The following is a 72089-nucleotide window of genomic DNA, read 5'->3' on the forward strand; positions in this document are numbered from 1 at the left end:
TATGTGATTTGGCCTTCAAATCTTAAAATTTCGCATAATATTGCATTTTAAGCAAGTTTTCTTGCATTTTGTTTCGTACGAAAAATCATCGAATTTAGCAATATTTTTACGTTTATCATCCCCTTTTCCTTTATGTGATTTAAACAAAATATCATCGAATTAGGCAATATTTTGCCGTTTTTCCACGTTTTTGTGAATTTTCAGTTTAATGTTAATAATTCATTAAATATACGATAAAAATGATGCAAACACATAATTGATTAGAAATTAACCTTAAATACTTTATTTTCAATCAACCATTTGTTTCTCGTTAAAATACTGAGTAGGATATTGAAAAGGGGAGAAGTTCGGTTTTTATTGCATATATCGACGTTTCAGCAGGATTAGAGTGGTTTTACGTGTACATCTTCCATCGGTAATATAAACGGAAAATCAGGAACATTTTAGTTATTTCTAATGAAAACACATTGATTTTTCTCATTTTTATTGGAAACAACATTGTCATATGTCTTTTCTTGGATCTAAATAATACGAAACCTCGCTCAATGATTTGAAGTAAAAATCCTCAAATATGGTAAAATAGTGAATTTTCACGTTTATCATTTAGTTTGATATTACGTAAATATATTCATTTTTACCAATATTTCGATACTATTTCATGTAGTATCACAATATGTGAATTGGCCTTCAAATCTTAGAATTTCGAATAATATTGCATTTTAAGCAAGTTTTCTTGCATTTTGTTTCGTACGAAAAATCATCGAATTTAGCAATATTTTTACGTTTATCATCCCCTTTTCCTTTATGTGATTTAAACAAAATATCATCGAATTAGGCAATATTTTGCCGTTTTTCCACGTTTTTGTGAATTTTCAGTTTATTGTTAATAATTCATTAAATATACTATAAAAATGATGCAAACACATAATTGATTAGAAATTAACCTTAAATACTTTATTTTCAATCAACCATTTGTTTCTCGTTAAAATACTGAGTAGGATATTGAAAAGGGGAGAAGTTCGGTTTTTATTGCATATATCGACGTTTCAGCAGGATTAGAGCGGTTTTACGTGTACATCTTCCATCGGTAATATAAACGGAAAATCAGGAACATTTTAGTTATTTCTAATGAAAACATATTGATTTTTATCATTTTTATTGGAAACAACATTGTCATGTCTTTTCTTGGATCTAAATAATACGAAACCTCGCTCTATGATTTGAAGTTAAAATCCCCAAATATGGTAAAATAGTGAATTTTCACGTTAATCATTTAGTTTGATATTACGTAAATATATTCATTTTTACCAATATTTCGATACTATTTCATGTAGTATCACAATATGTGAATTGGCCTTCAAATCTCAGAATGTCGCATAATATTGCATTTTAAGCAAGTTTTCTTGCATTTTATTTCGTACGAAAAATCATCGAATATAGCAATATTTTGAGGTTTATTATCTCCTTTTCCTTTATGTGATTTAAACAAAATATCATCGAATTAGGCAATATTTTGCCGTTTTTCCACGTTTTTGTGAATTTTCAGTTTATTGTTATTAATTCATTAAATATACGATAAAAATGATGCAAACACATAATTGATTAGATAATAACCTTAAATACTTCATTTTCGATCATCTATTTGTTTCTCGTTAAAATACTGAGTAAGATATTGAAAAGGGGAGAAGTTCGGTTTTTATTGCATATATCGACGTTTCAGCCGGATTAGAGCGGTTTTACGTGTACATCTTCCATCGGTAATATAAACGGAAAATCAGGAACATTTTAGTTAATTCTAATGAAAACACATTGGTTTTTATCATTTGTATTGGAAACAACATTGTCATATGTCTTTTCTTGGATCTAAATAATACGAAACCTCGCTCTATGATTTGAAGTTAAAATCCTCAAATATGGTATAATAGTGACTTTTTTCACGTTTTAAATGTAGTTTGATATTACGTAAATATATTCATTTTTACCAATATTTCGATACTATTTCATGTAGTATCACGATATGTGATTTGGCCTTCAAATCTTAGAATTTCGCATAATATTGCATTTTAAGCAAGTTTTCTTGCATTTTGTTTCGTACGAAAAATCATCGAATTTAGCAATATTTTTACGTTTATCATCCCCTTTTCCTTTATGTGATTTAAACAAAATATCATCGAATTAGGCAATATTTTGCCGTTTTTCCACGTTTTTGTGAATTTTCAGTTTATTGTTAATAATTCATTAAATATACTATAAAAATGATGCAAACACATAATTGATTAGATAATAACCTTAAATACTTCATTTTCGATCATCTATTTGTTTCTCGTTAAAATACTGAGTAAGATATTGAAAAGGGGAGAAGTTCGGTTTTTATTGCATATATCGACGTTTCAGCCGGATTAGAGCGGTTTTACGTGTACATCTTCCATGGGTAATATAAACGGAAAATCAGGAACATTTTAGTTAATTCCATTGGTTTTTATCATTTGTATTGGAAACAACATTGTCATATGTCTTTTCTTGGATCTAAATAATACGAAACCTCGATCTATGGTTTGAAGTTAAAATCCTCAAATATGGTAAAATTGTGACTTTTTTCACGTTTTTCATGTAGTTTGATATTACGTAAATATATTCATTTTTACCAATATTTCGATACTATTTCATGTAGTATCACAATATGTGAATTGACCTTCCAATCTCAGAATGTCGCATAATATTGCATTTTAAGCAAGTTTTCTTGCATTTTGTTTCGTACGAAATATCATCGAATATAGCAATATTTTGACGTTTATTATCTCCTTTTCCTTTATGTGATTTAAACAAAATATCATCGAATTAGGCAATATTTTGCCGTTTTTCCACGTTTTTGTGAATTTTCAGTTTATTGTTATTAATTCATTAAATATACGATAAAAATGATGCAAACACATAATTGATTAGATAATAACCTTAAATACTTCATTTTCAATCATCTATTTGTTTCTCGTTAAAATACTGAGTAAGATATTGAAAAGGGGAGAAGTTCGGTTTTTATTGCATATATCGACGTTTCAGCCGGATTAGAGCGGTTTTACGTGTACATCTTCCATCGGTAATATAAACGGAAAATCAGGAACATTTTAGTTAATTCTAATGAAAACACAATGGTTTTTATCATTTGTATTGGAAACAACATTGTCATATGTCTTTTCTTGGATCTAAATAATACGAAACCTCGCTCTATGATTTGAAGTTAAAATCCTCAAATATGGTATAATTGTGACTTTTTTCACGTTTTTAATGTAGTTTGATATTACGTAAATATATTCATTTTTACCAATATTTCGATACTATTTCATGTAGTATCACGATATGTGATTTGGCCTTCAAATCTTAAAATTTCGCATAATATTGCATTTTAAGCAAGTTTTCTTGCATTTTGTTTCGTACGAAAAATCATCGAATTTAGCAATATTTTTACGTTTATCATCCCCTTTTCCTTTATGTGATTTAAACAAAATATCATCGAATTAGGCAATATTTTGCCGTTTTTCCACGTTTTTGTGAATTTTCAGTTTAATGTTAATAATTCATTAAATATACGATAAAAATGATGCAAACACATAATTGATTAGAAATTAACCTTAAATACTTTATTTTCAATCAACCATTTGTTTCTCGTTAAAATACTGAGTAGGATATTGAAAAGGGGAGAAGTTCGGTTTTTATTGCATATATCGACGTTTCAGCAGGATTAGAGCGGTTTTACGTGTACATCTTCCATCGGTAATATAAACGGAAAATCAGGAACATTTTAGTTATTTCTAATGAAAACACATTGATTTTTATCATTTTTATTGGAAACAACATTGTCATGTCTTTTCTTGGATCTAAATAATACGAAACCTCGCTCTATAATTTGAAGTTAAAATCCTCAAATATGGTAAAATAGTGAATTTTCACGTTAATCATTTAGTTTGATATTACGTAAATATATTCATTTTTACCAATATTTCGATACCTTTTCATGTAGTATCACAATATGTGAATTGGCCTTCAAATCTCAGAATGTCGCATAATATTGCATTTTAAGCAAGTTTTCTTGCATTTTGTTTCGTACGAAAAATCATCGAATATAGCAATATTTTGACGTTTATTATCTCCTTTTCCTTTATGTGATTTAAACAAAATATCATCGAATTAGGCAATATTTTGCCGTTTTTCCACGTTTTTGTGAATTTTCAGTTTATTGTTATTAATTCATTAAATATACGATAAAAATGATGCAAACACATAATTGATTAGATAATAACCTTAAATACTTCATTTTCGATCATCTATTTGTTTCTCGTTAAAATACTGAGTAAGATATTGAAAAGGGGAGAATTTCGGTTTTTATTGCATATATCGACGTTTCAGCCGGATTAGAGCGGTTTTACGTGTACATCTTCCATGGGTAATATAAACGGAAAATCAGGAACATTTTAGTTAATTCCATTGGTTTTTATCATTTGTATTGGAAACAACATTGTCATATGTCTTTTCTTGGATCTAAATAATACGAAACCTCGCTCTATGGTTTGAAGTTAAAATCCTCAAATATGGTAAAATTGTGACTTTTTTCACGTTTTTCATGTAGTTTGATATTACGTAAATATATTCATTTTTACCAATATTTCGATACTATTTCATGTAGTATCACAATATGTGAATTGACCTTCCAATCTCAGAATGTCGCATAATATTGCATTTTAAGCAAGTTTTCTTGCATTTTGTTTCGTACGAAAAATCATCGAATATAGCAATATTTTGACGTTTATTATCTCCTTTTCCTTTATGTGATTTAAACAAAATATCATCGAATTAGGCAATATTTTGCCGTTTTTCCACGTTTTTGTGAATTTTCAGTTTATTGTTATTAATTCATTAAATATACGATAAAAATGATGCAAACACATAATTGATTAGATAATAACCTTAAATACTTCATTTTCAATCATCTATTTGTTTCTCGTTAAAATACTGAGTAAGATATTGAAAAGGGGAGAAGTTCGGTTTTTATTGCATATATCGACGTTTCAGCCGGATTAGAGCGGTTTTACGTGTACATCTTCCATCGGTAATATAAACGGAAAATCAGGAACATTTTAGTTAATTCTAATGAAAACACAATGGTTTTTATCATTTGTATTGGAAACAACATTGTCATATGTCTTTTCTTGGATCTAAATAATACGAAACCTCGCTCTATGATTTGAAGTTAAAATCCTCAAATATGGTATAATTGTGACTTTTTTCACGTTTTTAATGTAGTTTGATATTACGTATATATATTCATTTTTACCAATATTTCGATACTATTTCATGTAGTATCACGATATGTGATTTGGCCTTCAAATCTTAAAATTTCGCATAATATTGCATTTTAAGCAAGTTTTCTTGCATTTTGTTTCGTACGAAAAATCATCGAATTTAGCAATATTTTTACGTTTATCATCCCCTTTTCCTTTATGTGATTTAAACAAAATATCATCGAATTAGGCAATATTTTGCCGTTTTTCCACGTTTTTGTGAATTTTCAGTTTAATGTTAATAATTCATTAAATATACGATAAAAATGATGCAAACACATAATTGATTAGAAATTAACCTTAAATACTTTATTTTCAATCAACCATTTGTTTCTCGTTAAAATACTGAGTAGGATATTGAAAAGGGGAGAAGTTCGGTTTTTATTGCATATATCGACGTTTCAGCAGGATTAGAGTGGTTTTACGTGTACATCTTCCATCGGTAATATAAACGGAAAATCAGGAACATTTTAGTTATTTCTAATGAAAACACATTGATTTTTCTCATTTTTATTGGAAACAACATTGTCATATGTCTTTTCTTGGATCTAAATAATACGAAACCTCGCTCAATGATTTGAAGTAAAAATCCTCAAATATGGTAAAATAGTGAATTTTCACGTTTATCATTTAGTTTGATATTACGTAAATATATTCATTTTTACCAATATTTCGATACTATTTCATGTAGTATCACAATATGTGAATTGGCCTTCAAATCTTAGAATTTCGAATAATATTGCATTTTAAGCAAGTTTTCTTGCATTTTGTTTCGTACGAAAAATCATCGAATTTAGCAATATTTTTACGTTTATCATCCCCTTTTCCTTTATGTGATTTAAACAAAATATCATCGAATTAGGCAATATTTTGCCGTTTTTCCACGTTTTTGTGAATTTTCAGTTTATTGTTAATAATTCATTAAATATACTATAAAAATGATGCAAACACATAATTGATTAGATAATAACCTTAAATACTTCATTTTCGATCATCTATTTGTTTCTCGTTAAAATACTGAGTAAGATATTGAAAAGGGGAGAAGTTCGGTTTTTATTGCATATATCGACGTTTCAGCCGGATTAGAGCGGTTTTACGTGTACATCTTCCATGGTTAATATAAACGGAAAATCAGGAACATTTTAGTTAATTCCATTGGTTTTTATCATTTGTATTGAAAACAACATTGTCATATGTCTTTTCTTGGATCTAAATAATACGAAACCTCGCTCTATGGTTTGAAGTTAAAATCCTCAAATATGGTAAAATTGTGACTTTTTTCACGTTTTTCATGTAGTTTGATATTACGTAAATATATTCATTTTTACCAATATTTCGATAATATTTCATGTAGTGTCACGATATGTGAGTTGGCCTTCAAATCTCAGAATTTCGCATAATATTGCATTTTAAGAAAGTTTTTTTGCATTTTGTTTCGTACGAAAAATCATCGTATATAGCAATATTTTGACGTTTATTATCTCCTTTTCCTTTATGTGATTTAAACAAAATATCATCGAATTAGGCAATATTTTGCCGTTTTTCCACGTTTTTGTGAATTTTCAGTTTATTGTTATTAATTCATTAAATATACGATAAAAATGATGCAAACACATAATTGATTAGATAATAACCTTAAATACTTCATTTTCAATCATCTATTTGTTTCTCGTTAAAATACTGAGTAAGATATTGAAAAGGGGAGAAGTTCGGTTTTTATTGCATATATCGACGTTTCAGCCGGATTAGAGCGGTTTTACGTGTACATCTTCCATCGGTAATATAAACGGAAAATCAGGAACATTTTAGTTAATTCTAATGAAAACACATTGGTTTTTATCATTTGTATTGGAAACAACATTGTCATATGTCTTTTCTTGGATCTAAATAATACGAAACCTCGCTCTATGATTTGAAGTTAAAATCCTCAAATATGGTATAATAGTGACTTTTTTCACGTTTTTAATGTAGTTTGATATTACGTAAATATATTCATTTTTACCAATATTTCGATACTATTTCATGTAGTATCACGATATGTGATTTGGCCTTCAAATCTTAGAATTTCGCATAATATTGCATTTTAAGCAAGTTTTCTTGCATTTTGTTTCGTACGAAAAATCATCGAATTTAGCAATATTTTTACGTTTATCATCCCCTTTTCCTTTATGTGATTTAAACAAAATATCATCGAATTAGGCAATATTTTGCCGTTTTTCCACGTTTTTGTGAATTTTCAGTTTATTGTTAATAATTCATTAAATATACTATAAAAATGATGCAAACACATAATTGATTAGAAATTAACCTTAAATACTTTATTTTCAATCAACCATTTGTTTCTCGTTAAAATACTGAGTAGGATATTGAAAAGGGGAGAAGTTCGGTTTTTATTGCATATATCGACGTTTCAGCAGGATTAGAGCGGTTTTACGTGTACATCTTCCATCGGTAATATAAACGGAAAATCAGGAACATTTTAGTTATTTCTAATGAAAACATATTGATTTTTATCATTTTTATTGGAAACAACATTGTCATGTCTTTTCTTGGATCTAAATAATACGAAACCTCGCTCTATGATTTGAAGTTAAAATCCTCAAATATGGTAAAATAGTGAATTTTCACGTTAATCATTTAGTTTGATATTACGTAAATATATTCATTTTTACCAATATTTCGATACTATTTCATGTAGTATCACAATATGTGAATTGGCCTTCAAATCTCAGAATGTCGCATAATATTGCATTTTAAGCAAGTTTTCTTGCATTTTGTTTCGTACGAAAAATCATCGAATATAGCAATATTTTGACGTTTATTATCTCCTTTTCCTTTATGTGATTTAAACAAAATATCATCGAATTAGGCAATATTTTGCCGTTTTTCCACGTTTTTGGGAATTTTCAGTTTATTGTTATTAATTCATTAAATATACGATAAAAATGATGCAAACACATAATTGATTAGATAATAACCTTAAATACTTCATTTTCAATCATCTATTTGTTTCTCGTTAAAATACTGAGTAAGATATTGAAAAGGGGAGAAGTTCGGTTTTTATTGCATATATCGACGTTTCAGTCGGATTAGAGCGGTTTTACGTGTATATCTTCCATCGGTAATTTAAACGGAAAATCAGGAACATTTTAGTTAATTCCATTGGTTTTTATCATTTGTATTGGAAACAACATTGTCATATGTCATTTCTTGGATCTAAATAATACGAAACCTCGCTCTATGATTTGAAGTTAAAATCCTCAAATATGGTAAAATAGTGAATTTTCAAGTTAATCATTTAGTTTGATATTACGTAAATATATTCATTTTTACCAATATTTCGATACTATTTCATGTAGTATCACAATATGTGAATTGGCCTTCAAATCTCAGAATGTCGCATAATATTGCATTTTAAGCAAGTTTTCTTGCATTTTGTTTCGTACGAAAAATCATCGAATATAGCAATATTTTGACGATTATTATCTCCTTTTCCTTTATGTGATTTAAACAAAATATCATCGAATTAGGCAATATTTTGCCGTTTTTCCACGTTTTTGTGAATTTTCAGTTTATTGTTATTAATTCATTAAATATACGATAAAAATGATGCAAACACATAATTGATTAGATAATAACCTTAAATACTTCATTTTCAATCATCTATTTGTTTCTCGTTAAAATACTGAGTAAGATATTGAAAAGGGGAGAAGTTCGGTTTTTATTGCATATATCGACGTTTCAGCCGGATTAGAGCGGTTTTACGTGTACATCTTCCATCGGTAATATAAACGGAAAATCAGGAACATTTTAGTTAATTCTAATGAAAACACATTGGTTTTTATCATTTGTATTGGAAACAACATTGTCATATGTCTTTTCTTGGATCTAAATAATACGAAACATCGCTCTATGATTTGAAGTTAAAATCCTCAAATATGGTAAAATTGTGACTTTTTTCACGTTTTTCATGTAGTTTGATATTACGTAAATATATTCATTTTTACCAATATTTCGATAATATTTCATGCAGTATCACGATATTTGAGTTGGCCTTCAAATCTCAGAATTTCGCATAATATTGCATTTTAAGCAAGTTTTTTTTGCATTTTGTTTCGTACGAAAAATCATCGTATATAGCAATATTTTGACATTTATTATCTCCTTTTCCTTTATGTGATTTAAACAAAATATCATCGAATTAGGCAATATTTTGCCGTTTTTCCACGTTTTTGTGAATTTTCAGTTTATTGTTATTAATTCATTAAATATACGATAAAAATGATGCAAACACATAATTGATTAGATAATAACCTTAAATACTTCATTTTCAATCATCTATTTGTTTCTCGTTAAAATACTGAGTAAGATATTGAAAAGGGGAGAAGTTCGGTTTTTATTGCATATATCGACGTTTCAGCCGGATTAGAGCGGTTTTACGTGTACATCTTCCATGGGTAATATAAACGGAAAATCAGGAACATTTTAGTTAATTCCATTGGTTTTTATCATTTGTATTGGAAACAACATTGTCATATGTCTTTTCTTGGATCTAAATAATACGAAACCTCGCTCTATGATTTGAAGTTAAAATCCTCAAATATGGTAAAATTGTGACTTTTTTCACGTTTTTCATGTAGTTTGATATTACGTAAATATATTCATTTTTACCAATATTACGATAATATTTCATGTAGTATCACGATATGTGAGTTGGCCTTCAAATCTCAGAATTTCGCATAATATTGCATTTTAAGCAAGTTTTTTTGCATTTTGTTTCGTACGAAAAATCATCGTATATAGCAATATTTTGACATTTATTATCTCCTTTTCCTTTATGTGATTTAAACAAAATATCATCGAATTAGGCAATATTTTGCCGTTTTTCCACGTTTTTGTGAATTTTCAGTTTATTGTTATTAATTCATTAAATATACGATAAAAATGATGCAAACACATAATTGATTAGATAATAACCTTAAATACTTCATTTTCAATCATCTATTTGTTTCTCGTTAAAATACTGAGTAAGATATTGAAAAGGGGAGAAGTTCGGTTTTTATTGCATATATCGACGTTTCAGCCGGATTAGAGCGGTTTTACGTGTATATCTTCCATCGGTAATATAAACGGAAAGTCAGGAACATTTTAGTTAATTCCACTGGTTTTTATCATTTGTATTGGAAACAACATTGTCATATGTCATTTCTTGGATCTAAATAATACGAAACCTCGCTCTGATTTGAAGTTAAAATCCTCAAATATGGTAAAATAGTGAATTTTCACGTTAATCATTGAGTTTGATATTACGTAAATATATTCATTTTTACCAATATTTCGATACTATTTCATGTAGTATCACAATATGTGAATTGGCCTTCAAATCTCAGAATGTCGCATAATATTGCATTTTAAGCAAGTTTTCTTGCATTTTGTTTCGTACGAAAAATCATCGCAAATAGCAATATTTTGACGTTTAATATCTCCTTTTCCTTTATGTGATTTAAACAAAATATCATCGAATTAGGCAATATTTTGCCGTTTTTCCACGTTTTTGTGAATTTTCAGTTTATTGTTATTAATTCATTAAATATACGATAAAAATGATGCAAACACATAATTGATTAGATAATAACCTTAAATACTTCATTTTCAATCATCTATTTGTTTCTCGTTAAAATAATGAGTAAGATATTGAAAAGGGGAGAAGTTCGGTTTTTATTGCATATATCGACGTTTCAGCCGGATTAGAGCGGTTTTACGTGTATATCTTCCATCGGTAATATAAACGGAAAATCAGGAACATTTTAGTTAATTCCATTGGTTGTTATCATTTGTATTGGAAACAACATTGTCATATGTCTTTTCTTGGATCTAAATAATACGAAACCTCGCTCTATGATTTGAAGTTAAAATCCTCAAATATGGTATAATAGTGACATTTTTCACGTTTTAAATGTAGTTTGATATTACGTATATATATTCATTTTTACCAATATTTCGATACTATTTCATGTTGTATCACGATATGTGATTTGGCCTTCAAATCTTAGAATTTCGCATAATATTGCATTTTAAGCAAGTTTTCTTGCATTTTGTTTCGTACGAAAAATCATCGAATATAGCAATATTTTGACGTTTATTATCTCCTTTTCCTTTATGTGATTTGAACAAAATATCATGGAATTAGGCAATATTTAGCCGTTTTTTCACGTTTTTGTGAATTTTCAGTTTATTGTTATTAATTCATTAAATATACGATAAAAATGATGCAAACACATAATTGATTAGAAAATAACCTTAAATACTTTATTTTCAATCAACCATTTGTTTCTCGTTAAAATACTGAGTAGGATATTGAAAAGGGGAGAAGTTCGGTTTTTATTGCATATATCGACGTTTCAGCAGGATTAGAGTGGTTTTACGTGTACATCTTCCATCGGTAATATAAACGGAAAATCAGGAACATTTTAGTTATTTCTAATGAAAACACATTGATTTTTATCATTTTTATTGGAAACAACATTGTCATATGTCTTTTCTTGGATCTAAATAATACGAAACCTCGCTCTATGATTTGAAGTTAAAATCCTCAAATATGGTAAAATAGTGAATTTTCACGTTAATCATTTAGTTTGATATTACGTAAATATATTCATTTTTACCAATATATCGATACTATTTCATTTAGTATCACAATATGTGAATTGGCCTTCAAATCTCAGAATGTCGCAATATATTGCATTTAAGCAAGTTTTCTTGCATTTTGTTTCATACGAAAAATCATCGAATTTAGCAATATTTTGACGTTTATTATCTCCTTTTCCTTTATGTGATTTAAACAAAATATCATCGAATTAGGCAATATTTTGCCGTTTTTTCACGTTTTTGTGAATTTTCAGTTTATTGTTATTAATTCATTAAATATACGATAAAAATGATGCAAACACATAATTGATTAGATAATAACCTTAAATACTTCATTTTCAATCATCTATTTGTTTCTCGTTAAAATACTGAGTAAGATATTGAAAAGGGGAGAAGTTCGGTTTTTATTGCATATATCGACGTTTCAGCCGGATTAGAGCGGTTTTACGTGTATATCTTCCATCGGTAATATAAACGGAAACTCAGGAACATTTTAGTTAATTCCACTGGTTTTTATCATTTGTATTGGAAACAACATTGTCATATGTCATTTCTTGGATCTAAATAATACGAAACCTCGCTCTGATTTGAAGTTAAAATTCTCAAATATGGTAAAATAGTGAATTTTCACGTTAATCATTTAGTTTGATATTACGTAAATATATTCAATTTTACCAATATTTCGATACTATTTCATGTAGTATCACAATATGTGAATTGGCCTTCAAATCTCAGAATGTCGCATAATATTGCATTTTAAGCAAGTTTTCTTGCATTTTGTTTCGTACGAAAAATCATCAAACATAGCAATATTTTGACGTTTATTATCTCCTTTTCCTTTATGTGATTTAAACAAAATATCATCGAATTAGGCAATATTTTGCCGTTTTTCCACGTTTTTGTGAATTTTCAGTTTATTGTTATTAATTCACTAAATATACGATAAAAATGATGCAAACACATAATTGATTAGATAATAACCTTAAATACTTCATTTTCAATCATCTATTTGTTTCTCGTTAAAATAATGAGTAAGATATTGAAAAGGGGAGAAGTTCGGTTTTTATTGCATATATCGACGTTTCAGCCGGATTAGAGCGGTTTTACGTGTATATCTTCCATCGGTAATATAAACGGAAAATCAGGAACATTTTATTTAATTCCATTGGTTGTTATCAATTGTATTGGAAACAACATTGTCATATGTCTTTTCTTGGATCTAAATAATACGAAACCTCGCTCTATGATTTGAAGTTAAAATCCTCAAATATGGTATAATAGTGACTTTTTTCACGTTTTAAATGTAGTTTGATATTACGTAAATATATTCATTTTTACCAATATTTCGATACTATTTCATGTTGTATCACGATATGTGATTTGGCCTTCAAATCTTAGAATTTCGCATAATATTGCATTTTAAGGAAGTTTTCTTGCATTTTGTTTCGTACGAAAAATCATCGAATTTAGCAATATTTTTACGTTTATCATCCCCTTTTCCTTTATGTGATTTAAACAAAATATCATCGAATTAGGCAATATTTTGCCGTTTTTCCGCGTTTTTGAATTTTCAGTTTATTGTTAATAATTCATTAAATATACGATAAAAATGATGCAAACACATAATTGATTAGAAAATAACCTTAAATACTTTATTTTCAATCAACCATTTGTTTCTCGTTAAAATACTGAGTAGGATATTGAAAAGGGGAGAAGTTCGGTTTTTATTGCATATATCGACGTTTCAGCAGGATTAGAGCGGTTTTACGTGTACATCTTCCATCGGTAATATAAACGGAAAATCAGGAACATTTTAGTTATTTCTAATGAAAACACATTGATTTTTATCATTTTTATTGGAAACAACATTGTCATATGTCTTTTCTTGGATCTAAATAATACGAAACCTCGCTCAATGATTTGAAGTTAAAATCCTCAAATATGGTAAAATAGTGAATTTTCACGTTAATCATTTAGTTTGATATTACGTAAATATATTCATTTTTACCAATATATCGATACTATTTCATTTAGTATCACAATATGTGAATTGGCCTTCAAATCCCAGAATGTCGCATAATATTGCATTTAAGCAAGTTTTCTTGCATTTTGTTTCATACGAAAAATCATCGAATTTAGCAATATTTTGACGTTTATTATCTCCTTTTCCTTTATGTGATTTAAACAAAATATCATCGAATTAGGCAATATTTTGCCGTTTTTTCACGTTTTTGTGAATTTTCAGTTTATTGTTATTAATTCATTAAATATACGATAAAAATGATGCAAACACATAATTGATTAGATAATAACCTTAAATACTTCATTTTCAATCATCTATTTGTTTCTCGTTAAAATACTGAGTAAGATATTGAAAAGGGGAGAAGTTCGGTTTTTATTGCATATATCGACGTTTCAGCCGGATTAGAGCGGTTTTACGTGTATATCTTCCATCGGTAATATAAACGGAGAATCAGGAACATTTTATTTAATTCCATTGGCTGTTATCAATTGTATTGGAAACAACATTGTCATATGTCTTTTCTTGGATCTAAATAATACGAAACCTCGCTCTATGATTTGAAGTTAAAATCCTCAAATATGGTATAATAGTGACTTTTTTCACGTTTTAAATGTAGTTTGATATTACGTAAATATATTCATTTTTACCAATATTTCGATACTATTTCATGTTGTATCACGATATGTGATTTGGCCTTCAAATCTTAGAATTTCGCATAATATTGCATTTTAAGCAAGTTTTCTTGCATTTTGTTTCGTACGAAAAATCATCGAATTTAGCAATATTTTTACGTTTATCATCCCCTTTTCCTTTATGTGATTTAAACAAAATATCATCGAATTAGGCAATATTTTGCCGTTTTTCCACGTTTTTGAATTTTCAGTTTATTGTTAATAATTCATTAAATATACGATAAAAATGATGCAAACACATAATTGATTAGAAAATAACCTTAAATACTTTATTTTCAATCAACCATTTGTTTCTCGTTAAAATACTGAGTAGGATATTGAAAAGGGGAGAAGTTCGGTTTTTATTGCATATATCGACGTTTCAGCAGGATTAGAGCGGTTTTACGTGTACATCTTCCATCGGTAATATAAACGGAAAATCAGGAACATTTTAGTTATTTCTAATGAAAACACATTGATTTTTATCATTTTTATTGGAAACAACATTGTCATATGTCTTTTCTTGGATCTAAATAATACGAAACCTCGCTCTATGATTTGAAGTTAAAATCCTCAAATATGGTAAAATAGTGAATTTTCACGTTAATCATTTAGTTTGATATTACGTAAATATATTCATTTTTACCAATATTTCGATACTATTTCATTTAGTATCACAATATGTGAATTGGCCTTCAAATCTCAGAATGTCGCATAATATTGCATTTTAAGCAAGTTTTCTTGCATTTTGTTTCATACGAAAAATCATCGAATTTAGCAATATTTTGACGTTTATTATCTCCTTTTCCTTTATGTGATTTAAACAAAATATCATCGAATTAGGCAATATTTTGCCGTTTTTTCACTTTTTTGTGAATTTTCAGTTTATTGTTATTAATTCATTAAATATACGATAAAAATTATGCAAACACATAATTGATTAGATAATAACCTTAAATACTTCATTTTCAATCATCTATTTGTTTCTCGTTAAAATACTGAGTTAGATATTGAAAAGGGGAGAAGTTCGGGTTTTATTGCATATATCGACGTTTCAGCCGAATTAGAGCGGTTTTACGTGTATATCTTCCATCGGTAATATAAACGGAAAATCAGGAACATTTTAGTTAATTCCATTGGCTTTTATCATTTGTATTGGAAACAACATTGTTTTGTCTTTTCTTGGATCTAAATAATACGAAACCTCGCTCTATGATTTGAAGTTAAAATCCTCAAATATGGTATAATAGTGACTTTTTTCACGTTTTTAATATAGTTTGATATTACGTAAATATATTCATTTTTACCAATATTTCCATACTATTTCATGTAGTATCACGATATGTGATTTGGCCTTCAAATCTTAGAATTTCGCATAATATTGCATTTTAAGCAAGTTTTCTTGCATTTTGTTTCGTACGAAAAATCATCGAATTTAGCAATATTTTTACTTTATCATCCCCTTTTCCTTTATGTTATTTAAACAAAATATCATCGAATTAGGCAATATTTTGCCGTTTTTCCACGTTTTTGAATTTTCAGTTTATTAATAATTCATTAAATATACGATAAAAATGATGCAAACACATAATTGATTAGAAATTAACCTTAAATACTTTATTTTCAATCAACCATTTGTTTCTCGTTAAAATACTGAGTAGGATATTGAAAAGGGGAGAAGTTCGGTTTTTATTGCATATATCGACGTTTCAGCAGGATTAGAGCGGTTTTACGTGTACATCTTCCATCGGTAATATAAACGGAAAATCAGGAACATTTTAGTTATTTCAAATGAAAACACATTGATTTTTATCATTTTTATTGGAAACAACATTGTCATATGTCTTTTCTTGGATCTAAATAATACGAAACCTCGCTCTATGATTTGAAGTTAAAATCCTCAAATATGGTAAAATAGTGAATTTTCACGTTAATCATTTAGTTTGATATTACGTAAATATATTCATTTTTACCAATATTTCGATACTATTTCATTTAGTATCACAATATGTGAATTGGCCTTCAAATCTCAGAATGTCGCATAATATTGCATTTTAAGCAAGTTTTCTTGCATTTTGTTTCATACGAAAAATCATCGAATTTAGCAATATTTTGACGTTTATTATCTCCTTTTCCTTTATGTGATTTAAACAAAATATCATCGAATTAGGCAATATTTTGCCGTTTTTTCACGTTTTTCTGAATTTTCAGTTTATTGTTATTAATTTATTAAATATACGATAAAAATGATGCAAACACATAATTGATTAGATAATAACCTTAAATTCCAATGGGTTGTCATAGCCAGGGGGTGGTAATGGGGGACGAGCTCCCATGACCTATAAAATGCTCCTATACGGCATGCGTCTCAAATAGCCTCTGACAACCAAGTCCAACTCCTGGCCTGCACGGGTGGCTTAGTCTAAGTCCGGCGGAACTGCTTTTACCGACAGGAGAAGGGGCGAGGGCGTGCCTCTGGCGCCTTAAAACCAGCTGCTCCGGGTAGATGGGACTCGATAGCCTGGGAAGGCAGCCCATCTAGGGGAAGGAAAACCCTGATTTTAAACCTCCGCTGCCTTGCGGCCATACCCTTGTTTTTGGGAAGGCTTCAGGAGTCAACCTCGAGGAAAAATCCGGAGTTGGAGCCCCTAAGGCAGTTCGTTGTTGACGTCGACCTCGTTCTGGCAGCTCCTGCGACGTTGCTGGAACCATGCGTATTGGCATTTGCCTCTCTATTGGATAATTTCAGCAACGTGGAGAGGGGGGACCTGCTGCATGGGTAACAGCTTCTCCTCCATATCTACCTACCCAGGCTTTGCGCCCTGGAGAGGACACTCCAGCTTCGCCTCACAGCGTCGAACCAACACGGGAAGCGACAGTCTACCGGTTTTAAGTCTTCTGCTCGATTGGCGAAGAGCGTGACGCCAGGGGTTGCTTCCGACGGTGGGAGGGGTCATCGCGCCCCACTGGGCAGCTACCGCCCGCCTCAAGCTGGGCAAACCCCAGCCAATAAGGTGTTGCCTCGCCACGGTCCGTTAACCTCACTGGGTGCGTGGGGTTTAGGGTGAAAACTGACAAGCGGCCCGACAACTTTGCACCAAGCAATACCAAACCAAAGAAGAAAATATCAACTGCCCTAAAGCTGGGCACATGGAACGTCAGGACACTGACACCAGGTTTCTCTGACGACCTGCAAGAAATCAATGACGCCCGAAAAACAACAATCATCGATAGGGAGCTGAGCAAGCTGCAGATGGATATTGTTGCTCTCCAAGAGACCAGGCTCCCAGGATCAGAATCTGTGAGAGAGAGGACCTTCTCTTTCTTCTGGCAAGGAAAACCTCCAGATGAGACCAGAGAACATGGTGTGGGATTTGCCGTCAGGAATGCACTGTTGGGACACATTATGCCACCGATGGGGGAAACCGAACGAATTCTGTCTCTGCAACTGTACTCCCAAACAGGACCAGTCAATGTAATTAGTGCATATGCACCAACCCTGACTTCTCCAGCAGAGGCAAAGGAAAAATTCTATGATGACCTCAACAGAGTCATAGCGAGAATCCCTGTAAAGGAGCCACTGTTCATCCTCGGCGACTTCAACGCCAGAGTGGGTGCCGAGCACAACATTTGGCCCACTTGCCTGGGTCAATTCGGCATAGGAAGGATGAATGAGAACGGGCAACGTCTGCTAGAACTCTGCTGCCTTCATGGTCTTTGTGTCACCAACACGTTCTTCGGCACAAAGCCTCAACACCGAGTATCTTGGAGACACCCCAGATCCAAGCACTGGCACCAGCTTGACCTGATTCTTACCAGGCGTGCAAGTCTACCCAGCGTCAAGATTACGCGTAGCTACCAGAGTGCTGTCTGTGACACCGACCACTCCCTGGTATGTAGCAGGGTCAAGATGCAACCAAAGAAGATTCATCACTCGAAAAAGGCGGGCAGACCTCGCATCGACACCACCAAGACCCGCAACCAGGACAAGGTGGAAGATTTTGCACACGTGCTCGAGGAAGCTCTTCCTGGCCCAGCTGGGGTCACTGCCTGTAAAAGATGGGAGCACTTCAGAGACGCTGTGTTCAACGCTGCCATTTCCACCTTTGGCAAGATGACCAGCAGGTCGGCAGACTGGTTCGAGGCTCACTCGGAAGAGATGACACCTGTAATCGAAGAGAAGAGAAACGCCTTGGCAGCCTACAAAGCCTGCCCAAGTCGGCGCAACTTACAGATCCTTCGGGCCGTCCGCTGCAAAGTGCAGCAGAGCGCCAGGCGATGTGCCAACAACTATTGGCTCCAGCTCTGCTTCCAGATACAGACTGCAGCGGATACAGGCAATGTAAGGGGAATGTATGACGGCATCAAGCAGGCCCTTGGCCCAATCCAGAGGAAGACCGCTCCTCTGAAATCTGCCACTGGCGAGGTGATTCAGGACCAGACACTGCAGCTGAAGCGCTGGGTCGAGCACTACTCTGAGCTATACGCCAGGGACAATGTGGTCACCGAAGATGCCCTGAGCGCCATTGAGTGTCTGCCTGTGTTAATGGAGCTCGACAGTGAACCAACCCTGGAAGAACTCAGCGATGCCCTAGACTCCCTTGCTTCTGGTAAAGCTCCTGGCAAAGATGGCATTCCTGCTGAGACCTTGAAGTGCTGCAGAGGTAGCCTGCTCATGGAGCTGCACGAAATTCTCTGCCTCTGCTGGGAAGAAGGAGAGGTGCCACAGGACATGAGGGATGCCAACATCATCTCACTGTATAAGAATAAAGGTGACAGGGGCGACTGCAACAACTACCGTGGAATCTCCCTCCTCAGTATTGTCGGAAAGCTGTTTGCTCGAGTCGCATTGAAGAGGCTCCAAGTACTTGCAGAGAGAGTTTATCCAGAATCACAATGTGGATTCAGAGCTGGCAGGTCCACCATCGACATGGTCTTTTCCCTCAGACAACTGCAGGAGAAATGCAGGGAACAGAAGCAGCCACTCTTTGTAGCCTTCATAGACCTGACGAAGGCCTTCGACCTTGTCAGCAGGGATGGCCTGTTCAAGATCCTCCCCAAGATCGGATGCCCACCCAGGCTCCTCAGCATCATCAGATCTTTCCATGAGAACATGAGGGGCACCGTGGTCTTTGATGGCCTAACATCAGGCGCCTTTGACATCCGAAGTGGAGTAAAGCAGGGCTGCGTACTGGCTCCAACCCTATTCGGGATTTTCTTCGCAGTTATGCTGCGGCACGCCTTCGGATCTGTCACGGAAGGCATTTACCTCCGGACCAGGTCGGATGGGAAGCTCTTTAACCTCGCCAGGCTGAGAGCCAAGACAAAGGTTCGGCTGAGGTGTCTGCGCGACTTCCTCTTTGCCGACGACGCAGCAGTCACTGCCCACTCAGCTGAAGACCTCCAACGGCTCATAACCCGCTTCAGCGAGGCCTCTCAGGCTTTCGGACTCACCATCAGTCTGAAGAAAACACAAGTCATGGGACAAGGAGTGGACTCCCCACCTGACATCGGCATCTCTGATTCCAAACTGGAAGTTGTTCACGACTTCGTGTACCTGGGCTCCACAATCTCTGACTACCTCTCTCTTGATACGGAGCTAAACAAACGCATCGGTAAGGCATCTACTACCATGTCCAAACTGACAAAGAGAGTGTGGGCCAACAATAGGCTTACTGAGTATACTAAGATTCAGGTTTACAGATCCTGTGTCCTGAGCACTCTCCTTTATGGCAGTGAGTCTTGGACACTCCGTGCCCGTCAGGAAAGACGGCTGAATGCCTACCACATGCGCTGCCTTAGACACATCTTGGATATCACCTGGCAGGACAAGGTGACAAACAACAACGTCTTGGGGAGAGCAAGAATCACCAGCATGTACACAATGCTGAAACAGAGACGAATGCGCTGGCTCGGGCACGTTGTGCGAATGGGCGACGGCAGGATCCCCAAGGATCTCCTGTATGGAGAGCTGAGGCAGGGAAAGCGTCCAGTAGGCAAGCCCCAGCTACGGTACAAAGACGTATGCAAAAGGGACCTGAAAGCCATGGACGTCGATCTTGCTATATGGGAGACACTGGCTGCAGACCGTTCAGCCTGGAGGCAGTCTGTTCAACGAGGTCTCTCCAAGTTCGAGGAGTCACTTGCCAAGGAATCGGAGGCAAAGAGACAGAGAAGGAAAGCCGGTAACCAGGAAGACAGACCAGAATCGGACTTCGTTTGTGCTCGGTGTGGGATGGACTGCCACTCTCGGATTGGCCTCATCAGTCACACCAGACGCTGCACTAGGATTGACAACTAGGGCGCAACTCCATAGTCTCCCGAGACTGAAGGATGCCTACTACTATAACCTTAAATACTTCATTTTCAATCATCTATTTGTTTCTCGTTAAAATACTGAGTAAGATATTGAAAAGGGGAGAAGTTCGTTTTTTATTGCATATATCGACGTTTCAGCCGAATTAGAGCGGTTTTACGTGTATATCTTCCATCGGTAATATAAACGGAAAATCAGGAACATTTTAGTTAATTCCATTGGTTTTTATCATTTGTATTGGAAACAACATTGTCATATGTCTTTTCTTGGATCTAAATAATACGAAACCTCGCTCTATGATTTGAAGTTAAAATCCTCAAATATGGTAAAATTGTGACTTTTTTCACGTTTTTCATGTAGTTTGATATTACGTAAATATATTCATTTTTACCAATATTTCGATACTATTTCATGTAGTATCACGATATGTGAGTTGGCCTTCAAATCTCAGAATTTCGCATAATATTGCATTTTAAGCAAGTTTTTTTGCATTTTGTTTCGTACGAAAAATCATCGTATATAGCAATATTTTGACGTTTATTATCTCCTTTTCCTTTATGTGATTTGAACAAAATATCATCGAATTAGGCAATATTTTGCCGTTTTTTCACGTTTTTGTGAATTTTCAGTTTATTGTTATTAATTCATTAAATATACGATAAAAATGATGCAAACACATAATTGATTAGATAATAACCTTAAATACTTCATTTTCAATCATCTATTTGTTTCTCGTTAAAATACTGAGTAAGATATTGAAAAGGGGAGAAGTTCGGTTTTTATTGCATATATCGACGTTTCAGCCGAATTAGAGCGGTTTTACGTGTATATCTTCCATCGGTAATATAAACGGAAAAACAGGAACATTTTAGTTAATTCCATTGGTTTTTATCATTTGTATTGGAAACAACATTGTCATATGTCTTTTCTTGGATCTAAATAATACGAAACCTCGCTCTATGATTTGAAGTTAAAATCCTCAAATATGGTATAATAGTGACTTTTTTCACGTTTTTAATGTAGTTTGATATTACGTAAATATATTCATTTTTACCAATATTTCGATACTATTTCATGTAGTATCACGATATGTGATTTGGCCTTCAAATTTTAGAATTTCGCATAATATTGCATTTTAAGCAAGTTTTCTTGCATTTTGTTTCGTACGAAAAATCATCGAATTTAGCAATATTTTTACGTTTATCATCCCCTTTTCCTTTATGTGATTTAAACAAAATATCATCGAATTAGGCAATATTTTGCCGTTTTTCCACGTTTTTGTGAATTTTCAGTTTATTGTTAATAATTCATTAAATATACGATAAAAATGATGCAAACACATAATTGATTAGAAATTAACCTTAAATACTTTATTTTCAATCAACCATTTGTTTCTCGTTAAAATACTGAGTAGGATATTGAAAAGGGGAGAAGTTCGGTTTTTATTGCATATATCGACGTTTCAGCAGGATTACAGCGGTTTTACGTGTACATCTTCCATCGGTAATATAAACGGAAAATCAGGAACATTTTAGTTATTTCTAATGAAAACACATTGATTTTTATCATTTTTATTGGAAACAACATTGTCATGTCTTTTCTTGGATCTAAATAATACGAAACCTCGCTCTATGATTTGAAGTTAAAATCCTCAAATATGGTATAATAGTGATTTTTTTCGTGTTTTTAATGTAGTTTGATATTACGTAAAAATATTCATTTTTACCAATATTTCGATACTATTTCATTTAGTATCACAATATGTGAATTGGCCTTCAAATCTCAGAATGTCGTATAATATTGCATTTTAAGCAAGTTTTCTTGCATTTTGTTTCATACGAAAAATCATCGAATTTAGCAATATGTTGACGTTTATTATCTCCTTTTCCTTTATGTGATTTAAACAAAATATCATCGAATTAGGCAATATTTTGCCGTTTTTTCACGTTTTTGTGAATTTTCAGTTTATTGTTATTAATTCATTAAATATATGATAAAAATGATGCAAACACATAATTGATTAGATAATAACCTTAAATACTTCATTTTCAATCATCTATTTGTTTCTCGTTATAATACTGAGTAAGATATTGAAAAGGGGAGAAGTTCGGTTTTTATTGCATATATCGACGTTTCAGCCGGATTAGAGCGGTTTTACGTGTACATCTTCCATCGGTAATATAAACGGAAAATCAGGAACATTTTAGTTAATTCTAATGAAAACACATTGGTTTTTATCATTTGTATTGGAAACAACATTGTCATATGTCTTTTCTTGGATCTAAATAATACGAAACCTCGCGCTATGATTTGAAGTTAAAATCCTCAAATATGGAATAATAATGACTTTTTTCACGTTTTTAACGTAGTTTGACATTATGTAAATATATTCATTTTTACCAATATTTCGATACTATTTCATGTAGTATCACGATATGTGATTTGGCCTTCAAATCTTAGAATTTCGCATAATATTGCATTTTAAGCAAGTTTTCTTGCATTTTGTTTCGTACGATAAATCATCGAATTTCGCAATATTTTTACGTTTATCATCCCCTTTTAAATTATGTGATTTAAACAAAATATCATCGAATTAGGCAATACTTTGCCGTTTTTCCACGTTTTTGTGAATTTTCAGTTTATTGTTAATAATTCATTAAATATACGATAAAAATGATGCAAACACATAATTGATTAGAAATTAACCTTAAATACTTTATTTTCAATCAACCATTTGTTTCTCGTTAAAATACTGAGTAGGATATTGAAAAGGGGAGAAGTTCGGTTTTTATTGCATATATCGACGTTTCAGCAGGATTAGAGCGGTTTTACGTGTACATCTTCCATCGGTAATATAAACGGAAAATCAGGAACATTTTAGTTATTTCTAATGAAAACACATTGATTTTTATCATTTTTATTGGAAACAACATTGTCATGTCTTTTCTTGGATCTAAATAATACGATACCTCGCTCTACGATTTGAAGTTAAAATCCTCAAATATGGTAAAATAGTGAATTTTCACGTTAATCATTTAGTTTGATATTACGTAAATATATTCATTTTTACCAATATTTCGATACTATTTCATGTAGTATCACAATATGTGAATTGGCCTTCAAATCTCAGAATGTCGCATGATATTGCATTTTAAGCAAGTTTTCTTGCATTTTGTTTCGTACGAAAAATCATCGAATATAGCAATATTTTGACGTTTGTTATCTCCTTTTCCTTTATGTGATTTGAACAAAATATCATCGAATTAGGCAATATTTTGCCGTTTTTTCACGTTTTTGTGAATTTTCAGTTTATTGTTATTAATTCATTAAATATACGATAAAAATGATGCAAACACATAATTGATTAGATAATAACCTTAAATACTTAATTTTCAATCATCTATTTGTTTCTCGTTAAAATACTGAGTAAGATATTGAAAAGGGGAGAAGTTCGGTTTTTATTGCATATATCGACGTTTCAGCCGAAATAGAGCGGTTTTACGTGTATATCTTCCATCGGTAATATAAACGGAAAATCAGGAACATTTTAGTTAATTCCATTGGTTTTTATCATTTGTATTGGAAACAACATTGTCATATGTCATTTCTTGGATCTAAATAATACGAAACCTCGCTCTATGATTTGAAGTTAAAATCCTCAAATATGGTATAATAGTGACTTTTTTCACGTTTTTAATGTAGTTTGATATTACGTAAATATATTCATTTTTACCAATATTTCGATACTATTTCATGTAGTATCACGATATGTGATTTGGCCTTCAAATTTTAGAATTTCGCATAATATTGCATTTTAAGCAAGTTTTCTTGCATTTTGTTTCGTACGAAAAATCATCGAATATAGCAATATTTTGACGTTTATTATCTCCTTTTCCTTTATGTGATTTAAACAAAATATCATCGAATTAGGCAATATTTTGATGTTTTTTCACGTTTTTGTGAATTTTCAGTTTATTGTCATTAATTCATTAAATATACGGTAAAAATGATGCAAACACATAATTGATTAGATAATAACCTTAAATACTTAATTTTCAATCATCTATTTGTTTCTCGTTAAAATACTGAGTAAGATATTGAAAAGGGGAGAAGTTCGGTTTTTATTGCATATATCGACGTTTCAGCCGAAATAGAGCGGTTTTACGTGTATATCTTCCATCGGTAATATAAACGGAAAATCAGGAACATTTTAGTTAATTCCATTGGTTTTTATCATTTGTATTGGAAACAACATTGTCATATGTCATTTCTTGGATCTAAATAATACGAAACCTCGCTCTATGATTTGAAGTTAAAATCCTCAAATATGGTATAATAGTGACTTTTTTCACGTTTTTAATGTAGTTTGATATTACGTAAATATATTCATTTTTACCAATATTTCGATACTATTTCATGTAGTATCACGATATGTGATTTGGCCTTCAAATTTTAGAATTTCGCATAATATTGCATTTTAAGCAAGTTTTCTTGCATTTTGTTTCGTACGAAAAATCATCGAATATAGCAATATTTTGACGTTTATTATCTCCTTTTCCTTTATGTGATTTGAACAAAATATCATCGAATTAGGCAATATTTTGCCGTTTTTTCACGTTTTTGTGAATTTTCAGTTTATTGTTATTAATTCATTAAATATACGATAAAAATGATGCAAACACATAATTGATTAGAAATTAACCTTAAATACTTTATTTTCAATCAACCATTTGTTTCTCGTTAAAATACTGAGTAGGATATTGAAAAGGGGAGAAGTTCGGTTTTTATTGCATATATCGACGTTTCAGCAGGATTAGAGCGGTTTTACGTGTACATCTTCCATCGGTAATATAAACGGAAAATCAGGAACATTTTAGTTATTTCTAATGAAAACACATTGATTTTTATCATTTTTATTGCAAACAACATTGTCATGTCTTTTCGTGGATCTAAATAATACGAAACCTCGCTCTATGATTTGAAGTTAAAATCCTCAAATATGGTATAATAGTGACTTTTTTTACGTTTTTAATGTAGTTTGATATTACGTAAATATATTCATTTTTACCAATATTTCGATACTATTTCATGTAGTATCACAATATGTGAATTGGCCTTCAAATCTCAGAATGTCGCATAATATTGCATTTTAAGCAAGTTTTCTTGCATTTAGTTTCATACGAAAAATCATCGAATTTAGCAATATTTTGACGTTTATTATCTCCTTTTCCTCTATGTGATTTAACCAAAATATCATCGAATTAGGCAATATTTTGCCGTTTTTTCACGTTTTTGTGAATTTTCAGTTTATTGTTACTAATTCATTAAATATACGATAAAAATGATGCAAACACATAATTGATTAGATAATAACCTTAAATACTTCATTTTCAATCATCTATTTGTTTCTCGTTAAAATACTGAGTAAGATATTGAAAAGGGGAGAAGTTCGGTTTTTATTGCATATATCGACGTTTCAGCCGGATTAGAGCGGTTTTACGTGTACATCTTCCATCGGTAATATAAACGGAAAATCAGGAACATTTTAGTTAATTCTAATGAAAACACATTGGTTTTTATCATTTGTATTGGAAACAACATTGTCATATGTCTTTTCTTGGATCTAAATAATACGAAACCTCGCTCTATGATTTGAAGTTAAAATCCTCAAATATGGTATAATAGTGACTTTTTTCACGTTTTTAATGTAGTTTGATATTACGTAAATATATTTATTTTTACCAATATTTCGATACTATTTCATGTAGTATCACGATATGTGATTTGGCCTTCAAATCTTAGAATTTCGCATAATATTGCATTTTAAGCAAGTTTTCTTGCATTTTGTTTCGTACGAAAAATCATCAAATTTAGCAATATTTTTACGTTTATCATCCCCTTTTCCTTTACGTGATTTAAACAAAATGTCATCGAATTAGGCAATACTTTGCCGTTTTTCCACGTTTTTGTGAATTTTCAGTTTATTGTTAATAATTCATAATTCATACGATAAAAATGAAGCAAACACATAATTGATTAGAAATTAACCTTAAATACTTTATTTTCAATCAACCATTTGTTTCTCGATAAAATACTGAGTAGGATATTGAAAAGGGGAGAAGTTCGGTTTTTATTGCATATATCGACGTTTCAGCAGGATTAGAGCGGTTTTACGTGTACATCTTCCATCGGTAATATAAACGGAAAATCAGGAACATTTTAGTTATTTCTAATGAAAACACATTGATTTTTATCATTTTTATTGGAAACAACATTGTCATGTCTTTTCTTAGATCTAAATAATACGAAACCTCGCTCTATGATTTGAATTTAAAATCCTCAAATATGGTAAAATAGTGAATTTTCACGTTAATCATTTAGTTTGATATTACGTAAATATTTTCATTTTTACCAATATTTCGATACTATTTCACGTAGTATCACAATATGTGAATTGGCCTTCAAATCTCAGAATGTCGCATAATATTGCATTTTAAGCAAGTTTTCTTGCATATTGTTTCATACTAAAAATCATCGAATTGAGCAATATTTTGACGTTTATTATCTCCTTTTCCTTTATGTGATTTAAACAAAATATCATCGAATTAGGCAATATTTTGCCGTTTTTTCATGTTTTTGTGAATTTTCTGTTTATTGTTATTAATTCATTAAATATACGATAAAAATGATGCAAACACATAATTGATTAGATAATAACCTTAAATACTTCATTTTCAATCATCTATTTGTTTCTCGTTAAAATACTGAGTAAGATATTGAAAAGGGGAGAAGTTCGGTTTTTATTGCATTTATCGACGTTTCAGCCGGATTAGAGCGGTTTTACGTGTATATCTTCCATCGGTAATATAAACGGAAAAACAGGAACATTTTAGTTAATTCCATTGGTTTTTATCATTTGTATTGGAAACAACATTGTCATATGTCTTTTCTTGGATCTAAATAATACGAAACCTCGCTCTATGATTTGAAGTTAAAATCCTCAAATATGGTATAATAGTGACTTTTTTCACGTTTTTAATGTAGTTTGATATTACGTAAATATATTTATTTTTACCAATATTTCGATACTATTTCATGTAGTATCACGATATGTGATTTGGCCTTCAAATTTTAGAATTTCGCATAATATTGCATTTTAAGCAAGTTTTCTTGCATTTTGTTTTGTACGAAAAATCATCGAATTTAGCAATATTTTTACGTTTATCATCCCCTTTTCCTTTATGTGATTTAAACAAAATATCATCGAATTAGGCAATATTTTGCCGTTTTTCCACGTTTTTGTGAATTTTCAGTTTATTGTTAATAATTCATTAAATATACGATAAAAATGATGCAAACACATAATTGATTAGAAATTAACCTTAAATACTTTATTTTCAATCAACCATTTGTTTCTCGTTAAAATACTGAGTAGGATATTGAAAAGGGGAGAAGTTCGGTTTTTATTGCATATATCGACGTTTCAGCAGGATTAGAGTGGTTTTACGTGTACATCTTCCATCGGTAATATAAACGGAAAATCAGGAACATTTTAGTTATTTCTAATGAAAACACATTGATTTTTATCATTTTTATTGGAAACAACATTGTCATGTCTTTTCTTGGATCTAAATAATACGATACCTCGCTCTACGATTTGAAGTTAAAATCCTCAAATATGGTAAAATAGTGAATTTTCACGTTAATCATTTAGTTTGATATTACGTAAATATATTCATTTTTACCAATATTTCGATACTATTTCATGTAGTATCACAATATGTGAATTCGCCTTCAAATCTCAGAATGTCGCATGATATTGCATTTTAAGCAAGTTTTCTTGCATTTTGTTTCGTACGAAAAATCATCGAATATAGCAATATTTTGACGTTTGTTATCTCCTTTTCCTTTATGTGATTTGAACAAAATATCATCGAATTAGGCAATATTTTGCCGTTTTTTCATGTTTTTGTGAATTTTCAGTTTATTGTTATTAATTCAATAAATATACGATAAAAATGATGCAAACACATAATTGATTAGATAATAACCTTAAATACTTCATTTTCAATCATCTATTTGTTTCTCGTTAAAATACTGAGTAAGATATTGAAAAGGGGAGAAGTTCGGTTTTTATTGCATATATCGACGTTTCAGCCGAAATAGAGCGGTTTTACGTGTATATCTTCCATCGGTAATATAAACGGAAAATCAGGAACATTTTAGTTAATTCCATTGGTTTTTATCATTTGTATTGGAAACAACATTGTCATATGTCATTTCTTGGATCTAAATAATACGAAACCTCGCTCTATGATTTGAAGTTAAAATCCTCAAATATGGTATAATAGTGACTTTTTTCACGTTTTTAATGTAGTTTGATATTACGTATATATATTCATTTTTACCAATATTTCGATACTATTTCATGTAGTATCACGATATGTGATTTGGCCTTCAAATTTTAGAATTTCGCATAATATTGCATTTTAAGCAAGTTTTCTTGCATTTTGTTTCGTACGAAAAATCATCGAATATAGCAATATTTTGACGTTTATTATCTCCTTTTCCTTTATGTGATTTGAACAAAATATCATCGAATTAGGCAATATTTTGCCGTTTTTTCACGTTTTTGTGAATTTTCAGTTTATTGTTATTAATTCATTAAATATACGATAAAAATGATGCAAACACATAATTGATTAGAAATTAACCTTAAATACTTTATTTTCAATCAACCATTTGTTTCTCGTTAAAATACTGAGTAGGATATTGAAAAGGGGAGAAGTTCGGTTTTTATTGCATATATCGACGTTTCAGCAGGATTAGAGCGGTTTTACGTGTACATCTTCCATCGGTAATATAAACGGAAAATCAGGAACATTTTAGTTATTTCTAATGAAAACACAATGATTTTTATCATTTTTATTGGAAACAACATTGTCATGTCTTTTCTTAGATCTAAATAATACGAAACCTCGCTCTATGATTTGAATTTAAAATCCTCAAATATGGTAAAATAGTGAATTTTCACGTTAATCATTTAGTTTGATATTACGTAAATATTTTCATTTTTACCAATATTTCGATACTATTTCATGTAGTATCACAATATGTGAATTGGCCTTCAAATCTCAGAATGTCGCATAATATTGCTTTTTAAGCAAGTTTTCTTGCATTTTGTTTCATACTAAAAATCATCGAATTGAGCAATATTTTGACGTTTATTATCTCCTTTTCCTTTATGTGATTTAAACAAAATATCATCGAATTAGGCAATATTTTGCCGTTTTTTCATGTTTTTGTGAATTTTCTGTTTATTGTTATTAATTCATTAAATATACGATAAAAATGATGCAAACACATAATTGATTAGATAATAACCTTAAATACTTCATTTTCAATCATCTATTTGTTTCTCGTTAAAATACTGAGTAAGATATTGAAAAGGGGAGAAGTTCGGTTTTTATTGCATTTATCGACGTTTCAGCCGGATTAGAGCGATTTTACGTGTATATCTTCCATCGGTAATATAAACGGAAAAACAGGAACATTTTAGTTAATTCCATTGGTTTTTATCATTTGTATTGGAAACAACATTGTCATATGTCTTTTCTTGGATCTAAATAATACGAAACCTCGCTCTATGATTTGAAGTTAAAATCCTCAAATATGGTATAATAGTGACTTTTTTCACGTTTTTAATGTAGTTTGATATTACGTAAATATATTCATTTTTACCAATATTTCGATACTATTTCATGTAGTATCACGATATGTGATTTGGCCTTCAAATTTTAGAATTTCGCATAATAATGCATTTTAAGCTAGTTTTCTTGCATTTTGTTTCGTACGAAAAATCATCGAATTTAGCAATATTTTTAAGTTTATCATCCCCTTTTCCTTTATGTGATTTAAACAAAATATCATCGAATTAGGCAATATTTTGCCGTTTTTCCACGTTTTTGTGAATTTTCAGTTTATTGTTAATAATTCATTAAATATACGATAAAAATGATGCAAACACATAATTGATTAGAAATTAACCTTAAATACTTTATTTTCAATCAACCATTTGTTTCTCGTTAAAATACTGAGTAGGATATTGAAAAGGGGAGAAGTTCGGTTTTTATTGCATATATCGACGTTTCAGCAGGATTACAGCGGTTTTACGTGTACATCTTCCATCGGTAATATAAACGGAAAATCAGGAACATTTTAGTTATTTCTAATGAAAACACATTGATTTTTATCATTTTTATTGGAAACAACATTGTCATGTCTTTTCTTGGATCTAAATAATACGAAACCTCGCTCTATGATTTGAAATTAAAATCCTCAAATATGGAATAATAGTGATTTTTTTCGCGTTTTTAATGTAGTTTGATATTACGTAAAAATATTCATTTTTACCAATATTTCGATACTATTTCATTTAGTATCACAATATGTGAATTGGCCTTCAAATCTCAGAATGTCGTATAATATTGCATTTTAAGCAAGTTTTCTTGCATTTTGTTTCATACGAAAAATCATCGAATTTAGCAATATTTTGACGTTTATTATCTCCTTTTCCTTTATGTGATTTAAACAAAATATCATCGAATTAGGCAATATTTTGCCGTTTTTTCACGTTTTTGTGAATTTTCAGTTTATTGTTATTAATTCATTAAATATATGATAAAAATGATGCAAACACATAATTGATTAGATAATAACCTTAAATACTTAATTTTCAATCATCTATTTGTTGTTCGTTAAAATACTGAGTAAGATATTGAAAAGGGGAGAAGTTCGGTTTTTATTGCATATATCGAGGTTTCAGCCGGATTAGAGCGGTTTTACGTGTACATCTTCCATCGGTAATATAAACGGAAAATCAGGAACATTTTAGTTAATTCTAATGAAAACACATTGGTTTTATCATTTGTATTGGAAACAACATTGTCATATGTCTTTTCTTGGATCTAAATAATACGAAACCTCGCGCTATGATTTGAAGTTAAAATCCTCAAATATGGAATAATAATGACTTTTTTCACGTTTTTAACGTAGTTTGATATTACGTAAATATATTCATTTTTACCAATATTTCGATACTATTTCATGTAGTATCACGATATGTGATTTGGCCTTCAAATCTTAGAATTTCGCATAATATTGCATTTTAAGCAAGTTTTCTTGCATTTTGTTTCGTACGATAAATCATCGAATTTTGCAATATTTTTACGTTCATCATCCCCTTTTAATTTATGTGATTTAAACAAAATATCATCGATTTAGGCAATACTTTGCCGTTTTTCCACGTTTTTGTGAATTTTCAGTTTATTGTTAATAATTCATTAAATATACGATAAAAATGATGCAAACACATAATTGATTAGAAATTAACCTTAAATACTTTATTTTCAATCAACCATTTGTTTCTCGTTAAAATACTGAGTAGGATATTGAAAAGGGGAGAAGTTCGGTTTTTATTGCATATATCGACGTTTCAGCAGGATTAGAGCGGTTTTACGTGTACATCTTCCATCGGTAATATAAACGGAAAATCAGGAACATTTTAGTTATTTCTAATGAAAACACATTGATTTTTATCATTTTTATTGGAAACAACATTGTCATGTCTTTTCTTGGATCTAAATAATACGATACCTCGCTCTACGATTTGAAGTTAAAATCCTCAAATATGGTATAATAGTGACTTTTTTCACGTTTTTAATGTAGTTTGATATTACGTAAATATATTCATTTTTACCAATATTTCGATACTATTTCATGTAGTATCACAATATGTGAATTGGCCTTCAAATCTCAGAATGTCGCATAATATTGCATTTTAAGCAAGTTTTCTTGCATTTAGTTTCATACGAAAAATCATCGAATTTAGCAATATTATGACGTTTATTATCTCCTTTTCCTCTATGTGATTTAAACAAAATATCATCGAATTAGGCAATATTTTGCCGTTTTTTCACGTTTTTGTGAATTTTCAGTTTATTGTTATTAATTCATTAAATATACGATAAAAATGATGCAAACACATAATTGATTAGATAATAACCTTAAATACTTCATTTTCAATCATCTATTTGTTTCTCGTTAAAATACTGAGTAAGATATTGAAAAGGGGAGAAGTTCGGTTTTTATTGCATATATCGACGTTTCAGCCGGATTAGAGCGGTTTTACGTGTACATCTTCCATCGGTAATATAAACGGAAAATCAGGAACATTTTAGTTAATTCTAATGAAAACACATTGGTTTTTATCATTTGTATTGGAAACAACATTGTCATATGTCTTTTCTTGGATCTAAATAATACGAAACCTCGCTCTATGATTTGAAGTTAAAATCCTCAAATATGGTATAATAGTGACTTTTTTCACGTTTTTAATGTAGTTTGATATTACGTAAATATATTTATTTTTACCAATATTTCGATACTATTTCATGTAGTATCACGATATGTGATTTGGCCTTCAAATCTTAGAATTTCGCATAATATTGCATTTTAAGCAAGTTTTCTTGCATTTTGTTTCGTACGAAAAATCATCAAATTTAGCAATATTTTTACGTTTATCATCCCCTTTTCCTTTACGTGATTTAAACAAAATATCATCGAATTAGGCAATACTTTGCCGTTTTTCCACGTTTTTGTGAATTTTCAGTTTATTGTTAATAATTCATAATTCATACGATAAAAATGATGCAAACACATAATTGATTAGAAATTAACCTTAAATACTTTATTTTCAATCAACCATTTGTTTCTCGTTAAAATACTGAGTAGGATATTGAAAAGGGGAGAAGTTCGGTTTTTATTGCATATATCGACGTTTCAGCAGGATTAGAGCGGTTTTACGTGTACATCTTCCATCGGTAATATAAACGGAAAATCAGGAACATTTTAGTTATTTCTAATGAAAACACATTGATTTTTATCATTTTTATTGGAAACAACATTGTCATGTCTTTTCTTGGATCTAAATAATACGATACCTCGCTCTACGATTTGAAGTTAAAATCCTCAAATATGGTATAATAGTGACTTTTTTCACGTTTTTAATGTAGTTTGATATTACGTAAATATATTCATTTTTACCAATATTTCGATACTATTTCATGTAGTATCACAATATGTGAATTGGCCTTCAAATCTCAGAATGTCGCATAATATTGCATTTTAAGCAAGTTTTCTTGCATTTAGTTTCATACGAAAAATCATCGAATTTAGCAATATTATGACGTTTATTATCTCCTTTTCCTCTATGTGATTTAAACAAAATATCATCGAATTAGGCAATATTTTGCCGTTTTTTCACGTTTTTGTGAATTTTCAGTTTATTGTTATTAATTCATTAAATATACGATAAAAATGATGCAAACACATAATTGATTAGATAATAACCTTAAATACTTCATTTTCAATCATCTATTTGTTTCTCGTTAAAATACTGAGTAAGATATTGAAAAGGGGAGAAGTTCGGTTTTTATTGCATATATCGACGTTTCAGCCGGATTAGAGCGGTTTTACGTGTACATCTTCCATCGGTAATATAAACGGAAAATCAGGAACATTTTAGTTAATTCTAATGAAAACACATTGGTTTTTATCATTTGTATTGGAAACAACATTGTCATATGTCTTTTCTTGGATCTAAATAATACGAAACCTCGCTCTATGATTTGAAGTTAAAATCCTCAAATATGGTATAATAGTGACTTTTTTCACGTTTTTAATGTAGTTTGATATTACGTAAATATATTTATTTTTACCAATATTTCGATACTATTTCATGTAGTATCACGATATGTGATTTGGCCTTCAAATCTTAGAATTTCGCATAATATTGCATTTTAAGCAAGTTTTCTTGCATTTTGTTTCGTACGAAAAATCATCAAATTTAGCAATATTTTTACGTTTATCATCCCCTTTTCCTTTACGTGATTTAAACAAAATATCATCGAATTAGGCAATACTTTGCCGTTTTTCCACGTTTTTGTGAATTTTCAGTTTATTGTTAATAATTCATAATTCATACGATAAAAATGATGCAAACACATAATTGATTAGAAATTAACCTTAAATACTTTATTTTCAATCAACCATTTGTTTCTCGTTAAAATACTGAGTAGGATATTGAAAAGGGGAGAAGTTCGGTTTTTATTGCATATATCGACGTTTCAGCAGGATTAGAGCGGTTTTACGTGTACATCTTCCATCGGTAATATAAACGGAAAATCAGGAACATTTTAGTTATTTCTAATGAAAACACATTGATTTTTATCATTTTTATTGGAAACAACATTGTCATGTCTTTTCTTAGATCTAAATAATACGAAACCTCGCTCTATGATTTGAATTTAAAATCCTCAAATATGGTAAAATAGTGAATTTTCACGTTAATCATTTAGTTTGATATTACGTAAATATTTTCATTTTTACCAATATTTCGATACTATTTCATGTAGTATCACAATATGTGAATTGGCCTTCAAATCTCAGAATGTCGCATAATATTGCATTTTAAGCAAGTTTTCTTGCATTTTGTTTCATACTAAAAATCATCGAATTGAGCAATATTTTGACGTTTATTATCTCCTTTTCCTTTATGTGATTTAAACAAAATATCATCGAATTAGGCAATATTTTGCCGTTTTTTCATGTTTTTGTGAATTTTCTGTTTATTGTTATTAATTCATTAAATATACGATAAAAATGATGCAAACACATAATTGATTAGATAATAACCTTAAATACTTCATTTTCAATCATCTATTTGTTTCTCGTTAAAATACTGAGTAAGATATTGAAAAGGGGAGAAGTTCGGTTTTTATTGCATTTATCGACGTTTCAGCCGGATTAGAGCTATTTTACGTGTACATCTTCCATCGGTAATATAAACGGAAAATCAGGAACATTTTAGTTAATTCTAATGAAAACACATTGGTTTTTATCATTTGTATTGGAAACAACATTGTCATATGTCTTTTCTTGGATCTAAATAATACGAAACCTCGCTCTATGATTTGAAGTTAAAATCTTCAAATATGGTATAATAGTGACTTTTTTCACGTTTTTAGTGTAGTTTGATATTACGTAAATATATTCATTTTTACCAATATTTCGATACTATTTCATGTAGTATCACGATATGTGATTTGGCCTTCAAATCTTAGAATTTCGCATAATATTGCATTTTAAGCAAGTTTTCTTGCATTTTGTTTCGTACGATAAATCATCGAATTTAGCAATATTTTTACGTTTATCATCCCCCTTTTCCTTTATGTGATTTAAACAAAATATCATCGAATTAGGCAATATTTTGCCATTTTTCCACGTTTTTGTGAATTTTCAGTTTATTGTTAATAATTCATTAAATATACGATAGAAATGATGCAAACACATTATTGATTAGAAATTAACCTTAAATACTTTATTTTCAATCAACCATTTGTTTCTCGTTAAAATACTGAGTAGGATATTGAAAAGGGGAGAAGTTCGGTTTTTATTGCATATATCGACGTTTCAGCAGGATTAGAGCGGTTTTACGTGTACATCTTCCATCGGTAAAATAAACCGAAAATCAGGAACATTTTAGTTATTTCTAATGAAAACACATTGATTTTTATCATTTTGATTGGAAACAACATTGTCATGTCTTTTCTTGGATCTAAATAATACGAAACCTCGCTCTATGATTTGAAGTTAAAATCCTCAAATATGGTAAAATAGTGAATTTTCACGTTAATCATTTAATTTGATATTACGTAAATATATTAATTTTTACCAATATTTCGATACTATTTCATGTAGTATCACAATATGTGAATTGGCCTTCAAATCTCAGAATGTCGCATAATATTGCATTTTAAGCAAGTTTTCTTGCATTTTGTTTCATACGAAAAATCATCGAATTTAGCAATATTTTGACGTTTATTATCTCCTTTTCCTTTATGTGATTTAAACAAAATATCATCGAATTAGGCAATATTTTGCCGTTTTTTCACGTTTTTGTGAATTTTCAGTTTATTGTTATTAATTCATTAAATATACGATAAAAATGATGCAAACACATAATTGATTAGAAAATAACCTTAAATACTTAATTTTCAATCATCTATTTGTTTCTCGTTAAAATACTGAGTAAGATATTGAAAAGGGGAGAAGTTCGGTTTTTATTTCATATATCGACGTTTCAGCCGGATTGGAGCGGTTTTACGTGTACATCTTCCATCGGTAATATAAACGGAAAATCAGGAACATTTTAGTTAATTCTAATGAAAACACATTGGTTTTTATCATTTGTATTGGAAACAACATTGTCATATGTCTTTTCTTGGATCTAAATAATACGAAACCTCGCTCTATGATTTGAAGTTAAAATCCTCAAATATGGTATAATAGTGACTTTTTTCACGTTTTTAATGTAGTTTGATATTACGTAAATATATTCATTTTTACCAATATTTCGATACTATTTCATGTAGTATCACGATATGTGATTTGGCCTTCAAATCTTAGAATTTCGCATAATATTGCATTTAAGCAAGTTTTCTTGCATTTTGTTTCGTACGATAAATCATCGAATTTAGCAATATTTTTACGTTTATCATCCCCTTTTCCTTTATGTGATTTAAACAAAATATCATCGAATTAGGCAATATTTTGCCGTTTTTCCACGTTTTTGTGAATTTTCTGTTTATTGTTAATAATTCATTAAATATACGATAAAAATGATGCAAACACGTAATTGATTAGAAATTAACCTTAAATACTTTATTTTCAATCAACCATTTGTTTCTCGTTAAAATACTGAGTAGGATATTGAAAAGGGGAGAAGTTCGGTTTTTATTGCATATATCGACGTTTCAGCAGGATTAGAGCGGTTTTACGTGTACATCTTCCATCGGTAAAATAAACGGAAAATCAGGAACATTTTAGTTATTTCTAATGAAAACACATTGATTTTTATCATTTTGATTGGAAACAACATTGTCATGTCTTTTCTTGGATCTAAATAATACGAAACCTCGCTCTATGATTTGAAGTTAAAATCCTCAAATATGGTAAAATAGTGAATTTTCACGTTAATCATTTAGTTTGATATTACGTAAATATATTCATTTTTACCAATATTTCGATACTATTTCATGTAGTATCACAATATGTGAATTGACCTTCAAATCTCAGAATGTCGCATAATATTACATTTTAAGCAAGTTTTCTTGCATTTTGTTTCATACGAAAAATCATCGAATTTAGCAATATTTTGACGTTTATTATCTCCTTTTCCTTTATGTGATTTAAACAAAATATCATCGAATTAGGCAATATTTGGCCTTTTTTTTAACGTTTTTGTGAATTTTCAGTTTATTGTTATTAATTCATTAAATATACGATAAAAATGATGCAAACACATAATTGATTAGAAAATAACCTTAAATACTTCATTTTCAATCATCTATTTGTTTCTCGTTAAAATACTGAGTAAGATATTGAAAAGGGGAGAAGTTCGGATTTTATTGCATATATCGACGTTTCAGCCGGATTGGAGCGGTTTTACGTGTACATCTTCCATCGGTAATATAAACGGAAAATCAGGAACATTTTAGTTAATTCCATTGGTTCTTATCATTTGTATTGGAAACAACATTGTCATATGTCTTTTCTTGGATCTAAATAATACGAAACCTCGCTCTATGATTTGAAGGTAAAATCCTCAAATATGGTAAAATTGTGACTTTTTTCACGTTTCTCATGTAATTTGATATTACGTAAATATATTCATTTTTACTAATGTTTCGATACTATTTCATGTAGTATCACGATATGTGAGTTGGCCTTCAAATCTCAGAATTTCGCATAATATTGCATTTTAAGCAAGTTTTTTTGCATTTTGTTTCGTACGAAAAATCATCGAATATAGCAATATTTTTACGTTTATCATCCCCTTTTCCTTTATGTGATTTAAACAAAATATCATCGAATTAGGCAATATTTTGCCGTTTTTCCACGTTTTTGTGAATTTTCAGTTTATTGTTAATAATTCATTAAATATACGATAAAAATGATGCAAACACATAATTGATTAGAAATTAACCTTAAATACTTTATTTTCAATCAACCATTTGTTTCTCGTTAAAATACTGAGTAGGATATTGAAAAGGGGAGAAGTTCGGTTTTTATTGCATATGTCGACGTTTCAGCCGGATTAGAGCGGTTTTACATGTATATCTTCCATCGGTAATATAAACGGAAAATCAGGAACATCTTAGTTAATTCCATTGGTTTTTATCATTTGTATTGGAAACAACATTGTCATATGTCTTTTCTTGAATCTAAATAATACGAAACCTCGCTCTATGATTTGAAGTTAAAATCCTCAAATATGGTAAAATAGTGACTTTTTTCACGTTTTTAATGTAGTTTGATATTACGTAAATATATTCATTTTTACCAATATTTCGATACTATTTCATGTGTAATATATATAATCACGATATGTGATTTGGCCTTCAAATCTTAGAATTTCGCATAATATTGCATTTTAAGCAAGTTTTCTTGCATTTTCTTTCGTACGAAAAATCATCGAATTTAGCAATATTTTTACGTTTATCATCCCCTTTTCCTTTATGTGATTTAAACAAAATATCATCGAATTAGGCAATATTTTGCCGTTTTTCCACGTTTTTTTGAATTTTCAGTTTATTGTTAATATTTCATTAAATATACGATAAAAATGATGCAAACACATAATTGATTAGAAATTAACCTTAAATACTTTATTTTCAATCAACTATTTGTTTCTCGTTAAAATACTGAGTAGGATATTGAAAAGGGGAGAAGTTCGGTTTTTATTGCATATATCGACGTTTCAGCAGGATTAGAGCGGTTTTACGTGTACATCTTCCATCGGTAATATAAACGGAAAATCAGGAACATTTTAGTTATTTCTAATGAAAACACATTGATTTATATCATTTTTATTGGAAACAACATTGTCATATGTCTTTTCTTGGATCTAAATAATACGAAACCTCGCTCTATGATTTGAAGTTAAAATCCTCAAATATGGTAAAATAGTGAATTTTCACGTTAATCATTAAGTTTGATATTACGTAAATATATTCATTTTTACAAATATTTCGATACTATTTCATGTAATATCACAATATGTGAATTGGCCTTCAAATCTCAGAATGTCGCATAAAATTGCATTTGAAGCAAGTTTTCTTGCATTTTGTTTCATACGAAAAATCATCGAATTTAGCAATATTTTGACGTTTATTATCTCCTTTTCCTTTATGTGATTTAAACAAAATATCATCGAATTAGGCAATATTTTGCCGTTTTTTCACGTTTTTGTGAATTTTCAGTTTATTGTTATTAATTCATTAAATATACGATAAAAATGATGCAAACACATAATTGATTAGATAATAACCTTAAATACTTCATTTTCAATCATTTTTTTGTTTCTCGTTAAAATACTGAGTAAGATATTGAAAAGGGGAGAAGTTCGGTTTTTATTGCATATATCGACGTTTCAGCCGGATTAGAGCGGTTTTACGTGTACATCTTCTATCGGTAATATAAACGGAAAATCAGTAACATTTTAGTTAATTCTAATGAAAACACATTGGTTTTTATCATTTGTATTGGAAACAACATTGTCATATGTCTTTTCTTGGATCTAAATAATACGAAACCTCGCTCTATGATTTGAAGTTAAAATCCTCAAATATGGTATAATAGTGACTTTTTTCACGTTTTTAATGTAGTTTGATATTACGTAAATATATTTATTTTTACCAATATTTCGATACTATTTCATGTAGTATCACGATATGTGATTTGGCCTTCAAATCTTAGAATTTCGCATAATATTGCATTTTAAGCAAGTTTTCTTGCATTTTGTTTCGTACGAAAAATCATCAAATTTAGCAATATTTTTACGTTTATCATCCCCTTTTCCTTTACGTGATTTAAACAAAATATCATCGAATTAGGCAATACTTTGCCGTTTTTCCACGTTTTTGTGAATTTTCAGTTTATTGTTAATAATTCATAATTCATACGATAAAAATGATGCAAACACATAATTGATTAGAAATTAACCTTAAATACTTTATTTTCAATCAACCATTTGTTTCTCGTTAAAATACTGAGTAGGATATTGAAAAGGGGAGAAGTTCGGTTTTTATTGCATATATCGACGTTTCAGCAGGATTAGAGCGGTTTTACGTGTACATCTTCCATCGGTAATATAAACGGAAAATCAGGAACATTTTAGTTATTTCTAATGAAAACACATTGATTTTTATCATTTTTATTGGAAACAACATTGTCATGTCTTTTCTTAGATCTAAATAATACGAAACCTCGCTCTATGATTTGAATTTAAAATCCTCAAATATGGTAAAATAGTGAATTTTCACGTTAATCATTTAGTTTGATAATACGTAAATATTTTCATTTTTACCAATATTTCGATACTATTTCATGTAGTATCACAATATGTGAATTGGCCTTCAAATCTCAGAATGTCGCATAATATTGCATTTTAAGCAAGTTTTCTTGCATTTTGTTTCATACTAAAAATCATCGAATTGAGCAATATTTTGACGTTTATTATCTCCTTTTCCTTTATGTGATTTAAACAAAATATCATCGAATTAGGCAATATTTTGCCGTTTTTTCATGTTTTTGTGAATTTTCTGTTTATTGTTATTAATTCATTAAATATACGATAAAAATGATGCAAACACATAATTGATTAGATAATAACCTTAAATACTTCATTTTCAATCATCTATTTGTTTCTCGTTAAAATACTGAGTAAGATATTGAAAAGGGGAGAAGTTCGGTTTTTATTGCATTTATCGACGTTTCAGCCGGATTAGAGCTATTTTACGTGTACATCTTCCATCGGTAATATAAACGGAAAATCAGGAACATTTTAGTTAATTCTAATGAAAACACATTGGTTTTTATCATTTGTATTGGAAACAACATTGTCATATGTCTTTTCTTGGATCTAAATAATACGAAACCTCGCTCTATGATTTGAAGTTAAAATCCTCAAATATGGTATAATAGTGACTTTTTTCACGTTTTTAGTGTAGTTTGATATTACGTAAATATATTCATTTTTACCAATATTTCGATACTATTTCATGTAGTATCACGATATGTGATTTGGCCTTCAAATCTTAGAATTTCGCATAATATTGCATTTTAAGCAAGTTTTCTTGCATTTTGTTTCGTACGATAAATCATCGAATTTAGCAATATTTTTACGTTTATCATCCCCCTTTTCCTTTATGTGATTTAAACAAAATATCATCGAATTAGGCAATATTTTGCCATTTTTCCACGTTTTTGTGAATTTTCAGTTTATTGTTAATAATTCATTAAATATACGATAGAAATGATGCAAACACATTATTGATTAGAAATTAACCTTAAATACTTTATTTTCAATCAACCATTTGTTTCTCGTTAAAATACTGAGTAGGATATTGAAAAGGGGAGAAGTTCGGTTTTTATTGCATATATCGACGTTTCAGCAGGATTAGAGCGGTTTTACGTGTACATCTTCCATCGGTAAAATAAACCGAAAATCAGGAACATTTTAGTTATTTCTAATGAAAACACATTGATTTTTATCATTTTGATTGGAAACAACATTGTCATGTCTTTTCTTGGATCTAAATAATACGAAACCTCGCTCTATGATTTGAAGTTAAAATCCTCAAATATGGTAAAATAGTGAATTTTCACGTTAATCATTTAATTTGATATTACGTAAATATATTAATTTTTACCTATATTTCGATACTATTTCATGTAGTATCACAATATGTGAATTGGCCTTCAAATCTCAGAATGTCGCATAATATTGCATTTTAAGCAAGTTTTCTTGCATTTTGTTTCATACGAAAAATCATCGAATTTAGCAATATTTTGACGTTTATTATCTCCTTTTCCTTTATGTGATTTAAACAAAATATCATCGAATTAGGCAATATTTTGCCGTTTTTTCACGTTTTTGTGAATTTTCAGTTTATTGTTATTAATTCATTAAATATACGATAAAAATGATGCAAACACATAATTGATTAGAAAATAACCTTAAATACTTAATTTTCAATCATCTATTTGTTTCTCGTTAAAATACTGAGTAAGATATTGAAAAGGGGAGAAGTTCGGTTTTTATTTCATATATCGACGTTTCAGCCGGATTGGAGCGGTTTTACGTGTACATCTTCCATCGGTAATATAAACGGAAAATCAGGAACATTTTAGTTAATTCTAATGAAAACACATTGGTTTTTATCATTTGTATTGGAAACAACATTGTCATATGTCTTTTCTTGGATCTAAATAATACGAAACCTCGCTCTATGATTTGAAGTTAAAATCCTCAAATATGGTATAATAGTGACTTTTTTCACGTTTTTAATGTAGTTTGATATTACGTAAATATATTCATTTTTACCAATATTTCGATACTATTTCATGTAGTATCACGATATGTGATTTGGCCTTCAAATCTTAGAATTTCGCATAATATTGCATTTAAGCAAGTTTTCTTGCATTTTGTTTCGTACGATAAATCATCGAATTTAGCAATATTTTTACGTTTATCATCCCCTTTTCCTTTATGTGATTTAAACAAAATATCATCGAATTAGGCAATATTTTGCGGTTTTTCCACGTTTTTGTGAATTTTCTGTTTATTGTTAATAATTCATTAAATATACGATAAAAATGATGCAAACACGTAATTGATTAGAAATTAACCTTAAATACTTTATTTTCAATCAACCATTTGTTTCTCGTTAAAATACTGAGTAGGATATTGAAAAGGGGAGAAGTTCGGTTTTTATTGCATATATCGACGTTTCAGCAGGATTAGAGCGGTTTTACGTGTACATCTTCCATCGGTAAAATAAACGGAAAATCAGGAACATTTTAGTTATTTCTAATGAAAACACATTGATTTTTATCATTTTGATTGGAAACAACATTGTCATGTCTTTTCTTGGATCTAAATAATACGAAACCTCGCTCTATGATTTGAAGTTAAAATCCTCAAATATGGTAAAATAGTGAATTTTCACGTTAATCATTTAGTTTGATATTACGTAAATATATTCATTTTTACCAATATTTCGATATTATTTCATGTAGTATCACAATATGTGAATTGGCCTTCAAATCTCAGAATGTCGCATAATATTACATTTTAAGCAAGTTTTCTTGCATTTTGTTTCATACGAAAAATCATCGAATTTAGCAATATTTTGACGTTTATTATCTCCTTTTCCTTTATGTGATTTAAACAAAATATCATCGAATTAGGCAATATTTGGCCTTTTTTTTAACGTTTTTGTGAATTTTCAGTTTATTGTTATTAATTCATTAAATATACGATAAAAATGATGCAAACACATAATTGATTAGAAAATAACCTTAAATACTTCATTTTCAATCATCTATTTGTTTCTCGTTAAAATACTGAGTAAGATATTGAAAAGGGGAGAAGTTCGGTTTTTATTGCATATATCGACGTTTCAGCCGGATTGGAGCGGTTTTACGTGTACATCTTCCATCGGTAATATAAACGGAAAATCAGGAACATTTTAGTTAATTCCATTGGTTCTTATCATTTGTATTGGAAACAACATTGTCATATGTCTTTTCTTGGATCTAAATAATACGAAACCTCGCTCAATGATTTGAAGGTAAAATCCTCAAATATGGTAAAATTGTGACTTTTTTCACGTTTTTCATGTAATTTGATATTACGTAAATATATTCATTTTTACTAATGTTTCGATACTATTTCATGTAGTATCACGATATGTGAGTTGGCCTTCAAATCTCAGAATTTCGCATAATATTGCATTTTAAGCAAGTTTTTTTGCATTTTGTTTCGTACGAAAAATCATCGAATATAGCAATATTTTTACGTTTATCATCCCCTTTTCCTTTATGTGATTTAAACAAAATATCATCGAATTAGGCAATATTTTGCCGTTTTTCCACGTTTTTGTGAATTTTCAGTTTATTGTTAATAATTCATTAAATATACGATAAAAATGATGCAAACACATAATTGATTAGAAATTAACCTTAAATACTTTATTTTCAATCAACCATTTGTTTCTCGTTAAAATACTGAGTAGGATATTGAAAAGGGGAGAAGTTCGGTTTTTATTGCATATGTCGACGTTTCAGCCGGATTAGAGCGGTTTTACATGTATATCTTCCATCGGTAATATAAACGGAAAATCAGGAACATCTTAGTTAATTCCATTGGTTTTTATCATTTGTATTGGAAACAACATTGTCATATGTCTTTTCTTGAATCTAAATAATACGAAACCTCGCTCTATGATTTGAAGTTAAAATCCTCAAATATGGTAAAATAGTGACTTTTTTCACGTTTTTAATGTAGTTTGATATTACGTAAATATATTCATTTTTACCAATATTTCGATACTATTTCATGTGTAATATATATAATCACGATATGTGATTTGGCCTTCAAATCTTAGAATTTCGCATAATATTGCATTTTAAGCAAGTTTTCTTGCATTTTCTTTCGTACGAAAAATCATCGAATTTAGCAATATTTTTACGTTTATCATCCCCTTTTCCTTTATGTGATTTAAACAAAATATCATCGAATTAGGCAATATTTTGCCGTTTTTCCACGTTTTTTTGAATTTTCAGTTTATTGTTAATATTTCATTAAATATACGATAAAAATGATGCAAACACATAATTGATTAGAAATTAACCTTAAATACTTTATTTTCAATCAACTATTTGTTTCTCGTTAAAATACTGAGTAGGATATTGAAAAGGGGAGAAGTTCGGTTTTTATTGCATATATCGACGTTTCAGCAGGATTAGAGCGGTTTTACGTGTACATCTTCCATCGGTAATATAAACGGAAAATCAGGAACATTTTAGTTATTTCTAATGAAAACACATTGATTTATATCATTTTTATTGGAAACAACATTGTCATATGTCTTTTCTTGGATCTAAATAATACGAAACCTCGCTCTATGATTTGAAGTTAAAATCCTCAAATATGGTAAAATAGTGAATTTTCACGTTAATCATTAAGTTTGATATTACGTAAATATATTCATTTTTACAAATATTTCGATACTATTTCATGTAATATCACAATATGTGAATTGGCCTTCAAATCTCAGAATGTCGCATAAAATTGCATTTGAAGCAAGTTTTCTTGCATTTTGTTTCATACGAAAAATCATCGAATTTAGCAATATTTTGACGTTTATTATCTCCTTTTCCTTTATGTGATTTAAACAAAATATCATCGAATTAGGCAATATTTTGCCGTTTTTTCACGTTTTTGTGAATTTTCAGTTTATTGTTATTAATTCATTAAATATACGATAAAAATGATGCAAACACATAATTGATTAGATAATAACCTTAAATACTTCATTTTCAATCATTTTTTTGTTTCTCGTTAAAATACTGAGTAAGATATTGAAAAGGGGAGAAGTTCGGTTTTTATTGCATATATCGACGTTTCAGCCGGATTAGAGCGGTTTTACGTGTACATCTTCTATCGGTAATATAAACGGAAAATCAGTAACATTTTAGTTAATTCTAATGAAAACACATTGGTTTTTATCATTTGTATTGGAAACAACATTGTCATATGTCTTTTCTTGGATCTAAATAATACGAAACCTCGCTCTATGATTTGAAGTTAAAATCCTCAAATATGGTATAATAGTGACTTTTTTCACGTTTTTAATGTAGTTTCATATTACGTAAATATATTCATTTTTACCAATATTTCGATACTATTTCATGTAGTATCACGATATGTGATTTGGCCTTCAAATCTTAGAATTTCGCATAATATTGCATTTTAAGCAAGTTTTCTTGCATTTTGTTTCGTACGAAAAATCATCGAATTTAGCAATATTTTTACGTTTATCATCCCCTTTTCCTTTATGTGATTTAAACAAAATATCATCGAATTAGGCAATATTTAGCCGTTTTTCCACGTTTTTGTGAATTTTCAGTTTATTGTTAATAATTCATTAAATATACGATAAAAATGATGCAAACACATTATTGATTAGAAATTAACCTTAAATACTTTATTTTCAATCAACCATTTGTTTCTCGTTAAAATACTGAGTAGGATATTGAAAAAGGGAGAAGTTTGTTTTTATTGCATATATCGACGTTTCAGCAGGATTAGAGCGGTTTTACATGTACATCTTCCATCGGTAATATAAACGGAAAATCAGGAACATTTTAGTTATTTCTAATGAAAACACATTGATTTTTATCTTTTTTATTGGAAACAACATTGTCATGTCTTTTCTTGGATCTAAATAATACGAAACCTCGCTCTATGATTTGAAGTTAAAATCCTCAAATCTGGTAAAATAGTGAATTTTCACGTTAATCATTTAGTTTGATATTACGTAAATATATTCATTTTTACCAATATTTCGATACTATTTCATGTAGTATCACAATATGTGAATTGGCCTTCAAATCTCAGAATGTCGCATAATATTGCATTTTAAGCAAGTTTTCTTGCATTTTGTTTCATACGAAAAATCATCGAATTTAGCAATATTTTGACGTTTATTATCTCCTTTTCCTTTATGTGATTTAAACAAAATATCATCGAATTAGGCAATATTTTGCCGTTTTTTCACGTTTTTGTGAATTTTCAGTTTATTGTTATTAATTCATTAAATATACGATAAAAATGATGCAAACACATAATTGATTAGATAATAACCTTAAATACTTCCTTTTCAATCATCTATTTGTTTCTCTTTAAAATACTGAGTAAGATATTGAAAAGGGGAGAAGTTCGGTTGTTATTGCATATATCGACGTTTCAGCCGGATTAGAGCGGTTTTACGTGTACATCTTCCATCGGTAATATAAACGGAAAATCAGGAACATTTTAGTTAATTCTAATGAAAACACATTGGTTTTTATCATTTGTATTGGAAACAACATTGTCATATGTCTTTTCTTGGATCTAAATAATACGAAACCTTGCTCTATGATTTGAAGTTAAAATCCTCAAATATGGTATAATAGTGACTTTTTTCACGTTTTTAATGTAGTTTGATATTACGTAAATATATTCATTTTTACCAATATTTCGATACTATTTCATGTAGTATCACGATATGTGATTTGGCCTTCAAATCTTAGAATTTCGCATAATATTGCATTTTAAGCAAGTTTTCTTGCATTTTGTTTCGTACGAAAAATCATCGAATTTAGCAATATTTTTACGTTTATCATCCCCTTTTCCTTTATGTGATTTAGACAAAATATCAACGAATTAGGCAATATTTTGCCGTTTTTCCACGTTTTTGTGAATTTTCAGTTTATTGTTAATAATTCATTAAATATACGATAAAAATGATGCAAACACATAATTGATTAGAAATTAACCTTAAATACTTCATTTTCAATCAACCATTTGTTTCTCATTAAAATACTGAGTAGGATATTGAAAAGGGGAGAAGTTCGGTTTATATTGCATGTATCGACGTTTCAGCAGGATTAGAGCGGTTTTACGTGTACATCTTCCATCGGTAATATAAACGGATAATCAGGAACATTTTAGTTATTACTAATGAAAACACATTGATTTTTATCATTTGTATTGGAAACAACATTGTCATATGTCTTTTCTTGGATCTAAATAATACGAAACCTCGCTCTATGATTTGAAGGTAAAATCCTCAAATATGGTAAAATTGTGACTTTTTTCACGTTTTTCATGTAATTTGATATTACGTAAATATATTCATTTATACCAATATTTCGATACTATTTCATGTAGTATCACGATATATGAGTTGGCCTTCAAATCTCAGAATTTCGCATAATATTGCATTTTAAGCAAGTTTTTTTGCATTTTGTTTCGTACGAAAAATCATCGAATATAGCAATATTTTTACGTTTATCATCCCCTTTTCCTTTATGTGATTTAAACAAAATATCATCGAATTAGGCAATATTTTGCCGTTTTTCCACGTTTTTGTGAATTTTTAGTTTATTGTTAATAATTCATTAAATATACGATAAAAATGATGCAAACACATAATTGATTAGAAATTAACCTTAAATACTTTATTTTCAACCATTTGTTTCTCGTTAAAATACTGAGTAGGATATTGAAAAGGGGAGAAGTTCGGTTTTTATTGCATATATCGACGTTTCAGCAGGATTAGAGCGGTTTTACGTGTACATCTTCCATCGGTAATATAAACGGAAAATCAGGAACATTTTAGTTATTTCTAATGAAAACACATTGATTTTTATCATTTTTATTGGAAACAACATTGTCATGTCTTTTCATGGATCTAAATAATACGAAACCTCGCTCTATGATTTGAAGTTAAAATCCTCAAATATGGTAAAATAGTGAATTTTCACGTTAATCATTTAGTTTGATATTATGTAAATATATTCATTTTTACCAATATTTCGATACTATTTCATGTAGTATCACAATATGTGAATTGGCCTTCAAATCTCAGAATGTCGCATAATATTGCATTTTAAGCAAGTTTTCTTGCAGATTGTTTCATACGAAAAATCATCGAATTTAGCAATATTTTGACGTTTATTATCTCCTTTTCCTTTATGTGATTTAAACAAAATATCATCGAATTAGGCAATATTTTGCTTTTTTCACGTTTTTGTGAATTTTCAGTTTATTGTTATTAATTCATTAAATATACGATAAAAATGATGCAAACACATAATTGATTAGATAATAACCTTAAATACTTCATTTTCAATCATCTATTTGTTTCTCGTTAAAATACTGAGTAAGATATTGAAAAGGGGAGAAGTTCGGTTTTTATTGCATATATCGACGTTTCAGCCGGATTAGAGCGGTTTTACGTGTACATCTTCCATCGATAATATAAACGGAAAATCAGGAACATTTTAGTTAATTCCATTGGTTTTTATCATTTGTATTGGAAACAACATTGTCATATGTCTTTTCTTGGATCTAAATAATACGAAACCTCGCTCTATGATTTGAAGGTAAAATCCTCAAATATGGTAAAATTGTGACTTTTTTCACTTTTTTCATGTAATTTGATATTACGTAAATATATTCATTTATACCAATATATCGATACTATTTCATGTAGTATCACGATATATGAGTTGGCCTTCAAATCTCAGAATTTCGCATAATATTGCATTTTAAGCAAGTTTTTTTGCATTTTGTTTCGTACGAAAAATCATCGAATATAGCAATATTTTTACGTTTATCATCCCCTTTTCCTTTATGTGATTTAAACAAAATATCATCGAATTAGGCAATATTTTGCCGTTTTTCCACGTTTTTGTGAATTTTTAGTTTATTGTTAATAATTCATTAAATATACGATAAAAATGATGCAAACACATAATTGATTAGAAATTAACCTTAAATACTTTATTTTCAATCAACCATTTGTTTCTCGTTAAAATACTGAGTAGGATATTGAAAAGGGGAGAAGTTCGGTTTTTATTGCATATATCGACGTTTCAGCAGGATTAGAGCGGTTTTACGTGTACATCTTCCATCGGTAATATAAACGGAAAATCAGGAACATTTTTGTTATTTCTAATGAAAACACATTGATTTTTATCATTTTTATTGGAAACAACATTGTCATGTCTTTTCTTGGATCTAAATAATACGAAACCTCGCTCTATGATTTGAAGTTAAAATCCTCAAATATGGTAAAATAGTGAATTTTCACGTTAATCATTTAGTTTGATATTACGTAAATTTATTCATTTTTACCAATATTTCGATACTATTTCATGTAGTATCACAATATGTGAATTGGCCTTCAAATCTCAGAATGTCGCATAATATTGCATTTTAAGCAAGTTTTCTTGCAATTTGTTTCATACGAAAAATCATCGAATTTAGCAATATTTTGACGTTTATTATCTCCTTTTCCTTTATGTGATTTAAACAAAATATCATCGAATTAGGCAATATTTTGCCGTTTTTTCACGTTTTTGTGAATTTTCAGTTTATTGTTATTAATTCATTAAATATACGATAAAAATGATGCAAACACATAATTGATTAGATAATAACCTTAAATACTTCATTTTCAATCATCTATTTGTTTCTCGTTAAAATACTGAGTAAGATATTGAAAAGGGGAGAAGTTCGGTTTTTATTGCATATATCGACGTTTCAGCCGGATTAGAGCGGTTTTACGTGTACATCTTCCATCGATAATATAAACGGAAAATCAGGAACATTTTAGTTAATTCCATTGGTTTTTATCATTTGTATTGGAAACAACATTGTCATATGTCTTTTCTTGGATCTAAATAATATGAAACCTCGCTCTATGATTTGAAGGTAAAATCCTCAAATATGGTAAAATTGTGACTTTTTTCACGTTTTTCATGTAATTTGATATTACGTAAATATATTCATTTATACCAATATTTCGATACTATTTCATGTAGTATCACGATATATGAGTTGGCCTTCAAATCTCAGAATTTCGCATAATATTGCATTTTAAGCAAGATTTTTTGCATTTTGTTTCGTACGAAAAATCATCGAATATAGCAATATTTTTACGTTTATCATCCCCTTTTCCTTTATGTGATTTAAACAAAATATCATCGAATTAGGCAATATTTTGCCGTTTTTCCACGTTTTTGTGAATTTTTAGTTTATTGTTAATAATTCATTAAATATACGATAAAAATGATGCAAACGCATAATTGATTAGAAATTAACCTTAAATACTTTATTTTCAATCAACCATTTGTTTCTCGTTAAAATACTGAGTAGGATATTGAAAAGGGGAGAAGTTCGGTTTTTATTGCATATATCGACGTTTCAGCAGGATTAGAGCGGTTTTACGTGTACATCTTCCATCGGTAATATAAACGGAAAATCAGGAACATTTTAGTTATTTCTAATGAAAACACATTGATTTTTATCATTTTTATTGGAAACAACATTGTCATGTCTTTTCTTGGATCTAAATAATACGAAACCTCGCTCTATGATTTGAAGTTAAAATCCTCAAATATGGTAAAATAGTGAATTTTCACGTTAATCATTTAGTTTGATATTACGTAAATATATTCATTTTTACCAATATTTCGATACTATTTCATGTAGTATCACAATATGTGAATTGGCCTTCAAATCTCAGAATGTCGCATAATATTGCATTTTAAGCAAGTTTTCTTGCATTTTGTTTCATACGAAAAATCATCGAATTTAGCAATATTTTGACGTTTATCATCTCCTTTTCCTTTATGTGATTTAAACAAAATATCATCGAATTAGGCAATATTTTGCTTTTTTCACGTTTTTGTGAATTTTCAGTTTATTGTTATTAATTCATTAAATTTACGATAAAAATGATGCAAACACATAATTCATTAGATAATAACCTTAAATACTTCATTTTCAATCATCTATTTGTTTCTCGTTAAAATACTGAGTAAGATATTGAAAAGGGGAGAAGTTCGGTTTTTATTGCATATATCGACGTTTCAGCCGGATTAGAGCGGTTTTACGTGTACATCTTCCATCGATAATATAAACGGAAAATCAGGAACATTTTAGTTAATTCCATTGGTTTTTATCATTTGTATTGGAAACAACATTGTCATATGTCTTTTCTTGGATCTAAATAATACGAAACCTCGCTCTATGATTTGAAGGTAAAATCCTCAAATATGGTAAAATTGTGACTTTTTTCACGTTTTTCATGTAATTTGATATTACGTAAATATATTCATTTATACCAATATTTCGATACTATTTCATGTAGTATCACGATATATGAGTTGGCCTTCAAATCTCAGAATTTCGCATAATATTGCATTTTAAGCAAGTTTTTTTGCATTTTGTTTCGTACGAAAAATCATCGAATATAGCAATATTTTTACGTTTATCATCCCCTTTTCCTTTATGTGATTTAAACAAAATATCATCGAATTAGGCAATATTTTGCCGTTTTTCCACGTTTTTGTGAATTTTTAGTTTATTGTTAATAATTCATTAAATATACGATAAAAATGATGCAAACACATAATTGATTAGAAATTAACCTTAAATACTTTATTTTCAATCAACCATTTGTTTCTCGTTAAAATACTGAGTAGGATATTGAAAAGGGGAGAAGTTCGGTTTTTATTGCATATATCGACGTTTCAGCAGGATTAGAGCGGTTTTACGTGTACATCTTCCATCGGTAATATAAACGGAAAATAAGGAACATTTTAGTTATTTCTAATGAAAACACATTGATTTTTATCATTTTTATTGGAAACAACATTGTCATGTCTTTTCTTGGATCTAAATAATACGAAACCTCGCTCTATGATTTGAAGTTAAAATCCTCAAATATGGTAAAATAGTGAATTTTCACGTTAATCATTTAGTTTGATATTACGTAAATATATTCATTTTTACCAATATTTCGATACTATTTCATGTAGTATCACAATATGTGAATTGGCCTTCAAATCTCAGAATGTCGCATAATATTGCATTTTAAGCAAGTTTTCTTGCATTTTGTTTCATACGAAAAATCATCGAATTTAGCAATATTTTGACGTTTATTATCTCCTTTTCCTTTATGTGATTTAAACAAAATATCATCGAATTAGGCAATATTTTGCTTTTTTCACGTTTTTGTGAATTTTCAGTTTATTGTTATTAATTCATTAAATATACGATAAAAATGATGCAAACACATAATTGATCAGATAATAACCTTAAATACTTCATTTTCAATCATCTATTTGTTTCTCATTAAAATACTGAGTAAGATATTGAAAAGGGGAGAAGTTCGGTTTTTATTGCATATATCGACGTTTCAGCCGGATTAGAGCGGTTTTACGTGTACATCTTACGGAAAATCAGGAACATTTTAGTTAATTCCATTGGTTTTTATCATTTGTATTGGAAACAACATTGTCATATGTCTTTTCTTGGATCTAAATAATACGAAACCTCGCTCTATGATTTGAAGGTAAAATCCTCAAATATGGTAAAATTGTGACTTTTTTCACGTTTTTCATGTAATTTGATATTACGTAAATATATTCATTTATACCAATATTTCGATACTATTTCATGTAGTATCACGATATATGAGTTGGCCTTCAAATCTCAGAATTTCGCATAATATTGCATTTTAAGCAAGTTTTTTTGCATTTTGTTTCGTACGAAAAATCATCGAATATAGCAATATTTTTACGTTTATCATCCCCTTTTCCTTTATGTGATTTAAACAAAATATCATCGAATTAGGCAATATTTTGCCGTTTTTCCACGTTTTTGTGAATTTTTAGTTTATTGTTAATAATTCATTAAATATACGATAAAAATGATGCAAACACATAATTGATTAGAAATTAACCTTAAATACTTTATTTTCAATCAACCATTTGTTTCTCGTTAAAATACTGAGTAGGATATTGAAAAGGGGAGAAGTTCGGTTTTTATTGCATATATCGACGTTTCAGCAGGATTAGAGCGGTTTTACGTGTACATCTTCCATCGGTAATATAAACGGAAAATCAGGAACATTTTAGTTATTTCTAATGAAAACACATTGATTTTTATCATTTTTATTGGAAACAACATTGTCATGTCTTTTCTTGGATCTAAATAATACGAAACCTCGCTCTATGATTTGAAGTTAAAATCCTCAAATATGGTAAAATAGTGAATTTTCACGTTAATCATTTAGTTTGATATTACGTAAATATATTCATTTTTACCAATATTTCGATACTATTTCATGTAGTATCACAAAATGTGAATTGGCCTTCAAATCTCAGAATGTCGCATAATATTGCATTTTAAGCAAGTTTTCTTGCATTTTGTTTCATAAGAAAAATCATCGAATTTAGCAATATTTTGACGTTTATTATCTCCTTTTCCTTTATGTGATTTAAGCAAAATATCATCGAATTAGGCAATATTTTGCTTTTTTCACGTTTTTGTGAATTTTCAGTTTATTGTTATTAATTCATTAAATATACGATAAAAATGATGCAAACACATAATTGATTAGATAATAACCTTAAATACTTCATTTTCAATCATCTATTTGTTTCTCGTTAAAATACTGAGTAAGATATTGAAAAGGGGAGAAGTTCGGTTTTTATTGCATATATCGACGTTTCAGCCGGATTAGAGCGGTTTTACGTGTACATCTTACGGAAAATCAGGAACATTTTAGTTAATTCCATTGGTTTTTATCATTTGTATTGGAAACAACATTGTCATATGTCTTTTCTTGGATCTAAATAATACGAAACCTCGCTCTATGATTTGAAGGTAAAATCCTCAAATATGGTAAAATTGTGACTTTTTTCACGTTTTTCATGTAATTTGATATTACGTAAATATATTCATTTATACCAATATTTCGATACTATTTCATGTAGTATCACGATATATGAGTTGGCCTTCAAATCTCAGAATTTCGCATAATATTGCATTTTAAGCAAGTTTTTTTGCATTTTGTTTCGTACGAAAAATCATCGAATATAGCAATATTTTTACGTTTATCATCCCCTTTTCCTTTATGTGATTTAAACAAAATATCATCGAATTAGGCAATATTTTGCCGTTTTTCCACGTTTTTGTGAATTTTTAGTTTATTGTTAATAATTCATTAAATATACGATAAAAATGATGCAAACACATAATTGATTAGAAATTAACCTTAAATACTTTATTTTCAATCAACCATTTGTTTCTCGTTAAAATACTGAGTAGGATATTGAAAAGGGGAGAAGTTCGGTTTTTATTGCATATATCGACGTTTCAGCAGGATTAGAGCGGTTTTACGTGTACATCTTCCATCGGTAATATAAACGGAAAATCAGGAACATTTTAGTTATTTCTAATGAAAACACATTGATTTTTATCATTTTTATTGGAAACAACATTGTCATGTCTTTTCTTGGATCTAAATAATACGAAACCTCGCTCTATGATTTGAAGTTAAAATCCTCAAATATGGTAAAATAGTGAATTTTCACGTTAATCATTTAGTTTGATATTACGTAAATATATTCATTTTTACCAATATTTCGATACTATTTCATGTAGTATCACAATATGTGAATTGGCCTTCAAATCTCAGAATGTCGCATAATATTGCATTTTAAGCAAGTTTTCTTGCATTTTGTTTCATACGAAAAATCATCGAATTTAGCAATATTTTGACGTTTATCATCTCCTTTTCCTTTATGTGATTTAAACAAAATATCATCGAATTAGGCAATATTTTGCTTTTTTCACGTTTTTGTGAATTTTCAGTTTATTGTTATTAATTCATTAAATTTACGATAAAAATGATGCAAACACATAATTCATTAGATAATAACCTTAAATACTTCATTTTCAATCATCTATTTGTTTCTCGTTAAAATACTGAGTAAGATATTGAAAAGGGGAGAAGTTCGGTTTTTATTGCATATATCGACGTTTCAGCCGGATTAGAGCGGTTTTACGTGTACATCTTCCATCGATAATATAAACGGAAAATCAGGAACATTTTAGTTAATTCCATTGGTTTTTATCATTTGTATTGGAAACAACATTGTCATATGTCTTTTCTTGGATCTAAATAATACGAAACCTCGCTCTATGATTTGAAGGTAAAATCCTCAAATATGGTAAAATTGTGACTTTTTTCACGTTTTTCATGTAATTTGATATTACGTAAATATATTCATTTATACCAATATTTCGATACTATTTCATGTAGTATCACGATATATGAGTTGGCCTTCAAATCTCAGAATTTCGCATAATATTGCATTTTAAGCAAGTTTTTTTGCATTTTGTTTCGTACGAAAAATCATCGAATATAGCAATATTTTTACGTTTATCATCCCCTTTTCCTTTATGTGATTTAAACAAAATATCATCGAATTAGGCAATATTTTGCCGTTTTTCCACGTTTTTGTGAATTTTTAGTTTATTGTTAATAATTCATTAAATATACGATAAAAATGATGCAAACACATAATTGATTAGAAATTAACCTTAAATACTTTATTTTCAATCAACCATTTGTTTCTCGTTAAAATACTGAGTAGGATATTGAAAAGGGGAGAAGTTCGGTTTTTATTGCATATATCGACGTTTCAGCAGGATTAGAGCGGTTTTACGTGTACATCTTCCATCGGTAATATAAACGGAAAATAAGGAACATTTTAGTTATTTCTAATGAAAACACATTGATTTTTATCATTTTTATTGGAAACAACATTGTCATGTCTTTTCTTGGATCTAAATAATACGAAACCTCGCTCTATGATTTGAAGTTAAAATCCTCAAATATGGTAAAATAGTGAATTTTCACGTTAATCATTTAGTTTGATATTACGTAAATATATTCATTTTTACCAATATTTCGATACTATTTCATGTAGTATCACAATATGTGAATTGGCCTTCAAATCTCAGAATGTCGCATAATATTGCATTTTAAGCAAGTTTTCTTGCATTTTGTTTCATACGAAAAATCATCGAATTTAGCAATATTTTGACGTTTATTATCTCCTTTTCCTTTATGTGATTTAAACAAAATATCATCGAATTAGGCAATATTTTGCTTTTTTCACGTTTTTGTGAATTTTCAGTTTATTGTTATTAATTCATTAAATATACGATAAAAATGATGCAAACACATAATTGATCAGATAATAACCTTAAATACTTCATTTTCAATCATCTATTTGTTTCTCATTAAAATACTGAGTAAGATATTGAAAAGGGGAGAAGTTCGGTTTTTATTGCATATATCGACGTTTCAGCCGGATTAGAGCGGTTTTACGTGTACATCTTACGGAAAATCAGGAACATTTTAGTTAATTCCATTGGTTTTTATCATTTGTATTGGAAACAACATTGTCATATGTCTTTTCTTGGATCTAAATAATACGAAACCTCGCTCTATGATTTGAAGGTAAAATCCTCAAATATGGTAAAATTGTGACTTTTTTCACGTTTTTCATGTAATTTGATATTACGTAAATATATTCATTTATACCAATATTTCGATACTATTTCATGTAGTATCACGATATATGAGTTGGCCTTCAAATCTCAGAATTTCGCATAATATTGCATTTTAAGCAAGTTTTTTTGCATTTTGTTTCGTACGAAAAATCATCGAATATAGCAATATTTTTACGTTTATCATCCCCTTTTCCTTTATGTGATTTAAACAAAATATCATCGAATTAGGCAATATTTTGCCGTTTTTCCACGTTTTTGTGAATTTTTAGTTTATTGTTAATAATTCATTAAATATACGATAAAAATGATGCAAACACATAATTGATTAGAAATTAACCTTAAATACTTTATTTTCAATCAACCATTTGTTTCTCGTTAAAATACTGAGTAGGATATTGAAAAGGGGAGAAGTTCGGTTTTTATTGCATATATCGACGTTTCAGCAGGATTAGAGCGGTTTTACGTGTACATCTTCCATCGGTAATATAAACGGAAAATCAGGAACATTTTAGTTATTTCTAATGAAAACACATTGATTTTTATCATTTTTATTGGAAACAACATTGTCATGTCTTTTCTTGGATCTAAATAATACGAAACCTCGCTCTATGATTTGAAGTTAAAATCCTCAAATATGGTAAAATAGTGAATTTTCACGTTAATCATTTAGTTTGATATTACGTAAATATATTCATTTTTACCAATATTTCGATACTATTTCATGTAGTATCACAATATGTGAATTGGCCTTCAAATCTCAGAATGTCGCATAATATTGCATTTTAAGCAAGTTTTCTTGCATTTTGTTTCATACGAAAAATCATCGAATTTAGCAATATTTTGACGTTTATCATCTCCTTTTCCTTTATGTGATTTAAACAAAATATCATCGAATTAGGCAATATTTTGCTTTTTTCACGTTTTTGTGAATTTTCAGTTTATTGTTATTAATTCATTAAATTTACGATAAAAATGATGCAAACACATAATTCATTAGATAATAACCTTAAATACTTCATTTTCAATCATCTATTTGTTTCTCGTTAAAATACTGAGTAAGATATTGAAAAGGGGAGAAGTTCGGTTTTTATTGCATATATCGACGTTTCAGCCGGATTAGAGCGGTTTTACGTGTACATCTTCCATCGATAATATAAACGGAAAATCAGGAACATTTTAGTTAATTCCATTGGTTTTTATCATTTGTATTGGAAACAACATTGTCATATGTCTTTTCTTGGATCTAAATAATACGAAACCTCGCTCTATGATTTGAAGGTAAAATCCTCAAATATGGTAAAATTGTGACTTTTTTCACGTTTTTCATGTAATTTGATATTACGTAAATATATTCATTTATACCAATATTTCGATACTATTTCATGTAGTATCACGATATATGAGTTGGCCTTCAAATCTCAGAATTTCGCATAATATTGCATTTTAAGCAAGTTTTTTTGCATTTTGTTTCGTACGAAAAATCATCGAATATAGCAATATTTTTACGTTTATCATCCCCTTTTCCTTTATGTGATTTAAACAAAATATCATCGAATTAGGCAATATTTTGCCGTTTTTCCACGTTTTTGTGAATTTTTAGTTTATTGTTAATAATTCATTAAATATACGATAAAAATGATGCAAACACATAATTGATTAGAAATTAACCTTAAATACTTTATTTTCAATCAACCATTTGTTTCTCGTTAAAATACTGAGTAGGATATTGAAAAGGGGAGAAGTTCGGTTTTTATTGCATATATCGACGTTTCAGCAGGATTAGAGCGGTTTTACGTGTACATCTTCCATCGGTAATATAAACGGAAAATAAGGAACATTTTAGTTATTTCTAATGAAAACACATTGATTTTTATCATTTTTATTGGAAACAACATTGTCATGTCTTTTCTTGGATCTAAATAATACGAAACCTCGCTCTATGATTTGAAGTTAAAATCCTCAAATATGGTAAAATAGTGAATTTTCACGTTAATCATTTAGTTTGATATTACGTAAATATATTCATTTTTACCAATATTTCGATACTATTTCATGTAGTATCACAATATGTGAATTGGCCTTCAAATCTCAGAATGTCGCATAATATTGCATTTTAAGCAAGTTTTCTTGCATTTTGTTTCATACGAAAAATCATCGAATTTAGCAATATTTTGACGTTTATTATCTCCTTTTCCTTTATGTGATTTAAACAAAATATCATCGAATTAGGCAATATTTTGCTTTTTTCACGTTTTTGTGAATTTTCAGTTTATTGTTATTAATTCATTAAATATACGATAAAAATGATGCAAACACATAATTGATCAGATAATAACCTTAAATACTTCATTTTCAATCATCTATTTGTTTCTCATTAAAATACTGAGTAAGATATTGAAAAGGGGAGAAGTTCGGTTTTTATTGCATATATCGACGTTTCAGCCGGATTAGAGCGGTTTTACGTGTACATCTTACGGAAAATCAGGAACATTTTAGTTAATTCCATTGGTTTTTATCATTTGTATTGGAAACAACATTGTCATATGTCTTTTCTTGGATCTAAATAATACGAAACCTCGCTCTATGATTTGAAGGTAAAATCCTCAAATATGGTAAAATTGTGACTTTTTTCACGTTTTTCATGTAATTTGATATTACGTAAATATATTCATTTATACCAATATTTCGATACTATTTCATGTAGTATCACGATATATGAGTTGGCCTTCAAATCTCAGAATTTCGCATAATATTGCATTTTAAGCAAGTTTTTTTGCATTTTGTTTCGTACGAAAAATCATCGAATATAGCAATATTTTTACGTTTATCATCCCCTTTTCCTTTATGTGATTTAAACAAAATATCATCGAATTAGGCAATATTTTGCCGTTTTTCCACGTTTTTGTGAATTTTTAGTTTATTGTTAATAATTCATTAAATATACGATAAAAATGATGCAAACACATAATTGATTAGAAATTAACCTTAAATACTTTATTTTCAATCAACCATTTGTTTCTCGTTAAAATACTGAGTAGGATATTGAAAAGGGGAGAAGTTCGGTTTTTATTGCATATATCGACGTTTCAGCAGGATTAGAGCGGTTTTACGTGTACATCTTCCATCGGTAATATAAACGGAAAATCAGGAACATTTTAGTTATTTCTAATGAAAACACATTGATTTTTATCATTTTTATTGGAAACAACATTGTCATGTCTTTTCTTGGATCTAAATAATACGAAACCTCGCTCTATGATTTGAAGTTAAAATCCTCAAATATGGTAAAATAGTGAATTTTCACGTTAATCATTTAGTTTGATATTACGTAAATATATTCATTTTTACCAATATTTCGATACTATTTCATGTAGTATCACAATATGTGAATTGGCCTTCAAATCTCAGAATGTCGCATAATATTGCATTTTAAGCAAGTTTTCTTGCATTTTGTTTCATAAGAAAAATCATCGAATTTAGCAATATTTTGACGTTTATTATCTCCTTTTCCTTTATGTGATTTAAGCAAAATATCATCGAATTAGGCAATATTTTGCTTTTTTCACGTTTTTGTGAATTTTCAGTTTATTGTTATTAATTCATTAAATATACGATAAAAATGATGCAAACACATAATTGATTAGATAATAACCTTAAATACTTCATTTTCAATCATCTATTTGTTTCTCGTTAAAATACTGAGTAAGATATTGAAAAGGGGAGAAGTTCGGTTTTTATTGCATATATCGACGTTTCAGCCGGATTAGAGCGGTTTTACGTGTACATCTTACGGAAAATCAGGAACATTTTAGTTAATTCCATTGGTTTTTATCATTTGTATTGGAAACAACATTGTCATATGTCTTTTCTTGGATCTAAATAATACGAAACCTCGCTCTATGATTTGAAGGTAAAATCCTCAAATATGGTAAAATTGTGACTTTTTTCACGTTTTTCATGTAATTTGATATTACGTAAATATATTCATTTATACCAATATTTCGATACTATTTCATGTAGTATCACGATATATGAGTTGGCCTTCAAATCTCAGAATTTCGCATAATATTGCATTTTAAGCAAGTTTTTTTGCATTTTGTTTCGTACGAAAAATCATCGAATATAGCAATATTTTTACGTTTATCATCCCCTTTTCCTTTATGTGATTTAAACAAAATATCATCGAATTAGGCAATATTTTGCCGTTTTTCCACGTTTTTGTGAATTTTTAGTTTATTGTTAATAATTCATTAAATATACGATAAAAATGATGCAAACACATAATTGATTAGAAATTAACCTTAAATACTTTATTTTCAATCAACCATTTGTTTCTCGTTAAAATACTGAGTAGGATATTGAAAAGGGGAGAAGTTCGGTTTTTATTGCATATATCGACGTTTCAGCAGGATTAGAGCGGTTTTACGTGTACATCTTCCATCGGTAATATAAACGGAAAATCAGGAACATTTTAGTTATTTCTAATGAAAACACATTGATTTTTATCATTTTTATTGGAAACAACATTGTCATGTCTTTTCTTGGATCTAAATAATACGAAACCTCGCTCTATGATTTGAAGTTAAAATCCTCAAATATGGTAAAATAGTGAATTTTCACGTTAATCATTTAGTTTGATATTACGTAAATATATTCATTTTTACCAATATTTCGATACTATTTCATGTAGTATCACAATATGTGAATTGGCCTTCAAATCTCAGAATGTTGCATAATATTGCATTTTAAGCAAGTTTTCTTGCATTTTGTTTCATACGAAAAATCATCGAATTTAGCAATATTTTGACGTTTATTATCTCCTTTTCCTTTATGTGATTTAAGCAAAATATCATCGAATTCGGCAATATTTTGCTTTTTTCACGTTTTTGTGAATTTTCAGTTTATTGTTATTAATTCATTAAATATACGATAAAAATGATGCAAACACATAATTGATTAGATAATAACCTTAAATACTTCATTTTCAATCAGCTATTTGTTTCTCGTTAAAATACTGAGTAAGATATTGAAAAGGGGAGAAGTTCGGTTTTTATTGCATATATCGACGTTTCAGCCGGATTAGAGCGGTTTCACGTGTACATCTTCCATCGGTAATATAAACGGAAAATCAGGAACATTTTAGTTAATTCCATTGGTTTTTATCATTTGTATTGGAAACAACATTGCCAAATGTCTTTTCTTGGATCTAAATAATACGAAACCTCGTTCTATGATTTGAAGGTAAAATCCTCAAATATGGTAAAATTGTGACTTTTTTCACGTTTTTCATGTAATTTGATATTACGTAAATATATTCTTTTTTACCAATATTTCGATACTATTTCATGTAGTATCACGATATGTGAGTTGGCCTTCAAATCTCAGAATTTCGCATAATATTGCATTTTAAGCAAGTTTTTTTGCATTTTGTTTCGTACGAAAAATCATCGAATATAGCAATATTTTGACGTTTATTATCTCCTTTTCCTTTATGTGATTTAAACAAAATATCATCGAATTAGGCAATATTTTGCCGTTTTTCCACGTTTTTGTGAATTTTCAGTTTATTGTTATTAATTCATTAAAGATACGATAAAAATGATGCAAACACATAATTGATTAGAAATTAACCTTAAATACTTTATTTTCAATCACCATTTGTTTCTCGTTAAAATACTGAGTAGGATATTGAAAAGGGGAGAAGTTCGGTTTTTATTGCATATATCGACGTTTCAGCAGGATTAGAGCGGTTTTACGTGTACATCTTCCATCGGTAATATAAACGGAAAATCAGGAACATTTTAGTTATTTCTAATGAAAACACATTGATTTTTATCATTTTTATTGGAAACAACATTGTCATGTCTTTTCTTGGATCTAAATAATACGAAACCTCGCTCTGTGATTTGAAGTTAAAATCCTCAAATATGGTAAAATAGTGAATTTTCACGTTAATCATTTAGTTTGATATTACGTAAATATATTCATTTTTACCAATATTTCGATACTATTTCATGTAGTATCACAAAATGTGAATTGGCCTTCAAATCTCAGAATGTCGCATAATATTGCATTTTAAGCAAGTTTTCTTGCATTTTGTTTCATACGAAAAATCATCGAATTTAGCAATATTTTGACGTTTATTATCTCCTTTTCCTTTATGTGATTTAAGCAAAATATCATCGAATTAGGCAATATTTTGCTTTTTTCACGTTTTTGTGAATTTTCAGTTTATTGTTATTAATTCATTAAATATACGATAAAAATGATGCAAACACATAATTGATTAGATAATAACCTTAAATACTTCATTTTCAATCATCTATTTGTTTCTCGTTAAAATACTGAGTAAGATATTGAAAAGGGGAGAAGTTCGGTTTTTATTGCATATATCGACGTTTCAGCCGGATTAGAGCGGTTTCACGTGTACATCTTCCATCGGTAATATAAACGGAAAATCAGGAACATTTTAGTTAATTCCATTGGTTTTTATCATTTGTATTGGAAACAACATTGCCATATGTCTTTTCTTGGATCTAAATAATACGAAACCTCGTTCTATGATTTGAAGGTAAAATCCTCAAATATGGTAAAATTGTGACTTTTTTCACGTTTTTCATGTAATTTGATATTACGTAAATATATTCTTTTTTACCAATATTTCGATACTATTTCATGTAGTATCACGATATGTGAGTTGGCCTTCAAATCTCAGAATTTCGCATAATATTGCATTTTAAGCAAGTTTTTTTGCATTTTGTTTCGTACGAAAAATCATCGAATATAGCAATATTTTGACGTTTATTATCTCCTTTTCCTTTATGTGATTTAAACAAAATATCATCGAATTAGGCAATATTTTGCCGTTTTTCCACGTTTTTGTGAATTTTCAGTTTATTGTTATTAATTCATTAAAGATACGATAAAAATAGATGCAAACACATAATTGATTAGATAATAACCTTAAATACTTCATTTTCAATCATCTATTTGTTTCTCGTTAAAATACTGAGTAAGATATTGAAAAGGGGAGAAGTTCGGTTTTTATTGCATATATCGACGTTTCAGCCGGATTAGAGCGGTTTTACGTGTATATCTTCCATCGGTAATATAAACGGAAAATCAGGAATATTTGAGTTAATTCCATTGGTTTAATCATTTGTATTGCAAACAACATTGTCATATGTCTTTTCTTGGATCTAAATAATACGAAACCTCGCTCTATGATTTGAAGCTAAAATCCTCAAATATGGTATAATAGTGACTTTTTTCACGTTTTAAATGTAGTTTGATATTACGTAAATATATTCATTTTTACCAATATTTCGATACTATTTCATGTGTAATATATATAATCACGATATGTGATTTGGCCTTCAAATCTTAGAATTTCGCATAATATTGCATTTTAAGCAAGTTTTCTTGCATTTTGTTTCGTACGAAAAATCATCGAATTTAGCAATATTTTTACGTTTATCATCCCCTTTTCCTTTATGTGATTTAAACAAAATATCATCGAATTAGGCAATATTTTGCCGTTTTTCCACGTTTTTGTGAATATTCAGTTTATTGTTATTAATTCATTAAATATACGATAAAAATGATGCAAACACATAATTGATTAGAAATTAACCTTAAATACTTCATTTTCAATCAACCATTTGTTTCTCGTTAAAATACTGAGTAGGATATTGAAAAGGGGAGAAGTTCGGTTTTTATTGCATGTATCGACGTTTCAACAGGATTAGAGCGGTTTTACGTGTACATCTTCCATCGGTAATATAAACGGAAAATCAGGAACATTTTAGTTATTACTAATGAAAACACATTGATTTTTATCATTTTTATTGGAAACAACATTGTCATATGTCTTTTCTTGGATCTAAATAATACGAAACCTCGCTCTATGATTTGAAGTTAAAATCCTCAAATATGGTATAATAGTGACTTTTTTCACGTTTTTAATGTAGTTTGATATTACGTAAATATATTCATTTTTACCAATATTTCGATACTATTTCATGTAGTATCACGATATGTGATTTGGCCTTCAAATCTTAGAATTTCGCATAATATTGCATTTTAAGCAAGTTTTCTTGCATTTTGTTTCGTACGAAAAATCATCGAATTTAGCAATATTTTTACGTTTATCATCCCCTTTTCCTTTATGTGATTTAGACAAAATATCAACGAATTAGGCAATATTTTGCCGTTTTTCCACGTTTTTGTGAATTTTCAGTTTATTGTTAATAATTCATTAAATATACGATACAAATGATGCAAACACATAATTGATTAGAAATTAACCTTAAATACTTCATTTTCAATCAACCATTTGTTTCTCATTAAAATACTGAGTAGGATATTGAAAAGGGGAGAAGTTCGGTTTATATTGCATGTATCGACGTTTCAGCAGGATTAGAGCGGTTTTACGTGTACATCTTCCATCGGTAATATAAACGGATAATCAGGAACATTTTAGTTATTACTAATGAAAACACATTGATTTTTATCATTTTTATTGGAAACAACATTGTCATATGTCTTTTCTTGGATCTAAATAATACGAAACCTCGCTCTATGATTTGAAGTTAAAATCCTCAAATATGGTAAAATAGTGAATTTTCACGTTAATCATTTAGTTTGATATTACGTAAATATATTCATTTTTACCAATATTTCGATACTATTTCATGTAGTATCACAATATGTGAATTGGCCTTCAAATCTCAGAATGTCGCATAATATTGCATTTTAAGCAAGTTTTCTTGCATTTTGTTTCATACGAAAAATCATCGAATTTAGCAATATTTTGACGTTTATTATCTCCTTTTCCTTTATGTGATTTAAACAAAATATCATCGAATTAGGCAATATTTTGCTTTTTTCACGTTTTTGTGAATTTTCAGTTTATTGTTATTAATTCATTAAATATACGATAAAAATGATGCAAACACATAATTGATTAGATAATAACCTTAAATACTTCATTTTCAATCATCTATTTGTTTCTCGTTAAAATACTGAGTAAGATATTGAAAAGGGGAGAAGTTCGGTTTTTATTGCATATATCGACGTTTCAGCCGGATTAGAGCGGTTTTACGTGTACATCTTCCATCGATAATATAAACGGAAAATCAGGAACATTTTAGTTAATTCCATTGGTTTTTATCATTTGTATTGGAAACAACATTGTCATATGTCTTTTCTTGGATCTAAATAATACGAAACCTCGCTCTATGATTTGAAGGTAAAATCCTCAAATATGGTAAAATTGTGACTTTTTTCACGTTTTTCATGTAATTTGATATTACGTAAATATATTCATTTATACCAATATTTCGATACTATTTCATGTAGTATCACGATATATGAGTTGGCCTTCAAATCTCAGAATTTCGCATAATATTGCATTTTAAGCAAGTTTTTTTGCATTTTGTTTCGTACGAAAAATCATCGAATATAGCAATATTTTTACGTTTATCATCCCCTTTTCCTTTATGTGATTTAAACAAAATATCATCGAATTAGGCAATATTTTGCCGTTTTTCCACGTTTTTGTGAATTTTTAGTTTATTGTTAATAATTCATTAAATATACGATAAAAATGATGCAAACACATAATTGATTAGAAATTAACCTTAAATACTTTATTTTCAACCATTTGTTTCTCGTTAAAATACTGAGTAGGATATTGAAAAGGGGGAGAAGTTCGGTTTTTATTGCATATATCGACGTTTCAGCAGGATTAGAGCGGTTTTACGTGTACATCTTCCATCGGTAATATAAACGGAAAATCAGGAACATTTTAGTTATTTCTAATGAAAACACATTGATTTTTATCATTTTTATTGGAAACAACATTGTCATGTCTTTTCTTGGATCTAAATAATACGAAACCTCGCTCTATGATTTGAAGTTAAAATCCTCAAATATGGTAAAATAGTGAATTTTCACGTTAATCATTTAGTTTGATATTATGTAAATATATTCATTTTTACCAATATTTCGATACTATTTCATGTAGTATCACAATATGTGAATTGGCCTTCAAATCTCAGAATGTCGCATAATATTGCATTTTAAGCAAGTTTTCTTGCAGATTGTTTCATACGAAAAATCATCGAATTTAGCAATATTTTGACGTTTATTATCTCCTTTTCCTTTATGTGATTTAAACAAAATATCATCGAATTAGGCAATATTTTGCTTTTTTCACGTTTTTGTGAATTTTCAGTTTATTGTTATTAATTCATTAAATATACGATAAAAATGATGCAAACACATAATTGATTAGATAATAACCTTAAATACTTCATTTTCAATCATCTATTTGTTTCTCGTTAAAATACTGAGTAAGATATTGAAAAGGGGAGAAGTTCGGTTTTTATTGCATATATCGACGTTTCAGCCGGATTAGAGCGGTTTTACGTGTACATCTTCCATCGATAATATAAACGGAAAATCAGGAACATTTTAGTTAATTCCATTGGTTTTTATCATTTGTATTGGAAACAACATTGTCATATGTCTTTTCTTGGATCTAAATAATACGAAACCTCGCTCTATGATTTGAAGGTAAAATCCTCAAATATGGTAAAAATGTGACTTTTTTCACTTTTTTCATGTAATTTGATATTACGTAAATATATTCATTTATACCAATATTTCGATACTATTTCATGTAGTATCACGATATATGAGTTGGCCTTCAAATCTCAGAATTTCGCATAATATTGCATTTTAAGCAAGTTTTTTTGCATTTTGTTTCGTACGAAAAATCATCGAATATAGCAATATTTTTACGTTTATCATCCCCTTTTCCTTTATGTGATTTAAACAAAATATCATCGAATTAGGCAATATTTTGCCGTTTTTCCACGTTTTTGTGAATTTTTAGTTTATTGTTAATAATTCATTAAATATACGATAAAAATGATGCAAACACATAATTGATTAGAAATTAACCTTAAATACTTTATTTTCAATCAACCATTTGTTTCTCGTTAAAATACTGAGTAGGATATTGAAAAGGGGAGAAGTTCGGTTTTTATTGCATATATCGACGTTTCAGCAGGATTAGAGCGGTTTTACGTGTACATCTTCCATCGGTAATATAAACGGAAAATCAGGAACATTTTTGTTATTTCTAATGAAAACACATTGATTTTTTTATCATTTTTATTGGAAACAACATTGTCATGTCTTTTCTTGGATCTAAATAATACGAAACCTCGCTCTATGATTTGAAGTTAAAATCCTCAAATATGGTAAAATAGTGAATTTTCACGTTAATCATTTAGTTTGATATTACGTAAATTTATTCATTTTTACCAATATTTCGATACTATTTCATGTAGTATCACAATATGTGAATTGGCCTTCAAATCTCAGAATGTCGCATAATATTGCATTTTAAGCAAGTTTTCTTGCATTTTGTTTCATACGAAAAATCATCGAATTTAGCAATATTTTGACGTTTATTATCTCCTTTTCCTTTATGTGATTTAAACAAAATATCATCGAATTAGGCAATATTTTGCCGTTTTTTCACGTTTTTGTGAATTTTCAGTTTATTGTTATTAATTCATTAAATATACGATAAAAATGATGCAAACACATAATTGATTAGATAATAACCTTAAATACTTCATTTTCAATCATCTATTTGTTTCTCGTTAAAATACTGAGTAAGATATTGAAAAGGGGAGAAGTTCGGTTTTTATTGCATATATCGACGTTTCAGCCGGATTAGAGCGGTTTTACGTGTACATCTTCCATCGATAATATAAACGGAAAATCAGGAACATTTTAGTTAATTCCATTGGTTTTTATCATTTGTATTGGAAACAACATTGTCATATGTCTTTTCTTGGATCTAAATAATACGAAACCTCGCTCTATGATTGGAAGGTAAAATCCTCAAATATGGTAAAATTGTGACTTTTTTCACGTTTTTCATGTAATTTGATATTACGTAAATATATTCATTTATACCAATATTTCGATACTATTTCATGTAGTATCACGATATATGAGTTGGCCTTCAAATCTCAGAATTTCGCATAATATTGCATTTTAAGCAAGTTTTTTTGCATTTTGTTTCGTACGAAAAATCATCGAATATAGCAATATTTTTACGTTTATCATCCCCTTTTCCTTTATGTGATTTAAACAAAATATCATCGAATTAGGCAATATTTTGCCGTTTTTCCACGTTTTTGTGAATTTTTAGTTTATTGTTAATAATTCATTAAATATACGATAAAAATGATGCAAACACATAATTGATTAGAAATTAACCTTAAATACTTTATTTTCAACCATTTGTTTCTCGTTAAAATACTGAGTAGGATATTGAAAAGGGGGAGAAGTTCGGTTTTTATTGCATATATCGACGTTTCAGCAGGATTAGAGCGGTTTTACGTGTACATCTTCCATCGGTAATATAAACGGAAAATCAGGAACATTTTAGTTATTTCTAATGAAAACACATTGATTTTTATCATTTTTATTGGAAACAACATTGTCATGTCTTTTCTTGGATCTAAATAATACGAAACCTCGCTCTATGATTTGAAGTTAAAATCCTCAAATATGGTAAAATAGTGAATTTTCACGTTAATCATTTAGTTTGATATTATGTAAATATATTCATTTTTACCAATATTTCGATACTATTTCATGTAGTATCACAATATGTGAATTGGCCTTCAAATCTCAGAATGTCGCATAATATTGCATTTTAAGCAAGTTTTCTTGCAGATTGTTTCATACGAAAAATCATCGAATTTAGCAATATTTTGACGTTTATTATCTCCTTTTCCTTTATGTGATTTAAACAAAATATCATCGAATTAGGCAATATTTTGCTTTTTTCACGTTTTTGTGAATTTTCAGTTTATTGTTATTAATTCATTAAATATACGATAAAAATGATGCAAACACATAATTGATTAGATAATAACCTTAAATACTTCATTTTCAATCATCTATTTGTTTCTCGTTAAAATACTGAGTAAGATATTGAAAAGGGGAGAAGTTCGGTTTTTATTGCATATATCGACGTTTCAGCCGGATTAGAGCGGTTTTACGTGTACATCTTCCATCGATAATATAAACGGAAAATCAGGAACATTTTAGTTAATTCCATTGGTTTTTATCATTTGTATTGGAAACAACATTGTCATATGTCTTTTCTTGGATCTAAATAATACGAAACCTCGCTCTATGATTTGAAGGTAAAATCCTCAAATATGGTAAAATTGTGACTTTTTTCACTTTTTTCATGTAATTTGATATTACGTAAATATATTCATTTATACCAATATTTCGATACTATTTCATGTAGTATCACGATATATGAGTTGGCCTTCAAATCTCAGAATTTCGCATAATATTGCATTTTAAGCAAGTTTTTTTGCATTTTGTTTCGTACGAAAAATCATCGAATATAGCAATATTTTTACGTTTATCATCCCCTTTTCCTTTATGTGATTTAAACAAAATATCATCGAATTAGGCAATATTTTGCCGTTTTTCCACGTTTTTGTGAATTTTTAGTTTATTGTTAATAATTCATTAAATATACGATAAAAATGATGCAAACACATAATTGATTAGAAATTAACCTTAAATACTTTATTTTCAATCAACCATTTGTTTCTCGTTAAAATACTGAGTAGGATATTGAAAAGGGGAGAAGTTCGGTTTTTATTGCATATATCGACGTTTCAGCAGGATTAGAGCGGTTTTACGTGTACATCTTCCATCGGTAATATAAACGGAAAATCAGGAACATTTTTGTTATTTCTAATGAAAACACATTGATTTTTATCATTTTTATTGGAAACAACATTGTCATGTCTTTTCTTGGATCTAAATAATACGAAACCTCGCTCTATGATTTGAAGTTAAAATCCTCAAATATGGTAAAATAGTGAATTTTCACGTTAATCATTTAGTTTGATATTACGTAAATTTA

This window comes from Procambarus clarkii, chromosome 57 (genome assembly GCF_040958095.1).
Source record: "Procambarus clarkii isolate CNS0578487 chromosome 57, FALCON_Pclarkii_2.0, whole genome shotgun sequence".
Taxonomy (NCBI): domain Eukaryota; kingdom Metazoa; phylum Arthropoda; class Malacostraca; order Decapoda; family Cambaridae; genus Procambarus; species Procambarus clarkii.